General features: G+C 41.3%; 2 protein-coding genes and 1 pseudogene across 4 annotated transcripts; 2 read left to right on the top strand and 1 right to left on the bottom strand.

Moving 5' to 3' along the window:
* Positions 1-14,054: 14,054 nt before the first annotated feature.
* On the top strand, positions 14,055-35,459 carry LOC119043712 (membrane-spanning 4-domains subfamily A member 8-like). Of its 2 annotated transcripts, none has more exons than XM_037137803.2 (7): positions 14,055-14,188; positions 23,622-23,763; positions 25,526-25,648; positions 29,104-29,163; positions 30,222-30,338; positions 34,740-34,841; positions 35,012-35,459. In XM_037137803.2, the coding sequence occupies exons 2-7, from the start codon at positions 23,623-23,625 to the stop codon at positions 35,114-35,116; spliced, it is 648 nt and encodes a 215-aa protein (XP_036993698.2). In that variant the 5' UTR covers positions 14,055-14,188; position 23,622; the 3' UTR covers positions 35,117-35,459. The 2 variants fall into 2 exon arrangements, with proteins under 2 accessions (XP_036993698.2, XP_036993696.2); XM_037137801.2 differs by having other exon boundaries at positions 14,056-14,188; positions 23,619-23,763.
* A 5,393-nt stretch (positions 35,460-40,852) lies between these two features.
* Positions 40,853-43,168, bottom strand: LOC119043671 (cold shock domain-containing protein E1-like; annotated as a pseudogene).
* A 2,843-nt stretch (positions 43,169-46,011) lies between these two features.
* Positions 46,012-62,495, top strand: LOC119043711 (membrane-spanning 4-domains subfamily A member 8-like). 2 transcript variants are annotated; one of them, XM_053659262.1, is made up of 7 exons: positions 46,012-46,109; positions 51,582-51,801; positions 53,675-53,797; positions 57,025-57,084; positions 58,165-58,281; positions 61,737-61,850; positions 62,021-62,495. In XM_053659262.1, the coding sequence occupies exons 2-7, from the start codon at positions 51,583-51,585 to the stop codon at positions 62,123-62,125; spliced, it is 738 nt and encodes a 245-aa protein (XP_053515237.1). In that variant the 5' UTR covers positions 46,012-46,109; position 51,582; the 3' UTR covers positions 62,126-62,495. The 2 variants fall into 2 exon arrangements, with proteins under 2 accessions (XP_053515237.1, XP_053515236.1); XM_053659261.1 differs by having other exon boundaries at positions 51,579-51,801.
* The last annotated feature ends 9,266 nt before the right edge of the window (positions 62,496-71,761 follow it).

Raw genomic sequence — 71,761 nt, 5'->3', positions numbered from 1 at the left:
TGCTACTTATTTTCTGTACCTTCTCCCCCCTTCTCCTCCCACTCCCCTGTTGCTAACCCTCCATGTGATCTTCATTTCTATGTTTCCGCTCCTGATCTAGCTGCCCTTTTAGTTTGCTTTTGTTTTAGGTGTGGTTGTTAATAACTGTGAGTTTGCTGTCCTTTCACTGTTCATCTTTTTTATCTTCTTTTTCTTAGGTAAATCCCTTTAACATTTCATATAATAAGGGCTTGATGATGATGAACTCCTTGAACTTGACCTTATCTGAGAAGCACTTTATCTGTCCTTCCATTCTAAATGAAAGCTTTGCTGGATAGATCAATCTTGTATGTAGGTCCTTGCCTTTCATGACTTGGAATACTTCTTTCCAGCCCCTTCTTGCCTGTAAGGTGTCTTTTGAAAAATCTGCTGACAGTCTGATGGGAACTCCTTTGTAGGTGACTGTCCCCTTATTTCTTGCTGCTTCTAGGATTGTCTCCTTCATTTTAATCTTGGCTAATGTAATTATGATGTGCCTTGGTGTGTTCCTTGTTGGGTCCACCTTCTTTGGGACTCTCTGAGCTTCCTGGATTTCTTGGAAGTCTATTTCCTTTGCCAGATTGGGGAAGTTCTCCTTTATTATTTGTTCAAATAAGTTTTCCACTCATGGCTGTTCCTCTTCCCCTTCTGGTACCCCTATAATTTGGATGTTGGAGCTTTTAAAGATGTCCTGAAGATTCCAAAGCCTCTCCTCATTTTTTTAAATTCTTGTTTCTTTATCCTTTTCTGTTTGGTCATTTTTTTCTATTTCTGGTCCACTCCTTTGATTTGAGTCCCAGTTTCCTTTCCATTACTATTGGTTTCCTGTGCATTTCCATTTATTTCAACTAGTTTTGCCTTCATATATTCCTCTAATTTGTGACTAAAATCAACCAGTTCTGTGAGCATCCTGATCATCAGTATTTTGAACTGTGCATCTGAAAGTTTTGCTATTTGTTCGTTGCTTAGATTTATTGGCTCTGGGGCTCTGAGTTGTTTTTGAGCCATGTTTTGATCTGTTGGAGACTGTTACGTATGAGGAGCGGAGCCTTAGGAGTTCATCAGGGTGGGGCGACCCAGGTGGCTGGGTTGTGACACTGTATGTGGGGGCAGGGCCAGAGTGGGGCAATTGAGGGCCCCCTCTGCTTACTGGGCACTGGGGCCTACTCAGTCAGTCTCACTGCTCACTCCTTCTCGGGTCTATCTGCACGTGAATGTGTGACCAGGGTCAGCCTGCCGCCCTGGGCCCTTGCTGGGTCCACCCATTACAACCCCACACCTGGGATCTGCGCACCTGAGTCCGTCTGACCAAGTTTTCCCGTGCAACCCCGCTCAGCCAGCTGCTGGATTCGCCCCTCTTACCGGTCAGGCTGAAGAATTCGTTGTTATCAGACTTCCAAAAAGTTCAATTTTCTGTCTTTAGGCTGTGTTTTCTATTGCTAAAATTTTGTTGTCTCTAAACTTGGTTGTGTGAGAAGGCACAGCATCTCCACCTATGCCTCCATCTTGGCGGAAGTCCTAACCTGTTATTGTTTTGTGTTTAACTAGCTATGTTCTCCTTTATCTCAACAAAGTGTGCTTTTATGATTTTTATTTTATTTAGTTATTTTTCAAGTACAGTTTTTTGTCTATTTCTCCCATCCCAGCCTCCCCTGCCCCTTGCTCCCCACCTCCCTCTCATTTCCACCCCCCTTAGTTCTCGTCCCTGTGTCCTTCCTATTTGTTCCTCCAAATCCCTCCCCCTTCTTCCCCTTAAATTCCCTTCCCTCTCCCCTCTGGTCACTGTCCCCTTGTTCTCTATTTCAGTGTCTTTGGTTTTTTTTTCTGCTTGCTTGTTTGTTTTGTTGTTTAGCTTCCTGTTAAAGGTGAGATCATATGGTATTCGTCTTTCAACACCTGGCCTATCTCACTCAACATAAACATTTCTCCTGCAACTTGTTTTATAGTCAGGCCTTCAGACACGACCAACATACTTCACAGTCTGGGACTATAAGTTACATGACATCCATAGCAATTGAAACATTTAGTTAAAGCCCATACGTCTATCCTAATTCAGATTTAAATTATTTAATTGTAGCTGCCAATATACTGGGATCATTAAAACCACATCGAGCCCTGGCTGGTGTAGCTCAGTGGATTGAGCGCCATCCTGCAAACCAAAGGGTCACCAGTTTGATTCCCAGTCTAGGGCACATGGCTGGGTTGCAGGTCAAGTCCTCAGTAGTGGGCATATGAGAGTTAACCACACATTGATGTTTCTCTCCATCTCCTTCTCTTTCCCTTCCCCTCACTCTAAAATAAATAAAATCTTTAAAAATAATAAGAAAGCCTACAATGGTCCCTGCTACAGGCACACCCTAGCAATTCTTTGAAAAAGAAGGTACCAACCACAGTGTGATTTCTGGGAAATTTATGAATGTGATATTGTTTGTCACAGGAAGTGGGGGAGGGGGTGATTCACTAAAAGTATTTAGAGAATAGAGCCAAGGATGCTAGACGTTCTGAAAATTCAGGACAATCCTAAATAAAGAGCAATTGGTCATTGTCTGACATCACTTTGGAATGTCCCATCAGACATTCACAGAGAAAATAAACCTGTTTGTCATTATCTGAGCCTAGAAGTTCATGAATAATTCTCATGGTTTTATCATGTATAAAAGTTTCTAGCAGCGTGACTGCCATGTACTTGGCTTTACTAGAGACTTCAAGTCCCAGGATGGATTCACCATGTAAGATAAGAGGAAGGAAAGGCAGTGCCACTTGTGCCCAAGTCCCCACTACAGCACAGCCCTAGTTTGTTGCTGCCTCATGCAAACAGCTCACAGAAGAGAAATATGACCCCTCTGACACAAAATCAATTATGAAATTGGAATAAACATGTGAGGTCCAATGAGCTCTTATCATTTTATTTAACTTTAAAAACCAAAAATGATGTTTTTTAATACTTCATATTATTGCCATCATGTGTGTCAACTTGAGAGGGCCACCAGGTGCCCAGATAGCTGGTTACACATAATTGATGGGTGTGTCCCTGAGGATGTTTCCAGGAGAGATTACCATTTGAATTGGTAAACTGGGTAGAGCAGAGGGCCTTTCCCAACGTGGGTGAAACTAACCCAATCCACGGAGGGCGTGAGCGAAAGAGAAAGGCAGAGGAAGGTTGAAATGCTCTCTGCCTCACTGCCTGAGATGGAATGTTTTACCTCTGCCTTTGGCACTCCTGATTCTCAAGCCTTTGGACTTGGGATGGCTTCAACACCATCAATTCTCTGGTTTTAAGGTCTTCAAATCATACCACCAGCTTTCCTGTGTCCTGAGTCTCCAGCTTGCAGACAGCTGACCATGGGACTCCTTAACCTCTACAGTCAGGTAAGCCAACACCTCATAGTAAATCTCTCTCTCTCTCTCTCTCTCTCTCTCTCTCTCTCTCTCTCTCTCTCTCTCTCATCATTTGTGAATGGTACATATTAAGATTATAAATTGGGTTTTCACTGCTGTTTTCAGCCTTATCTGATTCTATCTCCAGGAAAGCCTTTTTATAACCATTTTTCTCCTAATCTATTCTGATACCCCACTGCTTTTTAAAGGCAATGGTAGCCAAGATTTTAGATCATCACAGGAACATATATGTTCCAACCTATGGTAGGATCTCTCAGGGCACATACATTCTCTGAGATGTTTTCTACTTCCTCATCCCATGACATAACACAGGGGATTGACATTGTATTTGCCTTGGTTAATCATAAAAAACACTCATTTCCCTACTCTAACATTCTGTAATTCGCTTGGTCTGCCTACACAGCTTAATATTTTATTTCCATTCTCCTATCTTAGACTAATTAACCTACTCCTTGATAACTTTATTCTGTTATTTGTTACTTACAGTAGTAACTTTTACTCATTCTTTTACTCCTTTGTTTCCTTTTTGTTGAATTTATTGGGGTGACACTGGTTAACCAAATTATACAGGTTTCAGGTGCACAATTCTATAACCCATCATCTGTGTGCTGTAGTTTATATTCCCCACCCCAAGTCAAGTCTCTGTTCTTCACCATTTATCCCCTCTTTACCCTCCTCCACTTCTCCCCACCTCCTCTTCTCCAGGTGATCACCACACTGTTGTTCATGTCCATGAGGTTTTCTTTTTTTGTTCAATCGCTTTTCTCTGCCCCTACCCCACAGGGGTCAGTCTGTTTCCCATCTATGAGTCTGTCACTACTTTGTTAGTTTCTTTTGTTCACTAGATTTCACATATGAGTAAAATCATATTGTACTTGTCTTTCTCTGATTGGCTTATTTCACTTAGCATAATGTTCTCCAGGCCCATATACCATATATGCTGTCACAAAAAGTAAGATTTTCTCCTTTATTTTTACAGCCAAGTAGTATTCCATTGTGTAAATGTACCACTGCTTTTGTACCCACTCATTTACTGATAGACATATGGGTTGCTTCCCAATATTGGCTATTGTAAATAGTGCTGCAATGCACATGGGGTACATATATTCTTTCAAATTAGTTGTTCAGGTTTCTTCAGATAAATTGCCAGAAGTGGAATCACTAGGTCTTAAAGCAATTCCATTTTTTAACTTCTAGTGGTAACTCCATATTGCTTCCTACCAACAGTGCATGAGGATTCTTTTCTCCACATCTTCACCAGAATTTGTTGTTTGTTAGTTTATTGATGACAGCCATTCTGACAGTATGAGGCTATATTGTGATTTTAATTTGCATCTCTCTGATGATTAATCATGTTGAATATCTTTTTATACGTCTATTGTCCAGCTGTATGTCCTCCTTGGAGATGTGTCTACTCAGGTTCTTAGACCATTTTTTTTAATTGGACAGTTTTTAATTTGTTTTGTTATGGTTTCGATGTTGAGGTATATACATTTTAGATACTAACCTTTTGTCAGATGTAATGGTGAAGATGTTCTTCTAGTCAGTGGGTTGTCTTTTCATATTATTGATAGTTTCCCTTGCTGTACAAAAACTTTTTAGTTTGATGTAGTTCCATTTGTTTATTTTTCTTTCATTTCTCTTGCCGAAGAAACTATATCAGAATAAATATTGCTACAAGAAATGTTCAAGATTTTACTACCATTGTTTCCTTTTAGGAATTTTATGCTTTTGAGTCTAGCATTTAAGTTTTTAACCTATTTTGAGTTAATTCTTGTGTATAGTGTAAAGAGGTGATCTAGTTTTTTATTTTTGCATGTAACTGTCCAATTTTCACAAACACCATTTTTTGAACATACTATCTTTAGCCCATTGTATGTTTTTGCCTCCTTTGCCAAATATTAATTGACTATATAGGCATGGGGCTTTTTCCAGGCTCTCTATCTATGTCTGTTTTTATGCCAATACCATGATGTTTTAATTACTATGACCTTGTAGTATAGTCTGACATAAGGTACATAATCCTCCAACTTTGTTCTTTTTTCTTAAGATCACTGTATCTCTTACAGTCTTTTGTGGTTTTACATAAATTTTTGGCATATTTATTCTAGTTCTATGAATTATACCATAGGTATTTTAATAAAAATTGTGTGGAATCTATAGATTGCTTTGGATAGTAGAAACATTTTAATGATGTTAATTCTTTCTATCCAAAATCATGCTATATGCTGCCACTTTTTTGTATCTTATTTAATTTCTTTCTTCAGTGTCTTACAATATTCCAAGCACAAGTCTTTTACATCCTTGGTTGGTTTATTCCTAGGTGTTCTTTTTGAAGCAATTGTGAATCAAATAGTTTTCTAAGTTTTTGTTTCTCATAGTTCATTATTGGTGTATAAAGTTGCCACTGATTTCTGGATACTTATTTGTATCCTGCTCTTTTGCTGAACTCATTCATCAGTTTCAGTATATTTTTTGGGGGGTGGAATCTTTCGGATCCTCTATATACAGTGTTATGTTATCTGCAAATAATGACAATTTTACTTTTTCCTTTATAATGTGGATGCATTTTATGTCTTTTTCTTGTTTGACTGCTGTGCTAGGGCTTCCAGTGCTATGTTGAAGAAGATGGTAAAAGTAGACATTGTGTCTTGTTCCCAGTCTTAAAGGAAACAGGTTTGGTGTTAGCCCATTGAGTATAATGTTGGATGTGGGTTTGTTGTATATGGCCTCATTACATTGAGGTATGTTCCCTCTAGTCCCACTTTCCTGAGAGTTTTTGTCATATATTAACGCTGGTTTTATCAAATGCTTTTTTTGCATCTATTGATATAATCATGTAGTTTTTATCTTTCATTTTATTCATGTGGTGTATCATGTTCATTGATTTGTAAATATTATACCCACCTTGCATCACCAGAATAAATGTCCCTTGGTCATGGTGTATGATCTTTTTAATATATTGGTGGTTCTGGTTTGATAATATTTATTGAGGATTTTAGTTCTGTGTTCATTGTGAAGATTGGCCTATAATTTCCTTTCTTAGCAGTGTCTTTATCTGGTTTTAGAATTACAGTAACACTGGCTTTGTATATGAACTTGGGTGTATCCCCTTTTCTTGAATATTTTTGGAATAGTTTGAGAAGGTTAGATTTTAGTACTTCTTTGAATGTTTCATACAATTTACCTGTAAAGCCATCCCATCCAAGACTTCTGTTTGTTGGGAGTTTTTTTTATTACTGCTTCAATTTCACTAGTTTTAATCTGTGTGTTTAGGTTTTCTGATTCTTTCTGATTCAGTTTTTGAATATTGTATATTTTTAGAAATTTATCTATTATACATAGGTTGTTGAATTTGTTGGCATATAGTTAGTTGTTCATCATATTTTCTTACAATCTTTTGTGGGGGGTTTTGGTGTCATTTGTAACTTCTCTTTCATTTCTGGTTTTATTTATTTGGGTTCTCTTTCTTTTGTTGTGAAGAGTCTAATAAAAGGTTTGTCAATCTTTCTTGTCTTTTCAAAGAACCAGTTTTTGCTTTCCCTGATCTTTTGTATTGTTCTTTTTTATCCCATTTCATTTACTTCAGATGTTTATTTCCTACCTTATATTCACTTAGAGCTTTGATTTGTGTTCTTTTTTCAAGTTTTTTGAAGTGTGAAGTTAAATTTGCTTATTGAGACTATCCTTGAGTCTTGAGATAGACCTATAATGCTACAAATTTCCCTCTTAGGACTGCTTTCACTGTGTCTCATAGATTCTGGGTTGTTGTGTTCTCATTTCCATTTCTTTCAAGGTATCTTTTGACTTCTTCCTTGATTATCATTGTTAATCCACTTATTGTTTAGTAACATAATATTTAGCCTTCCTGTGTCTGTGTGTTTTTTAGTTATTATTTTGGAATTGATTTGTAGTTTCTTCTCATTATGGTCGGAGAAAAGTCTTGATTTGGTTTTCACTTTCTTAAATTTATTGAGACTTGTTTTATGTTTTAACTTGTGATCTAGCCTAGATAATGTTTCATGTGCACTTGGAAAGAATGTTTATTCTGTTACTTTGGGATGAAATGCTCTGAAGGTATCAGTGAAATCTTTCTGATCTATTTTGTCATTTAAGGCCATCATTTGCTTGTTGATTTTCAGTTTGGATGACCTAACCATTGCTGTCAATGGAGAGTTAAAATCACCTACCATGACTGAATTACTGTCAGTCTCTCACTTTATGTCCATCAAGATTGGCATATTTAGCAGGTCCCATGTTGGGTGCATAAATGTTTATTTACAAGGGTTATATCCTTGTGTTAAATTGCCCCCTTTATCATTGTGTAGTGTCCTTCTTTGTCTCTTACTACAGCCTTTTTTATAGTCTATTCTGTGTGAACTAAGTATTATACCTACCTTTTTTAATCCTTACCATTTGCATAAAATATCTTTATCCATCCCTTTATCTTTAGTCTGTATGTATCTTTCATTCTGAGATCAATCTTCTGGAGACTATATATATATGGGGTTTTTTTTTTCTTATCCATTCAGCTACCCTATGTCTTTTGATTGGAGCATTTAAGCCATATACATTTAAAGTACCTATGATAGGTATGTATTTATTGCCATTTTATTCTTTTAACTATGTTCCTTTATTCCTTCTTCATGTAATTCTGTTTCTTCATCAAGCAGGCTCTTTGACATGTCTTGTAATACTGCTTTGGTGGTAACACTCTTTTAGCTTTTTCTTGTCTGGGAAGCTGTTTTTCCTCTTTCAATCGTAAGTTATAGCCTTGCTGGATAAAGTAATTTTAATGGAAGGTCCTTTCTTTTCATCCCTTTGAATATTTCTTGCCAATCCCTTCTGGCCTGCACAGTTTCTGTTAAGAAATCAACTGAAAAAAAAACCTACAAGGGAGTTTTATGAAGCTCCTTTGTAGGTAACTGTCTTTCTCTTGTGGCTTTTAAGATTCGAACTTTTTCTTTAACATTTGCCATTTTAATTATGTTTCTTTGTGTGGACTTCTTTGGGTCCATCTCGTTTGGGACTCTCTGCACTTTCTCTAGTTATGTGTCTTTTTTCTTCACCAGGTCAAGGAAGTTTTCAGTCATTATTTTTCAATAGGTTCTCAGTACCTTGCTCTGTTCTTTTTCTATTACCCCTTTGATGTATATGTTGTTGTTGTTATTTTTCATATTGTTCCAAAGGTGCCTTAAACTGTACTCATATTTTTTAATTCTTTTTTTTTCTTTTTTGTTGCTCTGATTGGGTGTTTTTTCTACCTTGTCTCCAAATTGCTTATTTGGTCAACTACTTCATCTAACCTACTGTTTACTTCTTTCAGTGTATTCTTCATTTCAGATATTGTATTCTTCATTTCTGACTGTTTCTTTTTTATAGTTTATATATCTTTTTCATGGCACTGAACACTCCTTTAACCATTGTATTGAACTCTATAACTGATCAATTGCTTGCCTCCATTTTGTTTAGCTCTTTTGCTGGAGATTTCTCCTTTTTTTTCATTTGGGATGTGTTTTGTTATCTCCCTAGTTTGGCTGCCTCTTTTTGTTTCTGTGTATTGCATAGATCTGCTATGACTCCCAGGCTTTGTGAAGTTGCCTTATGTAGTAGATGCCCTGTGGTATGCAGTGGTGCAGTCTTCTTGTTCACCTAACCTGGGTGCTCCAGGAATGTTCTTTTTTAAGATTATGTATCTTGTTGTAATTGAGTTTTGATCACTATTGGCATGTTCATGCATGGTATCAAAACTCAGGCTGGCTCACTGTGAGGATCAGCCCTGACCACAGCATGTAAGATGATGTACATGTGCACACCACATGAAGTGGAATTTGCCTCAGTGGTGTTTGGTGCCTACCAAGTTCTCCCATTGGATATACTGTTTATGAAGCTTATTGGATTCTGCTCTGATGTTGTCTGAAGCTGTCCACTGGGGATGTTTGTTCTAGGCCTCTAGGAAGAGGCTCTGCTGTAGGCCAACATCAGAGGCTGCCTTTGACTGGCCCTGGGCAACCTGTTTGGAGCTACAAGTCATCCACAGTTTCTGGCTTCCACTGCTAGACCTGGTAGCATATGGGTGGATCAATCTGTGCACCAAAGCTGGGGTTTACCAGCACCAGGCTCAGGGCTGGTCAGCGGAAATCCCAAGGCACATCAGGATCAACCTCTGCATGCCTCCGCCTCCTGGTTGACAGGCTCTCTCACTGAAATAACCTTTGGCTATACTTGTCAGCAGGGACAGGTCTGCAGTGTGGGTGTAAGGAAGTCCAGAGGGTAAGTCTTGCTATTCTCCAGACTGTAGTCACACACATGGGTGTGCTCCACCCAAGAAAGATGGTCTCTGTGGTCTGACAGAATGAATCAGCACAGGGTTTCTGGCAAGTGTCCCTTCAGCTTTCTCTCCATAGTCACAAACCGCAGATTTTTCTTATGCAACATTGGTCTGCTCAGCCTTCCCCTCCACTTGAGTGTCTGAGAACAAAATTGTGTGTGTTGGCCTATTAAGAGAGTGCCTGTGTCTCTAGTGGTCTCCAGTTTCTCCCTGGTGGACAGAGACCCTGCTGCTTTTCACAGCCACATATCACATGGGCAGCTCTTCTTAGCTCTGATGCTCTGGACTTTAAAGACCAGTTTGGGGGATTAGGCAGCATCTTTTTCAGGGAAATCCCCCACAACTGAGATATCCCTTCAGTTCCACAGCCACCAACCATGAAAGCAGGGCCAGCCTTTTTTACCTCTTCACCCTTCCTGCCAGGCTTGATGTGGCTTCTAATCTAAATCTGTGGTTAAAGAGGTCTCTTCAGCTGATCTTCAGTTGGTTATTCAGGGTGAGTTATTCTATAACTTAGTTGTAACTCCACTTTGATGCTGAGAAAAGGTGAGCGTGGCTTCTACCTACACCACCCCCACCTTGGGTCTCTCATTTCTTATTTTCTTCCCCTTTTTTGGCACAGATGTCACCTGATTTTCTTCTTTTAAATCCAAGCTAATACTATAAAAATGTACAGGCATCTATTATGTCTTCTAATATATATAGGCATGAAATTTTATACAATGAAATAAACATTATATATATTATATGTATACTCATATGTGTATTTTTGCCCTTTGTGTGACAGTGAAGGCATTACTCTGGGCTGGAAGACAATAGGACAGAGCTGGTTCTGCCAGTAACTAGCTGGAGGTGTCAAGAAAATCCCTGCCCTTCTCTGCATGGCAGTTACTTCATGTGCAAAGTGAGAGGCCCAGACCAAATAATTTCTGGGTTTTCTTCCAAATATATCACTGAAAATTTTAATGTAAAATCACACAATGGGTAATAGACTCTACTTTCAAATTACATGCCATTCTTTTGAACTATTTAGGGTTGCTTTTTTAAAGTTGCATGTACAGTTCTTGATCTTCCACACATGCCTTATCTAAGAACTGATGGGCAGACTTTGACTTCAAAGAAGAATTGTTTTTTACATTAGTTATGCAGTCATTCCCCTATCCATAATGTAAACATCGTTTCCCAGATATGGGTGCCTCATTGCAGAAGTGTTAGATTATGAAGAATTCAATAAGGGAGTAAGAAAAACAGATGGCCAGTGATAAGTAGTCCCCAGGATGTAAGAACAACACAGAGGAGGAAGTCAATGATATTATAATAACTATGTATGGTGCCAAGTGGGTACTTGACTTATCATGCTGGTTATTTCATATGGTAAATAAATGCCTAATCATGGTGTTGTACACCCTAAACTAATATAATAATATGTGCCAACTATAACTGCAAAATAAATTTTTCACAAGTATTCAAGAAATAGAGACTGAGCTGTTAGAAGCCTCAGGAGCATCTGGATTCTCTGAATCAGTAGGAGCCGCTTGTGTATAAACACAAAGAAAAAGGGAAGCATTTTAAATTAAGAATATCTTGGAGAACTAACAAGGTGAGAGAAAAATCACTTCTTGTGTTTAAGAGTTTAAGAAATTTAATTAGTAATATAACCCAATATTTGAAACCTAGTTTCATGTAATAAAACTGCATTCAGTAACACATAAATATGTTGCAGTGATTTCTATATGTTTGCCTTTAAAAAAATTCATCTTTTCGACCCCTAATTGGTACCATGTTGTCAATTTGCAAGCTGTCGTTCTTTACACTATAACTAAGCAGAGAACCTGGGGCCATTGCAATGTCAAAATATCCTTTTTCTTATTAAAAAATTGTTAGATGATAAAAAGGTTTATTTTTTAATTATGAGCCCCATTTAAACTTTTATTCCATACATAATTTACACATTATTTAATTTTACATTTTCCAAGTGAAATGTTTACTTTTAAACTGCATGTTTATTTTTTAGATTTACACTAGGAAAGTATTCCCAGTACAAAATTATTACAAGATTCTGACAACCAACTTTTTAACCTATTTACCAAATTTGTACAAATCACAAAGGGTCATTAACAGAGGGTCATTCACTATGTGACTGTCTTTGCAAATAGTGACTGCAGAGCCTATGTTTTAATTTTATCCCAGCATGGAGACTCTTTAAAAGAATTGTTTTTTGTTTTTTTCTCCATAGATGTTCCTGAAGTTCTTTCCTTATATTTGCTTACAGGAGCTAAATAGTGTCTTGAAACCCATCCAACTGGAGCTGCACTGCTCTGAGAGACTTTACAACCTTTATCCTTTCATGCTCTGCAGGGATGGACTATCCATCCAATTCAAAGGACACCTTCTGAAGAAAAGGTTGCCTTCTCCATCCCACATACATCCATCTTAATCTTAGAACTAAAAATTATAAATTTTTAATATTTTTTAATTAGAAACTTTTGCACTTATCTGGAAGACAGGAGAAGCAAGACATCCAAATCTGCAGAATCAAGAACTTGAACAGATTTACCTCTGTACTCCTTCCAGGTCCTGCCGATATATAAGGCTTTGAATCAAAAAGATCACAGTCCCTAATAACATCCTAGTATCCTAATGGGTCCCCACACCCAGCTCTCTTTTCACAAGGACTTTTTTAGAAGGAAAGTACTTGCTCTATTTACAAAAAATAGTTAATTATAAAGTGAAGTGGAGATTATAATGCACTCCTTTTTATCCAAAAAGAAAGTGGAAAAATGTATCTATTCAATAAAAAGAAATAATATGGTCACAGTTGCCCTGAGGTTTCCATGAGCTAGGCCTTCTGCAGGGTAGGACAAGTGGCCATGTATTTATTGGGAGCCCTGAGTTAATTTGAATGAAGCTTTAAAAATAGACACAGATATCCTGTTTGCCTCCATGAGGGACAGGTGGATAGAGACCAAAGAGAGAAACAAGTCTCCCCTTGCCAACCCAGATCCATTTTCTGCTGTACGAGGAGTCAGATAACTGGGGAAGCTAAAATGGAACATTCAAAAGGATAATTTGAGGGACATTGAATACAGGGCCTTCTTCTAAAATGTGGGCTGGATATAGAGAGATCCCAGGTGATAGAATAATGCCCCAAAGTTCTTAAGACTAGGAGCAAACCCATACTCTATAGCCTGTGTGGATGGCATTACCCACACACCTGTGTGCTAATCCTGCTGTTGGTTCAGACAATGAAAAAGGAAGTTAGGAGGAAAGAAAAGTGAGTTCAGGCTCCCTTTGCTGGTCACAGTTGGGCCACCAGCTGAGGTCTCCTAAGATTTTAGCTCCTATCAGGCAGCTTGAATTTTTGTATGAAGCTCATGCTGGCTGCTATAGTAACAGGGTTCATACCTCTTGTCCCTTATACCTGAGGGGAACAGCTTCCCTCTATTAGGGGCTCCTAGGTGTGTCAACAGTGCTTTTGGTCACCATGATCTTCCCACATTTCTCTTAATAGGTTCTTCACTAAGTTTTCTTCAATGAAAGACATTAAGACTGCCCTCCGTTTTCCTCCAGGATCTCAGGAGATACAGAAAGCACACGAGTATTCATAAGTCATCCACATGCCCAGAGCAGTGGGACCTGTGTAAAGAGACTGTGTAAAGAGATCTTATGGAAACACTCAGTCTTTTCTGGGTGAGTAGGGGATAATACTCCATATGCTACCTTTCTCTGACAAGAGAACCCAGAGTAACAACAGTTCCCCATCCTGGAAGTGCTCAGAACTGGCTGGGATGTCATACAAGACCCATGAGCATCATCTGGTGGATGAAGAGGTTAAATTAGATGTATCACCTTCTTATCTATTGCAGTCATTAGTCTCCTATTCTTTTATTGTTTGGCAGGGTTTTTTTTTAAACCAAGGCAGTGGGTGTCTTATTTTGGGTTTCCCCTAAAACAGACAATGACCTATGGATTTGTATACTGTGAGAGAATAGGACACTAATACATGAGAGAAGAAAGACTATAAAGTGTGTGTTCCTGAATGAGCTCCTATTTCTCTACTTGAGGTGTCTGTTATCTGTCTTACACACAGCTATGCACAACACCCCTGAGTGCCAAGCACATTTCTGTGAAATCCCATCAGTACAACTCTTTCTTCTCCACACAGACACCAATTGGGTAAAAACTTACCCAATTGAGCTGCAATAATCAGCTTCTTGCCAATTACAGGAAGGAAATGTTGTTAAGAAATCTCAGCCCTGGGAAGCTTCTAAACACCAGTCATTGCGAGAAAGATTTTCTTTCTTTTTTTTTTTTTTAACTTATCTCCCATCTGTACCTGGTACATTGAACCCAGTGTGCTTATTCTTCAGGGAAAACAAGTTGCCCAAACGAAGCACTGGGGAAAAGTAGCAAGGGAGACTGAGCTGCAGGCTGAACAACGTGAGTAAATTTGATCTAATGATTTCTTTGGGTAACTCTGGGATGCTGGTATGATTTTTCTGAAAAATGAGACTTATATTAATGTCAGGGGTTGAGAACTGGACCCAGACTGGGTGTGCCTCAGGCCAGCCATAGTGTGTATTTTCTTGACCTTGTATACGAAAGATTTCATATCACAGGTCAAGTAGATTTTGAAATTAAATTTATTAACCCTGAGGACAGTGAAACAAATGAAGGATTTAGGGTGGGAGAAGCAGCAACAGAGAACCTAGGTGAGACTCTGCTTTGACTCCCTAGAAATGTTACAGAAAAGAAGTGAGCCACACTGGGCTGTGTGAACTCACTGAGAGGTGAAAGTCACAGTGACAGAAGTGAGCCAAGGCAGGGCTGCTGTTAGCTCATTGGAAAGTCAGACAAAAGGGGGACCTTGGGGACAGGTTCAGGGGATAAGCCAAGGATGAGCTGCTGCTGCCTGGTGCTGCCCTGGTTTCAAGTCTCCTGGGGACCTTTAGAGTTTAGGAGAAAGAAAGTGGAAAGGCCATGCTAGAGAAGGACCGTGGGCATCCTCTAGAGTGAACTTCCACTGGTATTTTTTGTCTTGAGGGTTTTTATCTCTCTTCTGCAGGTGACAATCTTAGGGGAGGTTTTCAGCAGTATATTTTTAACATTCTGATGCATGAAAATGAGCATATAGGGGAGTTTGGGATTATTCTTTGATCTATTTTACTGGTTTACTTATGTTGGATCTCTCTGGCTCTAATCAGGTGGCTTTTTAAAACACATTTTATTGATTATGCTTTACAATTGTCCCATTTTTTCTCCCCTTTGTTCCCCTCTGCCCTGTACCTCCCTCCTACCAGCATTCCCCCATCTTAATTCATGTCCAGGGGCCATATATATAAGTTCTTTGGCTTCTGCATTTCCCATACTATTCTTAACCTCCCCCTGTCTATTTTCTGCCTTCTACTCATGCTTCTTATTTCCTGTACCTTTTCCCCAAATCTCCCCCTTCCTCCTTGCCCACAACCTTCCATGTGATCTCCATTTCTGTGAATCTGTTTCTGTTTTAGTTTTTTGCTTAGTTCACTTTCTTTTTTTTTTTTTTAGGTTTAGTTGTTGACAGTTGTGAGTTTGTTGTCATTATAGTGTTCATAGTTTTTGTCTTCGTTTTTTTAGATAAGTCTCTTTAACATTTGATACAATAAGGGTTTGGTGATGATGAACACCTTTAACTTGACCTTATCTAGGAAGCCTTTTATCTGCCCAGCCATTCTAAATGAAAGCTTTGCTGGACAGAGTAATCTTGAATGTAGGTCCTTGCCTTTCATGACTTCAAGAACTTCTTTCCAGCCCCTTCTTGCCTGCAGGGTTTCTTTGGAGAAATCAGTTTATAGTCTTATGGGCACTCCTTTGTACATAACTGTCTCCCTTTCTCTTGCTGTTTTAAAGAGTCTCTCATTATCTTTAATCTTGGGTAATGTAATTCTGATGTGCCTTGGTGTGTGCCTCCTTGGGTCCAACTTCTTTGGGACTCTGAGCTTCCTGGACTTGCTGGAAGTCTATTTCTTTTGCCAGATTAGGGAAGTTCTCCTTCATTATGTTTTTAAATAAGTTTTTGATTTCTTGCTCTTCCTCTTCTCCTGGCACCCCTATGATTCAGATGTTGGAACTTTTCAAGTTGTCCCAGAGGTTCCTAAGCCTCTCTTCATTTTTCTAAATTCTTTTTTCTTCATTCTGTTCTGGTTGAGTGTTTCCTTCTTCCTTCTGGTCCAAACCATTGATATGAGTTCCCATATCCTTCCTGTCACTCTTGGTTCTCCGTACATTTTCCTTTATTTCACTTTCCATAGTCCTCACTGTCTTCTCTATTTTGCAAGCATACTCAACCACTTCTGTGAGCATAATGATTACTAGTGTTTCAAATTCTGCATCTGATATATTGGCTTTCTCTTTATATCTTCCTTGTGTTTTTATCTGGAGCTTTGATCTGTTCTTTCATTTGGGCCATATTTTTTTGTATCTTGATGCACCTTTTACATAGTAAACAAGTGAAGCCTAATTGCCAGGGTGGGGCAATCCACATCCCTGCTTTGTGGGTCTGTATGTGGGGGAGGCGTTACAAAGGAAACAACACCACTTGCTCCACTGTCACCCTCCAGTCATTTCTACTTTCAGTCACTTCCTCTGCTACCCAGAAGCAAAGTGGGCTATTCTGGTGTTGATTCCAAGGTGAGTGGTTTTGTGTACATTCTAGGACCCTGTGGGTCTCTCCAAGAAACCCTCTTATGGGGCTGGAAGGTTCTCCTGCTGCTGCATCATCTACAGGTCTTTTCAGTCAGAGGTTTTGAGGATTTATTTCTTCATGCTGGACCCTGGGTTGCATAGTCTGTCTCACTCTCCAGTTGTTCCTTCCAGTTTATTTGCATGCAAAGGTGGGACAGCCTGCTCTGCCAGCCGCCATGTCTCTGACCCTGGTTCCTTAGCCACCACCTTGCCATTAGTACTTTCCACCCCCACTGCCCATCTCTGCACCTCAAACCTGTCTGGATGGACATTTCTTCAACTCTAAGGTCATTGGACTTCCATACAGTTCCATTTTCTGGCAGTTCTAGTTATTTTTTGTTTTTTAATTTGTTGTTGTTTTTCTTTTGGTTGTGAGAGGAGGCAAAGTGTATCTACCTATGCCTCCATCCTGGCCAGTAATCAGTTTTTTGTTATTTGTTGTCCTGACTTCATCCATCTCAGGGTTTGGCTGGCACAAATGCCATTATCAGGGTTCCTGTCCTTTATCCCTGACCAGGTTGATTTAAGCTATTTATTCATGGGTCAGAGAGGAGAGGTATACACTATTTGTTCTCCAGTGATCTTGGTTAAAGATGAGGTTTTGTGAGTCACTAGCTGTATATTGGTCAAATTGTTTTGTCTTATTTAATTATCTTCTCTCAGTTTTCCCATCCACAGCATTAGAAATTTTTCTAACTTCTTACTATTCTGCCTTATTTCTTCCTCAGACTCTTTCATTTCTGAAGTCTTGGCAGGGTGTTGAGGGAGAAGGGCATGTCTTCAGTAACGGCTTTCTGCTGACAAGGGCTGTTGTCCCTGCCTATGTAGGGTAGAGATGCCTCTCCCTGCCTGCTGTAAGGGAAATGAGGAAATGGGATCTGAGTCCAGAACACAGAGGCCATTGGCTGATTCTTCTAAAGTAGGGATATGCAGGAATCCCCACAGAGTCATTGCCTTCACATGGAACTGAGGTATTTTAGAAATAACAATTTTGACAAGAAGGTTAAAAAGGCATGACCCAAAGTTGAGGAGGAGATCTATACCTAGGGAATCAAGGGTAGGTGAAAAAAAAAAAAAGGTAATAGCCTCCCAGATTAAGCTTGCAAAAGGGGTCTCCCCTTTCCAAAGTTATGAGCTGATGTGGCTTGGTTATAGATTTTTCAACATAGTTTCTTCTACTTGACATGAAGACTTAGTGTAGCAAGTTTTCTTTATGACTGCACACACCCCTCCTATGCTAGTGAGTAACCAAAGGTTACTCTGTTATCTAGTACAACATTAGCAACAGAATCTAGAGACTGTTGTAGGTTTTGGAAGGCATGGCTAGTACTTTTTTTTTTTTTGGCTAACTATACTGTCTGTTAAATGTTTTTATGTTTTTTTATTGTTGTTCAAGTACAGTTCTCTCCAACTTCCCCCCAACTCATCCTCCAGCCCCACCCATCCCTACCTCCCACCCTCGAACATACCCTCTTTGGCTTTGTGCAAGTATCCTTTATACATGTTCCTTGAATGTCCTTTCTCTATTTTCCTCCATTATACCTCTTTCCCTCCCCTCTGATTACACTCAGTTTGTTCTTTATTTTAATATTTCTGGTTACATTTTGCTTGCTTCTTTGTTTTGTTGATTACATTCCACTTATAAGTGAGATCATATGGTATTTGTCTTTCAACACCTGGCTTATTTCACTTAGCACAATGCTCTCCACATCCATCCATGCTGTCCCAACAGGTAGGAGTTCCTTCTTTCTTTCTGCTGCATGGTATTCCATTGTGTAAATGTACCACAGTATTTTGATCCATTCATTTACTGATGGGAACTTAGGTTGCTTTCAGCACTTAGCTATTATAAATAATGCTGCTATGAACATTGGGGTGCATAGGGTTTTTTGAGTTGGTCTGTTGGGACTCTTAGGGTAGAATCCCAGCAGTGGAATTTCCAGGTCAAAAGGCAGTTCCATTTCTAGTGTTCTGAGGAAATTCCATAGTGCTTTCCACAGTGGCTGCACCAGTCTGCATTCCCACCAAGAGTATACTAGGGTTCCCTTTTCTCCACAACCTCACCAGCATTTGTTGTTCGTTGATTTGTTTATGATGGCCATTCTGACCAGTATGGAATGGTATCTCATTGTGTTTTTAATTTGCATCTCTCTGATGGCTAGTGATGCTGAGCATCCTTTCATATGTCTCTGGGTCCTTTGTGTGTTCTCTTTGGAGGAATGTCTGTTCAGGTTCTTTCACCATTTCTTATATGGCTTGTTTGTCTTCCTGGAGTGGAGTTGTGAGGGTTCTTAATATATTTTGGAGATCAAACCCTTCTCCAAGATATCATTAAAAATATATTTTCCCATAGAATTGGTTCCATTTTCATTTTTCTGATGTTTTCCTTAGCTGTGCAGAAGCTTTTTATTTTGATGAAGTCCCATTTGTTTATTCTTTCCTTTATGTCTGTTGCTCTAGGGGACATATCAGTGAAAATATTGCTGCATGAAATATCTGAGACTTTTCTGCCTATGTTTTCCTCTAGAATTTTTATGGCATCTTGACTTATATTTAAACCTTTTATCCATCTTGAGTTTATTTTTGTGTATAGTGTAAGTAGGTGGTAGAGTTTCTTTTTTTTTTCTGTCCAGATCTCCCAATGCCATTTGTTCAGCAGTCTATTTCTACTCCTTTGTATGCTTCTTCCTCTTGTTTCAAATATTAATTGACCATAGAGGCTTAGGTTTATTTCTGGGCTCTCTATTCTATTCCATTGACCTGTATGTCTGTTCTTATGCCTGCACCAGACTCTTTTGATTATGATGGCCTTGTAACATATTTGATGTCAGGCATTGTGATCACTCCTACTTTGTTCTTCTTTTTCAAAATTGCTGCAGTTATTTGGGGTCATCTATAGTTCCAAATAAATTTTTGTAGTGTTTGATCTATATCTGTGAAATATGTCATTGGTATTTTAATAGAAATTGAGTTGAATCTATAGATTGCTTTGGGTAGTATGGCCATTGTGATGTTAATTCTTCTAATCCAAGAACACAGTATGTACTTCCATTTGTTTGTGTCTTCCTTAATTTCTTTCCTCAGTGTTGTGTGGTTTTCTAACTACAGGTCTTTTATCCCCTTGGTTAGGTTTATCCCTAAGTACTTTATTTTTCTTGTTGTTAAATCAAATGGAAATTTTTTCTGATTTCTGTTTCTGATATTTCATTGTTGGTGTAAAAATGCCTTTGATTTCTGAATATTGGCTTTCTGTCCCCCAGCAGTTGTTTTCTATGCAGTCATGGAAAGTGTTCTGTTGGGAACGGCTCTGCCTGGTTTCAGGAGTTGTAACTGCCCCCCATTGCTAAGGCTGAGTGAACGACCTCTGGAATGGGAGCCACTAAGGAGACAAAGCTTGTCTCTGGTAGCAAATGCTGCTCTGCTTCATTCCCTACCCCCAATGCTTGGTCTGTTATTTTATGATGTGTAAGACCCCTCAGAGGAGGGGCAACCTAAGCCAGACACAATCACTTGGGAAGCCATCATGGAAGGACTCGGGGGGCTGCAACAAAGAGGGACCCTCGCCCCCCTGCTATTCTGACATAGCCCGAGTCCCCATTTTTGTCTGGGAGAAGCACTCTCTGGCTGTAATCCACTTAAGCCTAAAACCTATGATGAGGGAGGTGGTATAGCCCCTTGCCAGCTAGAGCAGGATCTGGGGTGATCGGGCATAAGAAAGAATTCACAAAGTCCTGTGGAGCCTGTTTTGCTAAGAGTGATTTTATTCATATGATAAGGGTCCAAGCAGGAAATGAGTATGTCTCCCAAAGGTTCTGCAATACCCTTACCTGACAGACACTGACTCAGACTAAGCCCTCAGATTTCCTTGAAATGTTATCTACTGTTTGATCCTTGCCACCTGTATTCCTGTGTATTACAACCCAATGAAAGCCATTGAGAAAGGGGCTCCTGGCTTTTCTCCTCTGAGAGATTGGCCACCTGTCCTCCCCAAGCAGATCATGTCTTGGTAGTTTCATTTCATCCATGGTGAACAGGGGGACTTTGCAGGCAAAGTTGCCCCCACAGTGTTTCTTCTTTCAGAATGTTGTCCCTTGGTCCTGTGGGGCTTTATGTGCTCTGGGGACTTGGTAAATGAGTTTCCACTTAATATTAGTTTTCTCTCACCAATAACTGTAGGTGTTCTGGAGGTCATTTTGAAAATTAGTTTTCCAGACATTTAATTTGGCCTTATAGTCTAGTGGACACTAGTATGTCAGACAAAAGGTACAAAAGTCATTGTCAGAAAACAGTGATTCGATATATCAAAGTCAGGAGAGAATTATCTAGTCAAGTTCAGTGACACATTTGTTAGATGTACCACAATGACAGCAGAGTTCTGTAAGGGTGTTGCATAAGAGCCTTAATATCAACTGGTTATTAGTCTGATTAATGACCAGGGTGTAGTTGGTACAAGAACAGTCATAGGGAACTGGAGGGAGGCTTATTTAAAAGGGACTGGCTTTTTAAAAATTGCTGAGGAACCCTAACAACAGAGTTAGATTTAAGTTGAAGGTTGTAGGTTGAGCCTGAGGCAGGAGTGCTCTTTGGATTGGTTGTTAATGGCAGAGCCAGCAATTAAGAAGTTGATTTTCAGCAACAATAATATTGGAAAAGTTTACCAGTATATTAGTCCCCACAGTATACATAGGGGTCTTTAGTACAGTGCAGATATGAGAGCAGGAAGGATAAACATTTTTAGTTAAAATCCGAATAATTCGAGTGCAGTTTACAGAAAATGTTCTATCCTGGGTGCAAAGGCTGGGCATACTAACAGGATAGTAGAAAGAATGTCAAAATATATGAAAGACCATTATATTATGGTCTTTCTATTATGTTATTTACTTGTACCAGGTCTTGTTTCCTGAAGAGGACCTTGAGGTCTCTGATGGGTTCACAAGAATGGGTCTCAGATTGTGGTTCCTGTGTGGACTCACAAGAAACAGGTTTAATTTGAGATAAATGAACCCAACTGGCTGTTTTTATGAGCTTGCTAAAGACAGAGTGCTAGCAGGCCTTGATGTGGACCCTTCCACCTGGGTTGTTGCTGGGACTCAGGATGGTGGTCCCTCCAGGTTTTTCAATGGGCCGTGTCCCCCGGTTTAAGCTGTTTGTGTTGGGACTGTTTATTGAGGGCAGGCGGAATTTTGTTTCCATACTCTTGTAATGCCTTTTGTGCCTGTCCTGCATTGATGATGTAGGATAACAACTGGATGTTATCTATTAGCAGATCAGAACTGAGAAAACACATGCCATTAGGTGGATTCAGAGGGTCTTACTTGCAATTTTTTCTTTAGGTGCGCCTCTCATTTTCATGACACCTAAGGGTACCACTGACATCCAGGGAAAGAGTTTAATCAAGTGCCTGCCCCCTGAGAAGATGGGGGACTTGCCCCAAAGCCTGTCTGTACATCTCTGTGCAGGCAGGGGTTTTATTGGGAAGGAAAACAGAGCAAAGAAAACAGGGGAGGGGGCTGTGAACATGCAGGACATCTTCTTGTAAGCCTCAGTGTGGGTCCTTGTGGTCAGCATCCTTGAATTGGCCATCTGGTTTCTTATTAGCTGAATTCCTGGGGTCCTGAAGTCAGGCCGCTGCTGAGGTTTACACAGGAACTGAAACTGCTGGTTCCTGTAAAGTGTACTTAATAAAAACCTTTAACACATAAGCTCTAGTTTTGAGAGAGAAAAATCAGGTTACAGTAACAAGCCAGGTTGATCAGAGTTGTATCAGGTTTTTAATTCCTGTTACAATATCTATGTAGCCTTCCCACCACCATGAGCTACTGAAGTGCTTTGATTTCTAGAACAGTGTGTACTTGATGGGGTGTTGAACCTCTGATGGTGCCCCAGGGTAAGCTTATTGGCCTCTCTCACTAAAAGAACAGTGGCTGCTAAAGCTTGTAAACGATCTCAGGGGGAGGGAGTGAGGGACTGGATAAAAGAAAGTAAGGAGATTAGCCAAAGAACACATATGCATAGCCCATAGACAGAGGCACCAGGGTGGTGAAGGCCAAGGAAGGGCGTGGCAGGGGCTGTGTGGTGAAGGAAGTAGTGTGGGACTCACAGTTGGGCGGGAGATGGGCAAACAAGGGGGGCAAAATGGGGAACATCTGTAATAGTGTCAAGAATAAAGCAATTAGAAAACAGACAAAGGCACAGCCTATATCCCAAGACTTATGATGGAATTCTTAATTTATCTACTTAGCTTTTGATTAATATTTTTATTTTATTTACTTATTTTTAGAGAGAAGGGAAAGGAAAGAGAGAGAGGGAGAGAACATCAATGTGTGATTGCCTCTCACATGCTGCCCACTGGGGACCTGGCCTGCAACCCAGGCGTGTATCCTGAATGGGAATCAAACCAGACATGTTTTGGTTCACAGGCTGGTACTCAATACACTGAGCCATACCAACCAGGGCATTGATGAATTTTTTTCTTCTACTAAAATGTAGAAGAAAACTATGCAGTAGAAGAAAATTTCTGTAGTTTAACTCTGTCCCCTCATAGTTAAACTGCAGAATCTATTCCACTCATCTTTCTCCCCCTGGGATTTAATAGACAACTTACAGCCCCGCAGCACACTGGAGACAAATTTTCTATGAAACAAAAATGATTCTTATAACATGTATGTTTCTCCAGAGAGGTGGGTCAAAACATAAACATCGAAGATATGTGACCATTTACTGAATACTGTGTTTGATTTCAGAATATTAAAATGTTATTTTATAAATTATGTACTGTTATTTTTTAATTAAGGCAACAAAGCCACCAGCCAGATGCTAGAGGATTTGATTGTTCTGAGAAGTAAGTTACTGGCCTTACAGTCAGTTCTAATTTATGGGTGAGAACTCCAAGTGCCATTTCCTATTTTTCTGCTACTATAGGGTAAATGGTTTTTCTAAATTAGGCATCGCTAAGGAGGGTGTACGCCTTAGTTTGACTTTTAACTCTTTGAAGGCATGTTGACATTCAGGGGTCCTGTCTACAGGCCCTTTGTTGTCTCCCTTTAAAAGACTGCAGTGCTCAACTGAGTTAATGAAGACAAAGTTCTTTGTCAATGTAAACATCATGGCACATGTGAAGGATGGTTCAATTGCATTTCTTTTTTAGCAGCATGAATTCAATGACTTCAGTGACCCTGTATCCACACAACCAGCCCCAAGTCAACCTAAGTCCTGGGAACCAACCTGCCTTGCAGACACCTGAGAGTGCACCACCAGCCCAGAGAATCTTCAAAGAGGGCAAAACCTTAGGGGTAAGTGAGAAGTCACACCACAGGCTGGGGACCACATTGCTGGAGTCAGGGGAGAGAGAACGGTTGGAAATACACAAATGGAAAATCCAGCAAGTGGAGCTGGAGCTGACCCAGCCTTGCCAAACTCAGGTGTATTAGGAAGCTCAGCAGTGGAGCGTCACCAGGGCCTCAGTATAATGCCTCATATTTTCTAGGTTAGGCATTTTAGGGAAGAGAAAGAAAAGCAACAAAGCAGTGGAAAATTAAAAGGGTTTTCCTGTTGCTCTGAATCCATGTTGATCATGTGATCTCTGGAAGATAATGGAGCAGCAAGTGACCAAAAGGGGGAGTCTAAAGCCAGTGTCCTTGAATGGAATCTTTGCCTGATGGCAGCAAAATAAGAGCTCACAATGATTTCTAACCTGAGGGGATATCCTGAGTAGGACAGGGGAAGGCCTGTTTCACTGCACAGCTAAATAATGACACACAAGGATTCTCATCCAGGCTGCCCAGATTCATATTCTAGCTACACTTCCATATACCACTCATGGAATGTCGATAAATACAACCTGGATGGAGGACTAACTGTATTTGCCAAATTTTAAAATACCCAATAATTCCACTTCTGAGACTTTGTCCTGTGGACCATACTTCCATGCAGATGAGAAATATGGCATTCATTAGGTTATTTATTGCAGCCATGGTTTGTGATAGGAAAAGAATGGAAACAACCAAAATATCAGTCACTATAATACTATTTAAATGAATTTTGTAGCTATTTAAAAAACGCTCCTTCATAATAATATGGACCTACCTCCGAGCTATATCATTAATGCGAAAAAATTAGAGGCAGATATTGCATATAATTTACCACCAACTGTGCAAATTTACAGAAATACTATATTTGTATTCACTGTCACATTTGTAGTATATACACATATACATATATACATATGAGTGTATATACACCATTTGGGCATTAAAATATAGTACTTTCCTAGAGATGCCATAACATAGTACTACAAATGGGATGGCTTAGAATAACATACATTTACTGTATCACAGTCTGGAGGCCAGAAGCTTGTAATCACAGTGTCCATGGGGCCATGCTTCCAAAGAGGCTCAAGGGAGGACCTGCCCTGGCCAGTCTCAATGATTCCAGTGATCTTGGGCTAAGGCAGCATAACTCCATCCTTGGCATTCTCCTGTGTGCATGTGTGTCTCTTCACATGGCATTCTTTTGAAAAATAGCAGTCCTAGAAGATAAGGGACAACCCTATTAGAATACATCTCATGTTACCTAATTACACCTAAGCAATCCTATGAATAAATGAGGACCTGTGCTGAGGCCCTGGAGAATGGAACTTCAAAACATCAATTTGATGAAAAAGCAGATACAATTCCATTCAAAAGAATATCCCGAAGAAATAGGATGAGAAGAAAGACTTATCTACAAAGATGTTCATCACAGTGCTGTGTATAGTATGAAAACATAGAAACAATCTGACCTGCCCAGTATCTCTGTGCCACCTGCTCCAGAGCTGTTTTATATTATCAGTGCAGGTGTCTGAAAAGTTAATGGAAGGTTATGCACCAAAATGTAAGTAGTTGTTATCTTTCTGGGGAGAAATTATGGGTAGTTTTCATTTCATTTTTACATTTTTCATATTACTTTTTCGACCAACAAAAAATGCATTAAAATACAAAGGAGGCCAGGGAGGGTGGTTGGCAGGAAAGAATCCACCACAGAAACAAAGGTCTCAGTTTGTGGTTCCCCTGACAGGCCCTCCAGATCCTGATTGGGCTGCTACACTTCGGCCTTGGCAGCATCCTGGGGACCACCATATTTTGGGGCTATGAAGCTGTCTCCTTTGTTATAGGCTGTGCCTTCTGGGGCGGTATTTCGGTAAGTAATGAGGGTCACCCTGCAAGTGAGTTCCCAAAACTGCCAACATACTCAGGGCCACCTTGTCAAGCTGTGTACTTTGTTGCAGGACTTTTCCAGTCAAGAGAGCGTGTGGGCTGTGAACCCAGCTCAGGTCTTGTTCACTAAGAACATTAGTCTGCTTCACAGCCAGAACCAATACCACAGACTGGGAGGCTCCACAGCAGACATTTATTATCTCACAGTTCTGGAGGCTAGAAGTCCTAGATTGAGGTGTCTGCAGGGTGGTTTCTTCTGATGCCTCTCTCCTTGGCTTGTAAAGGGCCATCTTCCTCCCTGTGTCTTCACATGGTCTGTGTGGCTATGCTCAAGTGTGTCTTCTTGTAAAAACAGGAGTCAGATTAGATCCTGGCCATGTGACCTCATTTAATTTTCATCAACTCTTTAAGGGTCTGACCTTCAAATACAGGTGCTCCTCAGTTATGATGGGGTTATGTCCCAATAAATGCATCATAAATTAAAAACATCCTAAGTCAAAAATGCATTAAATACTGCATTGTGCAGTGTGTGAGTTGTTCACCCTTCTGATAAAGTGTCTGACATGGAGCTCTACCTGGCTGCCACTGTCCTTCATCACAAGAGAGTATCTCACTGCATACTGCTTGCCCAGGGAAAGATCAATATTCAAAATCTAAAGAACAGTTTCTACTGAAGGCATACCACTTTCACACCATCGTAAAGTGAACAAAATCTTACGTCCAACTATCATGCATCTAGAACCATCCCTTCAGTTGCATTCTGGGGTTAGGGCTTCAAAAGATGAATTTTGAGAGGATGCAGTTCAGCTCAAAATTCCAAGTGACAGCTCTGTAAGGCTTCGTGGACCCAGACTGGGCACCTTTCCTCACTAGCCCACCTCAGAGGTCAAAAAACCTTCTACTGGATCATCAGCCCAGATGCAGCATCTTTCCTAACTCACACAAACAACCACGGATTGGGAACTCCACTCAAGTGTTGATCAGTGCAGGCCTCCAGCCCAAGCTCCAGGAGAGAAACATTTCCACCACTTGTTGACAGTGGATCCCCAGCCACAGAAGAGGGGACTCGACCTGGAGTCCACAGATAGCCTGAGTCCCACTTTTAGCAAAATATTTTGTACACTACATAGTTATCTGTTACTCGAAAGGTCCATCCTTTTTGTGACATTCTCAGGGTGATTAGTAACTTTTAAAAAGTTAAGAGCTGCAGGGGAGTGGGAGAAGGAGAAGGGGGGAGAAGGTACAGAAAATAAGTAGCATAGATGGTAGGCAGAAAATAGATAGGGGGAGGGCAATAATAGTATGGAAAATATAGAATCTAAAGAACTTGATACATGTGGTCATAAACTAAAGGGGGGATGGTGGGGGTGGGGGTGTGCAGGGTGGAGGGGAATGAAGGGGGGAAATAGAACAACTGTAATGGCATAATCAATAAAATATATATTTTTAAAAAGCTAAGAGCCTCACATCTTTTCCCTTCTTCGGGGTCTCACATTTATGATTCTCTTGCAATCTCCTCAGTGTCCTCCCTCCTGCACACACACAGCCGCTCACAGTCCCTCCTTCTCCTCCCTCCCACCACTCATCTCCTTTACCTCCCTGCTGTAACACAGTCTGTCTCCTCAATCACACACTTATCTGTGGCTCATGCAACTTTTCTCACAAATAGCACAACTCCAGATTAACCTGGGCATCAGCCAAGTCACCCTCTTCCTTAAAAGAGCCTGGAGTCATTTGTCACCCTCCTGCACATCCATCATCTGTAAAACAGCAGGACTTATGTTCTTGGGAGAACTTTTGTATGGTGCTGGCTCTCTCTTGTTCCCATTCATTTCTCACCTCTGAGGCTGAGGTTCCCTCTCAGTTCTACACAGACCCAGACTGGGAACTCAGCCCAGATGCCTCCGCTCAGCCACAGGCACCTGTGTCTGCATAACAGACTGCAGTGAACTTGAAGCCATGGAGAAGATAGCACCCCAGACACAGCTGTTGCTATTGAGCATTACAGTCTCTCATATCTCATATTCTTAAGGGCCCTGTGGCTGCCCTGGTATCTCAAACACCTTGGTGGCCATTTCTACTTCCACCAGGGTGCTGCTCAGGACCCATCAGCCCTCATGACACCCCCTTTCCCTTTTTCTGCTAGGAGTTTTCTTTGTTGCCTTCTTGGCTCCAGGTCTATCTTTCTATTTCCTCAAGATCATTAATGTCTTCCTACAAACCGAGACCTATCTCCTTGGCTTCCTCAAAGGGACCAGCAGGAACATCACAAGTCCAGCCTTCTGTTTCCTTCATTCCCCATCAAGTCTCCATAAACTCAGGAATGTAAGATTGAGCTTTACTATTCACTTACAGGAAAATTGGCATTCCTGTTAGAAGGCCAGGCAGCCATAGCAAGTTTTCATTGTGAACACCCATTCCCCTTACATGGCTCATGCATCTACTCTGAAGGGGAGGGAGTGTAGGATGAGGGCTAAGATCATGGGATCTGGAGTCAACTACCTGGATTTGATTCCCATATCTGCTACTTGCTGGATGGTGTCAGGTGGGTTACTTGAAATCTCCAAGCCTTAGCCCACCCTTCTATAAAATGGAAATAGTAATAGTGCTTGATGGGCCATTGTGCAGCTAAATAAGGCAAGGTTGGAAGCACTTCATGTAGGACTCAGCAAACCTTTCATTAAACACTGACCAAGGCCCTCTCAGACCATTAGTGACAGCAGAGCAACCCATCAGCCACTGTGCCTGCAGAGCATGAGTGCTGAAGTACCTGCACACAACGTACCCCACCAGTCTCATTTTTGATGTTCAGTAACATAGAGATGCAATATACTTCTCAGTAACTAAAAGTGACTCATCAAATTATAGACAGGCAATGACAGATGTTGGGGAAACCCTTCCCTCTCCCAGCAAGAGCCCCCAGACCTGACTGAATTTTGAGGAAGTCCAAGAGTTGTGCATGAGGAGAAATAAAAGATAAGGAAAGAAGAAACTTTCTGAGTGTCTACTGTGTAAAAGACCTACCAAGGGCAAGATATAACAGGTATCAAACTCAAGAGACTAATTATCTATGACAATGACACTTAGGAGGAAGACGTGCAGTTTCTCTCATTTTGTACATGAGAAAATATACACTTAGAGAAATTAGTAACTTGCCCAAGATCACATGAGTTTCACACTAGAATTTAAAACTGGGTCCTGGAATTTAAAACTGGTTCTATCCTAGAATCTATATTTATCCCAATTCAATTCCCTGTTGTCTGGTGTAAAACAGTTTGCTCACTCACTTATTCATTCATTTTTCCCCATGTTGAGCTGGAGGACCCAGCACAGAAACCTAGCATGTGTGAGAGAATTATGTGTGTGAACATAATCCCTTGAGCCTGAAGGGGGAGACCAGACCATTGACCTCTCTCTAAACTCTCTCTTCTTTGCCAGTTCATCATTTCAGGATCCCTGTCAGTGGCATCAGAAAAGCAGCCAAATTCTCCTTGCGTGGTAAGTCACATCCTGATATGGGCTCTTCCAGCTGTGGACCTATATCAGGGACACACTACAAAGGAAAGAAGCTAACACACAATCCCTCCTCCATCCCTGTACCTACTTATAAGCAGACACAGGAACTGACATGCATGTTCACTCATACTCACATGCAGGACCACACCAACCTGGCCAACTCACAAGTGGGAAAGAGTCCAGAATATTCAGGGGAAGGAAGAGAAATACAGCCACCTTTGTTAGGGCAACAGGGTGTGGAAAGAGAAAATCAGAGGATCTTACAGGAAGAGACAAAGAGCTTCCTGGGGCACAGGACTCCCCTCCAGCAGAGCAGGGCACTGAGACTGTCTGCAGTGCACAGAGCCAACCTCCAGACACTTCTACAGGGAAGCCAGGGGATGCTCAGGCAGCAGCTTCCCTAGGAATCTAACCAATCAGGATCTATGAATCAAATGAACAAGGCTCTGTGGTCCCCTAACGAAGGTTCAAGAAAGTCCCTTTCTTTCTTCCACAGCAGGTTATCTAGGGCAAGGGACCCCTGAGAGGACAGGTGCCATACCACATAAGATATATGTGAAAATCTCCAAAGGGAAGCTCAATTTTGGCCTTGCATTTCTACCCTTGGCCCACTTTGGGGAGCATCAGAGCCTGTCACATCCCAAGACACTGGGGCTGAATCTCCTGCCTATCTCCCAGGGGATAAGTGGGTTAAGTATGTCCCAAAAATTATCCTGGGGTACTTGTCCCACCAGAACCTTTATGAAGATGATTAGGCAAATTCAGTGGGAAAAGTCACTATTTAATAGTCCCCTCTCTGGAAGCTTAAATCATTTTCCTTAAAGGATCTGAGACAGGTCTTTGCATATCAGACCTGTTTAACTCTGATTCAGGTTTTTTCAGTGTTCATTTACCCACAAACTTTTTTGCAGAGAACACTTCCTTACTTGCTGCAGGTCTAGGGTTCCCAAAATTCACATTAAGAAACATTTATTGAGACTCTGCTCATCTCTGCTATAATAGTTTTCCTCTCTCACCCTGACCCTCTGTGCCTTCTTCAGCTGAAGGGCGGCGTGGGCATGAACATCCTCAGTGCGATCTTTTCTGTGTTGGGAATCTGTGCCTACATCGTAGATATGTGTGTCAACTCCAGATTTATTGACTCCGACAGGAGAATGGTGAGTATCCCTCTTGACCAGCACTGTCCTGGGTCCAGCTCAACTGTGTTTAGAAAATCTCTGGAAAGGCACTGACCACCAAGCTTCTTCACCAGGCACTACAGCAAACAGAGGTGCTGCCAGAATCACAAAAGAGTTTAAAGTCTCTGACCTGGAGATTTATTCCTGTGTTACTCTAAGCATGTGACTTTTCTTAGTCTTAGTTTCTACATTTTTAATCAGTACCTACTTTTTAACACTGTAGAAAGAATTAAATGCAGTTCTACATATAACACACAGGTACTCTCCAACCTGAACCTCTATTCACAGGGTCCTTCTCTCTCATTACTACAGACAAAGGTGTCAACAAAGGTCTTTTGTACAGGGTCAGAGGGTGAATATTTAAGGCATTGCTGGCCATCTGGTCTCTGTAGTAACTACTCGAGCCTGTGTGAAAGCAGATGTACAAAATGCATAAATGAGTGAGTCGTCTCAGGTTCTAGGCCAGTACCATCCAACAGAAATATTACATAAGCCATGATTGTGATGTTAAGTGATCAAGCTCTCAACTATAAAATGAAAATAGGAGCAAGTGTTAGTTTTAATAACATTTATTTAACCCAGTGGATCCAAACATCTCACTTCTATATGTGATCCATGTAAAAAATATTAATTCAATATATTGCATTTTGGGGACCACGTCTTTGAAACCTAGTGTGTGTTTTGCATTTACATCACATCTCAAGTCCTCAGGGGACTCGTGGCTACTGGATTAGAAAGTGTGGCTACCGATGAGTCCTATGAAATTCAGTGACTCTCCCTGCACTACAGCCCTGTCCTCCCTGCCCACTCAAGACTATCACTGCTAGTGCTTCTCCCCTCTCCCTTGTCTCCCCCCTTCTACATCCATTTCCCACATTTGCTAGAGCTTTTCTTCAGCATCTACACACCCTTCTCTTTCCTTCATCTTCAAAAACAAACGCATGACCTTTCAGTTCCCGCAGCTACCACCCTGGGTCTGTGGCCAAGTCAGCAGAAAAGAAAGAATTGTCTGCCTTACTCTCTCCTCTCAAAACCTCTCTTAAACAGACTCTAACCACACTTTCGGCCTCACTTCTTCAAAAGCCTCCTCTGCTCAAGGCCCCCAATTTCATTTGGAGACCTCCCAGTGGTTTCTGGGCCCTGCAGCTGGTGTTCCTGCAGTCATAATGATTGTTCTCTTCTCTCTCTCCCTTAGTGTTACTTTTCTTTTCATTATTTTCTCTGGCTTTGTCCTCGTTCTTCTGTTTCTCTCTCTAATCACTGTTTTGGCAACCTCCTCCTGTCCAGTGATTTGAAACACTTTCTCTATGACAATGACTCCCCACACCTGTCTCCCAGACTTCAGTCTCTTGAATCCAGTTGTCCCCTCACCATCTTGAAATTAACATACCCAATTCTGATCTCCAGATTTTTCATCCTAAAATTCTCTCAAGTTTTCTTTTTTCCATCGATGGCAACTGCATCCTTCCAATCACTCAGGACAAAAACTCAGTGAAATCATCACCCCTCTATATTTCTTCTGCACCTGCCAGCCAATGCCTCAGGCAATCCTGTGGCTTTCACCATTACAATGCATCCAGAGTCCAGCTGGAGCTGCCACCATCTGGCTTCTAATCTTAGTTCTGCTAATGATGTTGGAAACACAACTACCTTATCCCAGCCACCCTCCACCTCTGGCCTCAGTCCAACATCTGAACAAGGACAACTAGACTTCATCACAGCTTTGCAAATGATGATCCAAGAGATGGGGAGCTCCCAGGGCTCAACAAGCATGAATGAATACTCACCAGATAACTATCTTCTGAGCTGCTTGAGGAGCCCCCTCTGCCTTGTGAAACATTTCTTTTTTATTTTTTAATTATGGTTGATATACAAAATTATATTAGTTTCAAATGTATAACATACTAATTAGACATTTATATACCTTATGAGGTAATCACCCCAATTATTCCAATACCTATATGATATCACACATAGTTATTACAATATGATTGACTATATTCCCTATGCTGTACTTTAATTTACTTGCCTCTATCTTTAAAACTCTCAATTTGTACTTTTTAATTCCTTCATTATTTTCACGCATCCCCCCAACCCTTCTCTCATTAGAAAGTTTTATTTATAAAAAAATTTTACTATACAAAGAACTTACATGACTCCACTCTAAGAAGACACCCAACCCAATTAAAAAATGGGAAAAGGACTTGAATAGACACTTCTCCAAGGAGGACATACAGAACATCCAGAGACACATGAAGAGATGCTCAATATCGTTAGCTATCAGAGAGATGCAAATTAAAACCACAATGAGATACCACTTTACACCAGTCAGGATGGCTATCATAAACAAAGCAACAAACAACAAATGTTGGAGAGGTTGTGGGGAAAAGGGGTCCTTAGTTCACTGTTGGTGGGATTGCAGACTGGTACAACCATTATGGAAAACAGTATGGAATTTTCTCAGAAAAATAAAAATCGACCTGCCTTTTGACCCAGCAATTCCACTGCTGGGATTATATCCTAAGAATCCTAAAATATCAATATCAAAGAACCCATGCACCACAATGTTCATAGCAGCACAATTTACAATAGCCAAGAGTTGGAAGCAACCTAGGTGCCCATCAGTAAATGAATGGATCCAAAAATTGTGATACATATACACAATGGAATTCTATGCTGCAGAGAGAAAGAAGGAGCTACTACCTTTTGCAACAACATGGATGGAACTGGAAAGCATTATGCTGAGTGAAATAGGCCAGGCACTGAAAGACAAATACCATATGATCTCACCTTTAACAGGAAGCTAAACAACAAAACAAACAAGCAAGCAGAAATAAAAAAACAAAGACACTGAAATAGAGACCAAGGGGACAGTGACCAGAGGGGAGAAGGAAGGGAAGTTAAGGGGGAAAAAGGGGAAGGATTTGGAGGAACAAATAGGAAGGACACAGGGACGAGAACTAAGGGGGGTGGAAATGGGAGGGAGGTGGGGAGCAAGGGGCGGGGGAGGCTGGGATGGGAAAAATAGACAAAAAACTGTACTTGAAAAATAACTAAAGAAAATTAATTTAAAAAAATTTTACTGTTAAAAACACACTTGAAAATGTCCAGCATCATTTGTAAAGGATCCTCCTCCCTAAGCTTCTGTGATTCCTTGCCTAAGACATCATCACCTTGTGTTTCCCTTTGCCTGGGCACCCCGTCCTACATCCCTGTCTCTAAATCCTGTCCTCAGCAGGGATCTCTGTCTCCTCAGTGCCCCAGGCAATCTGTTGACTCTTTTGTAGCTCTTATCATGTCTGGGGTGAATTATAATTATTTACAACTGCATCTGACTCCCTTATCAGATGGTGTCTCTTAAAATGCCTTCTTAGACACTCTAAGAAACATGTTTAATAAATACTTGCTAAATTTAGGGGTAAGAGAAGGACATTGCTCAGGAAGTTCTCTCCAAAAGAGAGGATTCTCTCAGCAGCTAGCTGTCATGCACACCATCTTAAAAATCATAATCAACAAACACTTGTTTGGTACTTACCATGTGTCAGACATGTTCAATTTCAAATTTATTCTCTCCTATAATTGGAATCTTAATGATTTGGGGGATTATTCATCCTTGTCCTTTAAGGAATAAAGTGGATTCAACCCTAACTCTCTCCCCACATACAGAAACAGACCCCATTCTCCTGGGTATTTTTGGAGAAGAGTAGGGAAGGGCTTAGATGTTGCCTGGTCCTCAAGTGAAATCTACTACTGCTGAACTAGCTCAGCTTGGGGGTCTTTGAACTGACTTTTTTTCCCTAACTTCAAGACAGCCTGAATTATTTCACTCCACAAAATGCCACTTTCAGAAGCCAGGAAGGTTGTTTCACTGGCTTATTCTCTCTAAAGGTTCAGAGGAATGGTGGAGGTTTACATCAGAGCCCAGACAACTACCGAAGACTGAAGATCAAACGTCCCTCACATACCACATCCCTTTGCCTGCAGGCTCCACCTCCCATACTGTTGCTTGGCCCTGTCTTTCTCCTCTAACCCTCTAACTTCCCTTTCTGCTGCTTGTTAATAGTCCCAAATTTCTATTCACTTCCTACAAAAAACATTTTATCTTTCTCACTCCTCCAGACAACACCTTAGGTCTCATCCCCTATGCCTGAAATAAGATATCAAGGTGTTGCCCTAAAACAAATGACTACTTTTTTGTGACAAACACCAGTAGTGTTCGACCCTCACCCAAACCTGGTGAGATATTTTATCAATGACATGAGACAAGATTATAGGACTTTTTCAAAGCCATAGCCATCATCCATTGCAGAGACATTCTTTGAGGCAGACCTCGGACTCCCAGGGCAACACTAATAACCTCCTGGTTTGTTCTGGTTCCAGATCCCTGGCAAAACTACTTCTGGCATGCTGCTCGTCTTCAGCCTCCTGGAGCTCTTCATTGCCTCCACGTGTGCCCACTTTGGCTGCCAACTGGTCTCCTATGTGAGTCCCAAGATCCTCAGTGGGTGGGAAGTTGCCCCAAAGAGGGTGGAGACCAGAGGGATCTTCAGGCTTCCCCTTCCTGCCCAGGAACATTGGAGTGCGGTGGTGTGTAAGCGCATCCTTGCATGCCTAGTTCTCACCAGAGCACCTCCCGTGCCTGTGTTTTCCAGGACACCGTGGTCTACCAAACTGTCTACGTGTCAAACCAAGTGCCCAACCCAGAACCAGTGAACTCGCCACCATCATATTCCAGTGAGATGCAGCACTCCAAATAAGCCAAAGGCTCTGGAAGCATCTTCCCTTTTTTGCGCTATTAACACTTAGCTTTTTCTTTCTCTTACAAACTAAGCAACATGTCTGTCCAACTGCATGCACCCTAGACTCCATTCACTTCAGCCTGGTAAATTGTCTGCACCTCTATTAAACAGGAGACAGGAATTGCAAGTGGATTTTAGCAAAAGGGTCCTCCCTAGGGCAGCCATGTGTGTGGACATCACGTGCATGTATTTCATGTGCTTACCTGTGTGGGCTTAGGAGTTAGAGGAATAAATGTCTAAACAGCCCAAGCTTTGTTCTTTCAATCATTCACTCATTGAATAAATATGCACCAAGACTTGATATGTTTAAGTCTCTTTCATGGCAGGGGAATGATGAACAAGGGTGAACACACCTAGTCCTTGATTTCGAGCAACTTTTGCCTCACAAGGGAGAACAGCATGCAAGCAACTTTCTCTAACATGAGGCAGAAGGTAGGGTTGTGTACAGAGGAAGAGGCAAATGATTTATTCTGGCAGTGATGGGGAAAGCAGAAGACATGTTTGGAAGAGGAATCAACATTTGTTGGAGCATTTAAGGACAGAGTAGGGGATTTATTTTGTTTGTTGTTGTTGTTGGGTTTCCTGCAATAAGAAACTGCAGTGTTGGAAAGATCTTGGAGATAGTGGGTCATCCACTATCATGATCACTCTTTATACATGATTACCATGACGCAATAGTGCTCAAGGATATTGTCCTAATATATCTTCCAAAATTGTGATACTACTATATCATTATACATGGAAGGATAAGCACAAATTCAAAGAGAAATGACTGTCTATAATTTCCAGATTTGCAGACATCAACTTAAATATTGTTATCCATGATGACCAATTGGCATCCAAATGATTACATGACAACAGATTATGGCAGTAACCTCTAAAGTCCAGGTGCCATCAAATTTTCTCTTATGGCAGAAGCCTGACAATAACTTCTTTGCTGGTGGTTGGTGCTACATACAGAACATGATTTTACCCTTTATCTATTTTTAGTTGTTGACTTTACCTAAGAAGTTTCCTCTAAATGGCATGTGACTGAATTCCATGTACTTCTGCACAAGCACTTTCTCTGACCAGGAACCTGTGGCTTCCCATCAGCTGCTCCAAAATGGCTGAGGTTCCAACGCCTCCAATGAGTTTCCTAGAACTGATGGGCAAAAGACTTGAACAGACATTTCTCCAAGGAGGACATACAGAAGATCCAGAGACACATGAAAATGTGCAAATTAAAACCACAATGAGATACCACTTTACACTGGTCAGAATGGCCATCATAAACAAAGCGACAAACAAGTGTTGGAGAGGTTGTGGAGAAAAGGGGATCCAGTGAGTTTTCTAGAACTGAGTGGGGCTTAGGAAGTCATGGGCAACAAAGATGGAGGATGGAGCATGTAATATTCTGCTTTCAGACAAGCCCTCCACCTATGTGTTTTGTGAGCTGAAATGATTGTTTACTGGACTCCCCAAAGAGGCTGGATTGTTTGGACCATTCTCAGAGAGTGAGGTGCTCAGAGTGTGCCTGACCCTCTCTCCACTTTCTTCTTCAGTATTGCCTCTCACTGCCCCACCTGACTCCATACCTCCTCAGTCTGTAGATCTCCATCCTCCAACTTGATCCACCACTCAGTTCTCAGAGCTTCCTTCCTGACTTGTCTGACCTGTGAGTTAACACACAGGCCCCAGATTCCTCCCACCTCCTACAGTGTGGATGGCCTCAGAGGAAGCAACTTGAAACACACTTTATACTTCTCCAGAGAGGTGACACCTACCACCTGCACTGCTGAAATCACCAGGTGGCTTGTTGTAACAGACTCTCTTTCCTATCCTACTACCCACATTATTTACTCTGTGTGTCAAGTCCATCATCCCAGAGGGCTTCTTCACCAACTGGGGTGACAGATCACTGCCACCTATGAGCAATAAATTGTATGCTTGGACTACCGAATTCTGTGGAGAAAAGGGGCGGGAAGCTTCACTCTCAAGAGAAGCCAAAAGCCTCAGCCCTTGCTTTGATGAGCTTTTATTGTCCTTCTGGGCACATAAAATGAAGGTCCTCATTAACTGTGCACAATTCCACTTTAGGTGGTTACCTTTTACAGAAAACAAAGGAGAGGATGATGCTAATCACATAACAGAAGAGGGATATTTGCAAATTAAAAGGCATAAGTGGTTGAACCAGTTACACTGTCCTCTGAAGGTTTAGCATGGATTTTAGGAAGTTAGTTTGCAGTAAATATTTTCTGCCTCAATTCAGGGTGAGGAAGTTTTAGAAAAAGCAAATCTCATAGCAGTCTAGGTACAGTGCAGACCTGGTTCCCCACCGGAGAACCTATCCACGGGCATGAGTCCTGTACATCTCCAAGATGGTGCTGGGCCCGTGGCACACAGAATGATCTCCTATACAGAAGGCCAGTCCCAGGCTTCTTGCAGACAGAGACACCTGTAGAAAAAGCAGGTGATTTAATTCAGAAGGCAGTGTTTCTACCACATGAACAACCACCACTGTCACCCCAGCTTTCTTCCAAATCTTGACACCCTATTCCATGGTAATACTGCTGTCACCAATGTTACCAATGTCCCCATTTTTGCAGGCTCAAGTGGTTCTGTTTTCACACTTATCTTTTTTGACCTTGCAGAATTTTGACCCAACACTGTTGAAAACACTGTCTGCTGGTTTTACCACAGCCTCTCTCCAACCTCATATTTTCTGACTATGAAATTATTGCCATTTTGGCAGAAGGAATACCAGCTGTCTCAATGATTTGGTTTTGATATCTGATACCAATGGGTCAAATACCTATTCATGTATTCTTTGGCTATTTAGTTTTCTCTTTTTAAGCCAGTTAATTTCTTTTGCCTGTTCTTCTACTGGGTTGCTTGCCTTTTTCTATTTGATTCTTCAGGTCATTATCTATTCTCCATGTTTTCTCTCTTTTTAGTTGTGTGTTTCAAGTATCTTCCTCCAGTATTTTGGCTTCTCCTTTTACTTTCTTTAACGAACAAAGATGTTCATCTTTGATGAACAAAAGACCTTAATTTTAATGTGATCTAACATGTTTGAAATTTTATGATTCATGCTTTTTTATCATGCTTGAGAAATATTTTCCTTAATTTCCCCAAGAATTATTGCAGTATGAAGAGCCATGCATAGCAAAGCAGTTCAGCAAAGTGATGGCAGTCCAGCATCAGTAGGAAGATGAGCCTGGATTACAAAAGAGGCTACCAGTGCCCAAGAGAACTGCTCAGAATCAAGTGGCTCTTACAGGGGCTGATAGAAACTTCCATGTACCCATATAGATTGAAGATTTAATCTATAGAAAGTGGACCACACCCTGACACTGGGTTATATACAGAGGGCATAACACACCTAGTGAGCAAAAAGAACTGTCACCTCTTCACTGACAGCCACACTTCAGCTATTGCCTTCAAACCCAAAGCACAACTAGAGGAGAAAGAAGGGAGGAGGCCCATCCCCCATCAACCATCCCACTAAACCACTGGAGCCAAAACACTAAGTTAGGGCAGAAGGTAAACTTTGACTCACATATGATATTGAAGGCTTAAAATGATCACTTCTGAGCCTTAAGAGCCTACATGAGAAATTTTAATAACAAAACTGAAACATTATAATGGAAGAAGTGTTTTTATTGGGAGACCTTTGTTAATTTGCATGAAGCTTTTAAGTTTTTCCTTTAAATTAAAAATAGTCACAGATGTCCTCTTTGCCTCCATGTGGGGCAAGGGACGGGGACCAAAGAGAGAAACCGAACTCCACTCACCAAAAGAACTAAAACACCACAGTTCCACTGCATGAACCTGAGTGCCCTTCCCCAGTTCCCTGGTTCTGCCTTCCCACAGTGCTTACCGTTCTCAGCTCTCTTGTGTGCCTAGCACAACCGGTACACCTAATATACTGGAATGCATTGGCAACATTTCTAATGCTCTGCGTCAGCTCACGCAAAAAGGTGGGCCTGAAATATTGGAATGCATTGGCAAGCTTAACTAACACCCTGTGATAGCTAACACTACATTTTCTAGCAGATGAATTCCCATGGGGGGAGGGCACCAAAAGAGTCCCCAGCAGTCCCACCAGGCCTGCTCTTCATTTCATGTGCGAGGAGATTCAGAGTTTTCTTTGCTGAGCACCAGGTCACATTCTGCTCACGTTCTATATCATTCCTTTTTTTGTAGGGGGGGTCTCAAAAATCAGTAAAACTTTATTTGTTCCATTCTTTTACCAATAACAGAAAAATGGAGAAATCAAAAATGTTTTGTGTTTACAAAGATAAATGGCCTCTTTACCCAGAGAAGATCAAAACCTCAGACGACAACGGGGAAGATAAAAGTGCCCTCCCCCACATCCCCTGAGCTGACCCTTGTCATCTTAGACAAAGCCTTCAGTCCACTGGCCAGGGATGCTGTATGTGGCCAATTAAAGATGACGGCCAAGAAATCAGACCAATCCGTTTCCGTGATATAAAGTGGAATAGAAGAGGGTCAAGTGCCTGTATTTTACAGGACACAGGAACCAGGTGGTTACTTTAAAAAAAAAAAAAAACAAGATTCATTTCAGGCACAACTTTTTTATTTTGTTTTGTTTTGTTTTATTTTAAATCAGTAAAAGGAACTGGGTCCTAGAAGCTGCAGTGATCTAAGCAGCAGCAAATTTGTGCATTCATCTTTATTTAAATACGTTTAAATTATCACACTCCTGGCACACCTCATTTGCATGAAATTCTGCACCATACATACTAATTGTAGTAATTTTACCCTCCCCACCCCATCCCAGGAAAGAAAAACTACTCTGGAAGATAATTTTTATTGAAATCTAACAAAACTTTCATTAAGTGGGCTGTGACAAGATTATAAATGATATGAAAAATAACACTTTAACATTCGGCCATCAACTTAAGGAAATGGTTTGTCTATACAAATTTTCTATTAATATAGTCTACCCTCATATGGTCCTCAGAATTAAAGCATAATGAACTAGAAAGAAAAGATAAAGAATGGAACTGACTGCTAAGGCAGGACACCTTGCCAGAGTAATGAAGGTAGAGTATATACTAAATACCAAGTGCAGAATTTCATAGGACCAACAAGGTAACAGTCTATTATTTTTCACTTAACACGGGCAAAGTGGATTTTGCAGTTACCAGTTGCATTATATGCACCAAATAAAGCTTCTAAAATTGATACTACAAGGCACCACCTTAAGTTCTCCAGGCTGCAACTGTACATAATTTTAAAATGGTTTTCTTAAATTTATTTACTTTTTCAAACAGAACACGAGGAAGGTGTTAAAATTGGTGTAATAGCTCAATAGAATAAGTATTCCAGATTTGGGGGAGGGATGAAGAGAGAGCTATTCAGACCCTTCACCATAATCCCCCCAGCTTGATCATAGCATATTAATGATGTGCTTTGTGGATGTGGTTAGTCAATGACACCAGCCTGACGGATCTTTCTTTATGCACCAAATCCCATTGAGTTATCTGGTCTCCTTGGCTGATGAAGAACATTAGGTGAGGATCACTGGCATCATCCAGGGTGATGTTCTTCAAGCAATTGACCAGCCTGTCAGGCTATGGAGCTGCAACGGCCTTGGGGCCCTCACGGACTCGCCAAACATTATACACACTGCACTTGCCAGTGCGCTGATTAAGAATCACTGAGAATTTCACCTCCTTTCCAGCCTGCAGCTCAAAGCCATCCTGAACTTCTTTTACATGGAAAAAGAGTTTCTTGCTACCTCCTACTTCATAGTTAATGAAACCAAACTGATCTTTCACACACGCCACAGTGGCCCTACGCAGAGGTGTGATGTTGTAGGCCATAGTCTATTCATTTTGGCCCAGGACACACAATTGGAATTTGACACTCTCCCCTTTCTGCAGGCAATCCCCTTTGTTGGCCATTCCAACTATCCCCAATGGATAGATCTCGCCTTTCATATCCCCTTCGTCCACAATCTCAATCATTCCTTGGTACTCAGTCTGTGTTGGATCGACACTCCTCAAGGGGTGAATAACTTTACCCAAGTAGATGGTAGGATCAGCTTCTTCAGTAATGCCATTCACTGAGTGTGTTTTGTTGACTTTTTCTGCACTGACCTTGTTGCCTTTGCCTTTGGACAAACTGTACTCCACTATGTCCCCCAGTACCAGGCTATCAATATCACCAGAGAATTCACTGTAAGGGAAAAAGATTTCCTTATCATGATTGACTGTTTCAATAAATCCAAAATTATCCTTCAGAGTTGCCACATAACCCAAGAACCTCTCGGAGTTAGAATTACAACCTAAAAGTCGCGCACAGGTTGCAATCTGCTGTCTAGGCCTCTGTTTGTCACTAATACTGAACTCAACCTTATCCCCTATTTGAGGAGAAGTAGATCCATCCACATCCTTAGCTTGAAAAGAAATAGTCAATTTTACCCTACAATCATCATAAGCAATAATACCATCCTCAACCTCCTTTTCTTTGCCTGTATTTGGGCTAGTGGTTTTGGAATTGGGAAAAGTGGCTTCTCTTTTTTTTAATTCTTATTTTATTGATTATGCCATTACAGTTGTTCTATTCCCCCTTTCATTCCCCTCCACCCTGCACCCCCACCCCTACGATCCCCCTTTTAGTTTATGACCATGTGTCTCAAGTTCTTTGGATTCCATATTTCCCATACTATTCTTGCCCTCCCCCTATCTATTTTCTACCTACCATCTAGGCTACTTATTTTCTGTATCTTCTCTACAATGCCCAGAAAACCATGATCTCAGTGGGGATGGAATGAAACTGTGCCCTTGGGAAGTTTTTTTAATCCTAGTAGCATGATTTCTTTGGGCAGAGAGCATATCAGGAACCACAGTAAACTCCACTTCATCTGCAATATGGAGCTGGTTCCCAACCAGAATTTCACTATAGTGGAAGAACATTCGAGCATCACGATCCACGCACTTGATGAAACTAAAACCATCTCTCATGACAGCAATTACACCCATTTCTCTAGCCTCATTAGTGAACTGAAATGTACTTAGTAGAACTTCTATGTTGGTTGCTCATTCTAATTTGTCACGTCAGTCTGTTGAAATATTAAACCTAACACGATCGCCTTCCAACAGGGTCACCTTGGATTTTGTATCTTTGTCTCCAGAGGGAAGTTCTTTAGGAATCATAAAGTCAACTTTAATGCGTCCTGGCAATGGATCATTCTGGTTTTTACTGGGTACTTTGGGGATAACTTTGGTTACAGTGCCTTCTAAATGTTCAATGCTGATATCTTCAAAAATGACTGTTCCTTGAGGCAATAGTCTGACATCTGTTGCAACCTCTTTACCATTTCTGTTCTTGATTGTGAATTCCATGTCATCTCCAGGCAGTGAGGTGTCTAAGTCACCTTTAATCTACTATCATGAAAGATGATCTCTTTTACAACATCACCTCTTTTAATAAAGCTGAAGGCCTCCTTCATGGCACAAACAACACCCTGAAAGCGGGCTTGTTTCTTTTTCACCAGCATAATGTTTTGAGCATTTACAGCACCAGTATGTTTATTGTTATCAATTACAAAGTTTATTTTATCTCCAGTTTCCAGCTGAATGTTCCCTTCCACATCTTCAGGGTGTAGGTCAAATAAAACACTTCTTGTCCATTCATTCATTCTTCAGGGACAATTTCTTGTTTTATCTTGACCAATTTAATAGCAATGGGCTTCCTGGTCCTCCGGTCAGATGATACTTCGAATTCAACATCATCTTCTACTTTTAAGTCCTGCAGGTTGCCATTATACTGTGAACAGTGGAAGAAAAGTCTAGCTTCACGTTCTGAATAAATCCGTAAGAGTTTAGCACTTTTTTGATAACCCCAGTTTCACGCAGTGCTGCTGAAGTACCATTGGGGTACCCATTGTGTCCATTGTTGTGGAGAAGGTTTGGATCAAAGCTCATCTCACAGTGATAATCAAATATTGCACTTTTGGTAGTATTTGCTGAGTATTCTTTTTCAGCACACATTTCAAAGGATAAAAGTTGCTAGTATTAAGAAAAAGAGTGAGAGAAAATGATCTATCAAGCTACTGAAGAATATGACTGCTGTTGCACCGGATAATCTCATAGCACAGCACTGAAGAAAGCAAAGACTACTAGCAGCGTTGGGAAGTGCTCTTGCAAAGTTGTTGAGTAGGCACAAACTCCTCGTTTCAGATCAAGTGTTGTGTCTTCAAATTGAGTGTAGTGGTCTTTGGTCTTGTTGGTTGTTTCAAGGCTTGTTCTTTGCCTGATCTGAACTTGAAGCAGCTGTTTCACGTGGTAAAGTCCATTCTGTTACACTTCATACCCAACGGCTCAGCACCCCCTCTCCAGCACCATCATAAGCAGCACAGCCCGGTACGTAGGTATATCATTCCTTTTTTAATGCCATTTACACTTTACTACACTCACTGATTCCAGATGCTCTGCACATTTAAAAACATCAGTGAGTCTGTGGAGCTTTACAAACTTCCTTTACCATTTTCCCATAAGATATGCACCTTGATTACTATGAACAGAAAATGATAGCCCAAACCTAGGATGATGGTCTTCTTAGAAGTCCTCCTGCTGCCTGTGATGCTGTTCCATCTCGCACATGGGTATGTTTCCACTCATCCTGAACAGATAAGTTGCAGAATGACATCCCAAAAGTCAGGTTTGTATACCTGATGTGCTAGTAAGAAAAAGTACTGAAACATTGGTGCTTGGAGATAGAAAAAGCTTTATTCAGTTTGGTTAAGATGAAACAACAAGAGAGGAAAGTGTCTCAAATCCATCTCTCTCAAAAAACAAATGTAGGCTGCATTCCCACCAACAGTGCGCTATTCACAGTAGCCAAGTGCTGGAAGCAACCTAAGTGCCCATGTGTAAATGAATGGATTCAAAAAGTACGGTAAATTTACACAATGAAATACTACACAGCAGAAAGAAAGAAAGAGCTCCTACTCTTCATGACAGCATGGATGGACCTGGAGAGAATTATACTAAGTGAAATAAGACAGGTGGTGAAAGACAAATACCATATGATCTTACCTAAATGCAGAACCTAATCAACAAAACAAACAAGCAGGCAAAATATAACCAGAGACATTAAAGTAAAGAACAAACTCACAGTAACCAGAGGGGAGGGGAGAGATGGATAATGGAGGAAAATAGGGGAAGGATTGTCAAGGAACATATATAAAGGACACAAGGACAGAGAGGAAGTGATAAAATTGAGGACAGGAGGTGAGGATGGGTGGGGTTGAGGGAATGGTGGGGAAATATGGAGACAATTGTACTTGAACAACAATTTTAAAAAGGAAGAAAACATCATATTAATATAATTGCCTTGAGATTTCTATAAGCCAGGCCTTCTCCAGGGAAGGACAAGTTTTCATGTATTTATTGGGAACCCTATGATAATTTGCATGAAGCTTTTAAGTTTTTCCTTTAAATTAAAAATAGTTACAGATGTCCTCTTTATCTCCATGTGGGGCAATGGGAGGGGACCAAAGACAGAAACAATTGCCCATCCATTCATTTTCGGCCATTAGAAGACTCAGATAACTGGGAAAGCTGAGATGAAGCATTCAAATGGGATAATTTCAGGAACATTGAATACAGGGCCTTCTTCCAAAATGTGGGTGGTATATAGAGAAATTCCAGGTGATAGAATAATGTCTTGAAGTTCTTAAGAGCAGAAGCAAACCTGACTCTGTAGCCTATGTGGATGGCATCACCCACACACCTGTGTGCTAATCCTGCTGGTGGTTTAGCCAGTGAAAGGGGAAGTCAGGAGGAGAGAGAAGTGAGAGTTCTTGCTTCCTTTGCTGGTCACAGTTTGGGCAGCAGCTGAGGTCTGCTATCTGAGACCACAGTTCCAATCAGGCAGCTCACATTCTTGGCTGCAGCTCATGCTGCTGCTATAGCAACATGGTTCATGCCTCCTGTCCCTTACATCTAAGAGGAAAAGCTTCTCTGTATTATTGGTTCCCAGTTGTGTCAACAGTGCTTTTGGTCTCCATGATCTTCCCACATTTTTCTAAATTGGTCCTTCACTAATCTTTCTTCAATGAAAGACATTAAGATTGCCCTCTGTTTTCCTCCAAGATTTCAGAAGAGACTGAATGCACACGAGTATGCATAAGTCATCTGCATGCCCAGAGCAGTGGGATCTGTGTAATGGGCCTGAATCTTAAGGAAATACTCAGTCCTCTCTTGGTGAGTAGGAGATAACACTCCACATGCTACCTTTCTCTAACAAGAGAACCCAGAGTTGCAACAGTTCCCCATCCTGGAAGTGCTCAGAACTGGCTGGGATGTCATACAAGACCCATGAGCATGATTTCGTGAATAAGGAGGTTAAATTAGATATATGGCCTCCATATCTACTTCAGTCTTTAGTCTCATATTCTCATGTTGCCAGATTTTTCTAAAACCAAAGAAATGGGTGTCTTTTTGTTTCTTGTCCCAAATAGACACTGTCCTCTGGATTTGGATACTGTGAGAGAATAGAAAAGTGATGCATGGAGAGAGGAAAGCCAATAAAGTGTGTGTTCATGAATGGGCTCCTATTCTCTGCTGAGGCTTTTGTTAGACCCTCTTACACACAGCTATACACATCACCCCTGAGTGCCCAGGTCATTACTGTGAAATCCCACCAAATACAACTCATTCTTCTCCACACAGATACCAGTAAACACTTGCCCAATTGAACTGCATTTATTTGGTTTCTTGCCCATTACAAAAGGAAATGTATGTCAGAAACCTCAGATTTACGCAGCTGGTTAGCTCCACTGTCATTGGAAGCAGTTTTTTTTTTTCAGATCTTCCTAACATATCCCCCATGAGTACACAGTAGAGTAAGCCCAGTGTTCTTATTCTCCAGAAAAAAACAACAAAGCACTGGGGAAGACAAGACAGAGAGTCTGAGCTGTAGGCTGAACAACGTGAGTAAACTTGATCTAATGATTGCTTTGGGTAACTCTGGAATGCTGGTATAATTTTTCTGACAAATGAGACTTAGAACAATGTCACAGGATGAGGACTGGACCCAGATTGGGTGTGCCTCAGGCCAGCCATAGTGTGTGTTTTCTTGACCCTGTATAGGAAACATTTCATATCACACAGGTCAAGTAGATTTTGAGAGTATATTTATTAACCCAGAGGACAGTGAAACAAATGAAGGATTTAGGGTGGGAGAAGCAGCAAGAGAGAACCTAGATGAGGCTCTGCTTTGACTCGCTAGAAATGTTTCAGAAAACAGGTGAGCCACACTGGGCTGTGTGAACTCACTGAGAGGTAAAAGTCACAGTGACAGAAGTTAACCAAGGTGGGGCTGCTGTTAGCTCATTGGAAAGTCAGACAAAAAGGGGGCCTTGAAGACAAGTTCATGAGGTAAGCCCAGAACAAGCTGCTGCTGCCTGCTGCTGTCCTGGTTGCAAGTCTGGTGGATCCTTAGAGTTTAAGAGGAAGGAAGTAGAAAGGTCATGGGCATGCTCTAGAGTGAGCTTGCAATGGTATTTTTTGTCTTCAGGAATTTTACCTCTCTTCTGCAGATGACAGTCTTAGGGAAGGTTTTCAACAGAATATTCATCAGCCTCCTAGGTGTAATTTTAACATGATAATGTATCAAAATGAGCATATGGGAGAGTTTGGAATTATTCTTTGGTCTGCTTTAGTGGTTACTTATCTTGAGTCTCTCTGGCTCTAATCAGGTGTTTGTTACTTATTCATCCATCTCAGGGTTTGGCTGGCACAGATGCCATTACTAGGGTCCCTGTTTTCTATCTCTCACCAGGTTAATTTAAGCTATTTACTTGTGAGTCAGGGAGGAGAGGTATACACCATTTGTTCTCCTATGATCTTGGTTAAAGATGAGGTTTTGTGAGTCACTAGCTGGTTGTACTTTGGTCAAGTAGTTTGGCCTTGTTTAATGATCTCATCTCAGTTTTCCCATCCACACCATTAGAAATTTCTCTAACTTCTAACAATTCTGCCTTGTTTCTTCCTCAGACTCTTCCATTTCTGAAGTCTTTTAGGGGTGATGAGGGAGAAGGACATGTCTTCAGTAACAGCTTCCTGCTGACAAGGGCTGTTGTCCCTGCCTATGTCGGATGAAGATGCCTCTCCCTGCCTGCTCTAAGGGAGACGAGGGAATGGGATCTGAGGCCAGAACAGAGAGGCCATTGGCTGATTCTTCTAAAGTAGAGATATGCAGGAATCCTCACAGAGTCATTGCCTTCACATGGAAGTGAGGTATTTTAGAGGTAACAATTTTGACAAGAAAGTTAAAAAGGCATGGCCCAAAGTTGAGGAGGAGATCCATGCATAGGGAATCAAGGATGGGTAAAAACTAGGTAATAGTCTCCCAGATGAAGCTGGCAGAAGGATTCCACTTTCCAAAGTTATCAGTCCATGTGGCTTGGTCATAGATTTTTAAATATAGTTTCTTCCACTTGACATGAAGAGTTAATGCAGCAGGTTTTGTTTATGACTGCACACCCCCCTCCTCTGCTACTAAGTAATCAAGAGTTAATCTGTTACCTGGTACAGCATTAGCAAAAGAATCTAGAGACTGTTGTTGATTTTGGAGGGCATGGCTAGTACTATTTTTAGGCTATGTATGCTATCTGTTAAATTAATTAAGGTGGCATCTGACAAGCAAACTCTCCCCATGGAATATAATGCTGATGGCTGCCCTTATGCCAGTTACAATAGTTTTATTCTTTTTATCCTTCTTGTCAAATTGTTACCTCTAAAATACCTCACTTCCATGTGAAGGCAATGACTCTGTGGGGATTCCTGCATATCCCTAATTTACCACGATCAGCCAATGGCCTCTCTGTTCTGGCCTCAGATCCCATTCCCTTGTATCCCTTACAGCAGGCAGGGAGAGGCATCTCCACCCTACATAGGCAGGGACAACAGCCCTTGTCAGCAGAAAGCCTTTACTGAAGACATGCCCTTCTCCCTGTGGCTTTCATTCTTTGAGAGTGAGCAGTATTATGAACAATGACAGAAATTGCTCGTGGCTAAGAAAACCTGAGGTGCACTGGCCATGAAATTATTTGTTAACACATGGATAGGCCACAGCAGGTAATGGTTAGTGGAAGTTGGTAAAAGGTCAGCCATCATATGATAGGGTATTTTGGAGGTGTCCACAAAAAAAGAGGTATCCAGGGGGGCGCAAGCTCAACCCACATATGTTGTTGAAAATCAGGCCTGTAAGGTCCAACTCCAAAAGCTGTTTTCTATGCAGCCATGGAATGGGTTCCTCCTTTCAGGGGGCAGTCCCTTGTTCCCATGGGCTTTCTGTGCTCTGAGGACTTGGTAAATGAGTTTCCACTTAATATTAGTTTTTCTTCACCAATAATTGCAGGTGTTCTGGAAATCATTTTGAGAATTAGTTTTCCAGACATCTAATTGTACACTAGTGTATCAGATTGAAGGCACAGAAAATATTGTCAAAAAAGTCTTTGGATATATCAAAGTTAGGACAGAATGATCTAGTTCAAGTTTAGTGACACATTCGTTAGATGTACCACAATGCCAGCAGGGTTCTGTAAAGGTTTTGCGTAGGAACCTTAATATTGACCACTTTTATTCTGACTAATGACCAGAGTGAAGCTGGTGCAAGGAAAACCATTGGGAACTGGAGGGAGGTTTACTAAAAAAGAACTGGCTTTTTCAAAATTTTTCAAGAGACCCTAAAAACATACTTAGTATGTGAAGATTTTAGGTTGATCCTGATGTATGAGTGCTCTTTGGATTGGTTGTTAATGGCAGAGCCAGCGATTGAGAAGTTGATCTTCAACAGCAACAATATTGGAAGAGCTTGCCAGGATATTACTCTCCCACTCTCCTCATAAGGTCTTTACTATAGTAGAGATATGAAAATAGTAAGGATAAACATTTTGTTTAAAATTTAAATAATTTGAGTAGAGTCTACAGAAATATTTTTTCCTGGAGGAAGAGGCTTGGTGTACTAACAGACTAGTAGAAAGAGTATTAAAAATATGAGAAAAAATTACATTAAAGCCTGGCCATTATGTTATTTATCTGTAAAGGGCTCTTCTTTCTTGAACAGGAATTTGAGGTCCTTGATGGGGTTCACAAGAGTAGGAGTAGGTTTATTATTCCTGTAGAGACTCACAAGAAATAGGTTTACTTCGAGATAAATGAACCAAACTGATTATTTCTATAAGCTTTACTGAAGTCAGAGTGCTTAGTAGGACTTGATGTGGGTCCTCCTATGTAGCCTGTAGTTGGGACTCAGGACCATTGTCCCTCCAGGTTTTTCAATAGACCATGTCCCCTACTTTAACCCGTTTGTGTCAAGAGTCTTTACCAAGAGCAGGCGGAATTTTGTTTCCATACTATTGTAGTGTCTTTTGTACCTGTCCTGCATTAATGATGTAAGATGACAACTGGATAATTTCTTCATGTAGTAGCAGGTCCTTTAGCTTTTTCTTGTCTGGGAAGCTCTTTATTTCTCCTTCAATTTTAAATGATAGCCTTGCTGGCAGAGTAGCCTTGGCTGTAGGACCATATTTTAAACACCCAAAATGTTTGATGCCACTCTCTTCTGGCCTGAAATGTTTCTATTGAGAAATTAGATGACAGTCTTATGAGAGTTCCCAGGTAGGTAACTAACTGCTTTTCTCTTTGGACCTTTAAGATTCTCTCCTTGTCTTTAAGCTTTGCCATTTTAATTATGACATGTCTTGGTGTGGGCCACTTTGGGTCTATCTTGTTTGGGACCCTCTGCACTTTCTGAACTTGTGTGTAGCTTTCCAGCACTAGGAAGTTTTCAGTCATTATTTCTTCAAATAAGTTCTCAGTCACTTGCTCCCTCTCTTCTCCTTTTGGTATTTCCAGGATGCAAGTAGTGTCGCGCTTCATGTTGTCCCAACAATTTCTTAAACTCTGCTCCTCTTTTAAAATGTTTCTTTTTCTTGACTCTTCTGCTTGAGTATATTTTTCTACCTTGTCTTCCAAATAACTGATTCAAATCTCTGCTTCATCTACCCAACTGTTCATTCCTTCAGGTGTATTATCTATTTCAGATAGTGCATTCTTCATTTTTGACTGTTCATTTTTTTTAAGTTTCTAAGTCTTTTTTTCATACTGTTTAGGGTTCTTATAATCATTACTTCTAAACTCTCTCTCTCTGATTAATTACTTGCCTCCAATCATCTAGTTCTTCTTCTGGATAATTCTCTTTTACTTTCTCTGGTTTGGGGCTTGTTTCTTTGTCTCCCATTTTGGCTGCCTCCTTGTGTTTGTTTCTATGCACTAGGTAAATCTGCAAAGACTGGTGCAAACCTATGTAAGACACTGTGACTGGCCCTGGGCAACCTGTTTGGAATCATCAATGATCCACACCTTGTGACTACTTCTGCTCAGCCTTGGTGTGTGCAGAAAAAAACAACTGTGCACCTAGGCTGGTTTCCTCCAGGTCCGGGCCTGAGGGAGTACCAGTATATGCTTAAGTATCAGAGCTCCCAAGTACTGCCTTCACCTACAGCCTTTCAGTTAGGCTTAATAGTCTCCATCTCTACTCCTCAACAGCCCTACTTGAGTTCCACAGGTTGGAACAAGAGGGATTCCTGAGGGTGGGGCTACTGCTTCCCCCCAGGCTGATGCCACATGGAGGGGAGTGCTGCCAGGGAAAGACAGCTTCTACAGTATGGGAAAATGACTCAGCACAAGGACCCTGATGGCTGACCCTTCAATTCTCTCCCCAGAGCTACCAATCCCAGACTTTGTTCACCTGGCTCTAGGCTGCTCTGCCCTCCCTCTGCCATACTCAGGATGACAAGGCTGCAAAGAAAATGTTGTGCTTTGTCCCTTTAAGAGCTTCACTGAATGTCTGCCATCTCTCCCAGCAAGACAGAAACCCAGCTTCTTTTCAAAGCTGGATGTTACTTGGGTTCCACTCCCAGTTCTCATTCTCTGGGCTTGGGAGTCCATCTTGGGGTTTTACCCTGCACTTCTCAGGGGGGTCCCCCCTCCCACATTGCAGCTGAAATATTACTATGGAACATCAGTTCTGTCTGTGGAAACCCTTCAAGTCTTCTAGCACCTTCATACTTCCTACCAGTCTTATTGTGGTGGAGTGGTTTCCTCCATAAGTGCTTGGTTATACACCTTCTCTCCAGCTAGTGTTAAGTTGGTTATTCAAGATGATTTCTCCTATAATTTAGTTGTAATTTCCACCTTGGTCCTGGGAAGAAGGTAGTGCTGCCTTCATCTACTCAGCTGCTAGCATGGATCTCTACCTAATAGCTCTAAAACAAAATGAATAAACTCATAATGGGTGGCAATACTCAACTGAGTTAATGAAGACAAAGTTCTTTTTGAATGTAAACATCATGGCACATGTGAAGGATGGTTCAATTGCATTTATTTTTTAGCAGCATGAATTCAATGACTTCAGCAGGACCCATGGCCAATACTGTGTTTATGGCAGCACCCCACAATGCACATTCTGCAATCCCGGGAAGCACGACTCAGGTGACCCTGTATCCACACAACCAGCCCCAAGTCAACCTAAGTCCTGGGAACCAACCTGCCTTGCAGACACCTGAGAGTGCACCACCAGCCCAGAGAATCTTCAAAGAGGGCAAAACCTTAGGGGTAAGTGAGAAGTCACACCACAGGCTGGGGACCACATTGCTGGAGTCAGGGGAGAGAGAACGGTTGGAAATACACAAACGGAAAATCCAGCAAGTGGAGCTGGAGCTGACCCAGCCTTGCCAAACTCAGGTGTATTAGGAAGCTCAGCAGTGGAGCATCACCAGGGCCTCAGTGTGATGCCTCATGTTTTCTAAGTTAGGCATTAGGAAAGAGAAAGAAAAGCAACAAAGAAGCAGGAAATTAAAAGGTTTTACCTGTTGCTCTGAATCCATATTGATCATGTGGCCTCTAGAAGAAAGGGGGTAGAGCAAACCACAAGGGGGAGACTAAAGCCCATGTGCTCGAATGGAATCATTGCCTAATGGCAACAATATAAGAGCTCCTTTTGAGTCTTCTCCTAGAAGGCTGTTCTAAAAGAGGAGGAGCCCGTTTCACTATTTACTTAAATAATGATGTGCATGGTTTCTGATCCAGCCTTCCCTGTTTCAGTGTCTAGCTTCACCCTAATATACTGCTCTTGGAAATGTCAATCAATACAACCCTTGCAGAGGGCCATCTATACCTGCCAAATTTTAAAATACCCAATAATTTTATTTCTGAGACTTTTTCCTATAGATATGCCTGTGAACATAAGAAATATGGTATGCATGAGGTTAGTTATTGCAGACATAGTTCTTGATAGGAAAAAAATGGAAACAACCTAAATATCTTTCACTATAATACTGGTTAAATCAATGTATTGTACATCAAAAAATTCAAATGTTTTAGAGATATTAAAAAAAGCTCCTTGCATAAAAATATGGACACATACCCAAGCTATATTATTAATGAGAATAAATTAGAGGCAAATATTGCATATAATTTACCATAATTTGTGCAAATTTGTGGAAATAATATATTTGCCTTCACCACCATTTTAATAGTATATAAACATATACATATATGTGTATATATGTATATACATGTGTGTATATACATAAACATGTATGTGTGTGAATGTATGTATGTGTGTATATATACCATTTCAGCAGGACTATATAATACTTTTCTACAGATGCCAGAACAAAGCACTACAAATGGGATAGCTTAGAAAACAGAAGCTTACTGTCCACAGTCTGGGGTACAGAAGCTTGTAATCACGTTCTCCATGGGGCCGTGATCCCCCTGCAGGCTTGAGGGGAAGACCTGCTCTGGCCAGTCTCAATGATTCCAGTGTTCTTGGCCTAAGGCAGCATAACTCCCACCTTGGCATTCTCCTGTGTGCTTGTGTGTCTCTTCACATGGCATTCCTTTAAAAGGGTAGCAGTCCTAGAGGATCAGGAGCAACCCTGTTCCAGCACACCTCATATTACCTAATTATATCTGAAGCAATGCTATGTCTAAGTGAGGTCTCATTCTGAGGCACTGGAGACTAGAACTTCACAATATTAATTTGATCAGGGAAAGGCGGGCAAAATTCCAACAACACAATGTTCCAGATACTGTTTTGCAATATTCAAAACAATATCCCAAAGAAATGGGATGAGCAGAGACACTTATCTACAAAGGTGTTCATCACAGTGCTGTGTATAGTATGAAAATATAGAAACAATCTGTCCTGCCCAGTATCTCTGTGCCACCTGCTCCAGAGCCATTTTGAATTATCAGTGCAGGTGTCTGAAAAGTTAATGAAAGGATATGCACCAAAATATAAGCAATTGTTATCTTTCTGGGGAGAAATTATGGGTAGTTTTCATTTCATTTTTACATCTTTCATATTACTTTTTTGACTAACAAAACAACTGGGTTAAAATACAAAGGAGGCCAGGGAGGGTGGTTGACATGAAAGGATTCACCACAGAACATATGTCTCAGCTTCTGATTCCCCTGACAGGCCCTCCAGATCCTGATTGGGCTGCTACACTTCGGCCTTGGCAGCATCCTGGGGACCATCATGCTTGGGAAGTATAAAGCCCCCTCATTCTATGGAGGCTATCCTTACTGGGGAGGTATCTCTGTAAGTAATGAGGGTCACCCTGCAAGTGAGTTCCCAAAACTGCCAACATACTCAGGGCCACCTTGTCAAGCTGTGTACTTTGCTGCAGGATTTTTCCAGTAAAGAGAGCATGTGGGCTGTGAACTCAGCTCAGGCCTTGTTCGCTAAGAACATTAGTCTGCTTCACAGCCAGAACCAATACCACAGACTGGGAGGCTCAACAGCAAACATTTATTATCTCACAGTTCTTGAGGCTAGAAGTCCTAGATTGAGGTGTCTGCAGGGTGGTTTCCTCTGATGCCTCTCTCCTTGGCTTGTAGAAAGTCATCTTCCTCCCTGTGTCTTCACATGGTCTGTGTGGGTTTATGCTTGAGTGTGTTGCCTTATAAGAACATCAGTCATATTGGATTAGGGCCCATCCATGTGACCTCATTTAATGTTCATCACCTCTTTAAAGGTCTTACCTTCAAATACAGGTGCTCCTCAGCTTACGATGGGGTCATGTCTCAATAAATTCGTCATCTATTAAGGACATCCTAAGTCAAAAATGCATCAAATACTGCACTACAGAGTATGGGCTGTTCATCCTTGTGATCATTCTCCTCACAGAGAGCTGTGCTGCCTGCAGCTGTCCAACATCATGAAAGAGTATCTCACCACATTCTGCTCACTCAGGAAAAGATGGGTACTCAGAATGTAAAGAACAGTTTCTACTGAAGGCATATCACTTTCACACAATTATAAAGTCAACAAAATCATAAGTCCAACCATCATGCATCTGGAAGCATCCCTACAGTCACATTCTGGGGTGTGGGGGTTAGGACTTCAAAAGATGAATTTTGAGGGGATGCAATTCAGCTCAAAATTCCAATGACAATTCTGTAAGGCTCCATAGACCCAGATGGGCAGATTTCCTGACTAGCCCACCTCAGAGGTCAGAAAACCTTCTTCTGGATTATCAGCCCAGAGGCAGCATCTTTCCTAAGTCACACAAACAAAGACGTATTGGGAACTCAGCTCAAGTGTTGATTAGTGCAGGCCCCCAGCCCAAGCTCCAGGAGAGAAACATTTCCACCACTTGTTGACAGTGGATCCCAAGCCACAGAAGAGTCATTAAGGAGAGGGGATTCAACCTGGAGTCCACAGGTGGCCTCAGGGTCCTCCTTTTACTTAATATTTAGGATATTAGAAGATTCCTTTTTCTGGAAAAGTTTGTAGTTTTTATCACATTCTCAGGGTGATCAGTAATCCTTAACAGGTGAAGAACCTCAGGTCCTTTCCCTTCTCCAGGGTCTTGACTTTATGATTCTCTTACAATCTCCTCAGTGTCCTCCCTCCTGCACACACGCAGCCACTCACAGCCCCTCCATCTCCTCCCTCCCACCACCCATCTCCTTTACCTTCCTGCTATAACACAGTCTGTCTCCTCAATCACACTTATCTGTGCGAGTCACTTATCTGTGACTCAGTGCAACTTTTCTCACAAATAGCACAACTCCAGACTAACCTGGGCATCAGCCAAGTCACCCTCTCCCATAAAAGAGCCTGGATTAATTTGTCACTTTTCTGCACATATAGCATTAGTAAAACAGCAGGACTTATGTTCTCGGGAGCACTTTTGTCTGGTGCTGGCTCACTCTTTTCCCCATTCATGTCTCACCTCTGAGGCTGAAGTCCCCTCTCAGTTCTACACAGACCCAGACTGGGAACTCAGCCCAGATGCCTCCGCTCAGCCACAGGCACCTGTGTCTGCATAACAGACTGCAATGAACTTGAAGCCATGGAGAATATAGCACCACAGCCACAGAGCAGTTGCTATTGAGCATTACAGTCTCTCATATCTCATATTCTTAAGGGCCCTGTGGCTGCCCTGGTATCTCAAACACCTTGGTGGCCATTTCTACTTCCACCAGGGTGCTGCTCAGGGCCCATCAGCCCTCATGACACCCCCTTTCCCTTTTTCTGCTAGGAGTTTTCTTTGTTGCCTTCTTGGATCCAAGCCTATCTTTCTATTTCCTCAAGATCATTAATGTCTTCCTCAAACCGAGACCTATCTCCTTGGCTTCCTCAAAGGGACCAGCAGGAACATCACAAGTCCAGCCTTCTGTTTCCTTCATTCCCCATCAAGCCTCCACAAGCACAGAAATGTAAGATTGAGCTTTACTATTCACTTACAGGAAAATTGGCATTCCTGTTAGAAGGCCAGGCAGCCATAGCAAGTTTTCATTGTGAACACCCATTCCCCTTACGTGGCTCATGCATCTACTCTGAAGGGGAGGGAGTGTAGGATGAGGGCTAAGATCATGGGATCTGGAGTCAACTACCTGGATTTGATTCCCATATCTGCTACTTGCTGGATGGTGTCAGATGTGTTACTTGAAATCTCCAAGCCTCAGCCCACTCTACTAAAAAATGAAAATAGTAATAGTGTTTGATGGGCCATTGTGCAACTAAATAAGGCAAGGTTGGAAGCACTTCATGTAGGACTCAGCAAACTTTTCATTAAACACTAGCCAATGTCCTCTCAGACCATTAGTGACAGCAGAGCAACCCATCAGCCACTGTGCCTGCAGAGCATGAGTGCTGAAGTACCTGCACACAATGTACCCCACCGGTCTCATTTTTGATGTTCAGCAACATAGAGATGCAATATACTTCTCAGTAACTAAAAGTAACTCATCAAATTATAGCCAGGCAATGACAGATGTTGGGGAAACCCTTCCCTCTCCCAGCAAGAGCCCCCAGACCTGACTGAATTTTGAGGAAGTCCAAGAGTTGTGCATGAGGAGAAATAAAAGATAAGGAAAGAAGAAACTTTCTGAGTGTCTACTATGTACACTCAGATATACAGGGCAAGGGCAAGATATAACAAATGCCAGACTCAAGAGACAAATTATCTCATGACAATGACACTTAGGAGGTAGACATACAGTTTTTCTTATTTTTTACATGAGAAAATTACCACTTAGAGAAACTAGTAACTTGCCTAACATCACGTGAATTCATGCTGGAATTTCAAACTAGCTCTGCTATATCCTAGAATGTATAGGTATCCCACTTCACTGCCCTGTCATCTGGTGCAAAAGAGTTCATTCATTCACTCCTTCATTTTTCCCCGTGTTGAGCTAGAGGACCCAGCACAGGAACCTAGCATGTGTGAGAGAATGATGTGTGTGACCACAATCCCTGGAGCCTGAAGAGGGGGACCAGACCACTGACTCCTCTCTGAACTCCCTCTTCTGTGCCAGTTCATCATTTCAGGATCCCTCTCAGTGGCATCAGAGGAGCAGCCAAATTATCCTTGCCTGGTAAGTCACATGCTGAGACAGGCTCTCCCAGCTGTGGACCTTTATCAGGAACACATAACAAAGGAAAGAAGCTAACACACACTCCCTCCTCCATCCATGCACCTACTTATAACCAGACACAGGGCACCAACATGCATGCTCACTCATATTCACATGCAGGACCACACCAACCTGGCCAACTCACCAGTGGGAAAGAGTCTAGAAGATTTGGAGGAAGGAAGGGAAATACAGACATCTTTGTTGAGGTGTCAGGGTGTGGAGACACAGAGTAACTCTTCAAAGAGACTCTTACAGGAGGAGGCAAAAAGCTTCCTGGGGCACCTGGGCTCCCCTCCAGCAGAGCAGGGCACTGACACTGCCTGAAGCACACAGAGCCAACCTCCAGACACTTCTACAGGAAAGCCATGACAAGCTCAGGCAGCGGCTTCCCAAGGAATCCAACCAACCAAGCTCTGTCAATCAACATGGACAAGTCCTTGTGGTCCCCTAGCAATGGACCAAGACAGTACATTTGTTTCTCTCACAGCAGGTATCTAGGGCAAGGGGTCTCAGGGTGTTCAGGTCCCATACCACATTAGATCTATTTGAAAATCTCCAAAGGGAAGATTGGAGGTCAACAAGCTCAGTTTTGGCCTTTCTACCCTTGGCCCACATTTGTGGAGTATCGTAGCCTGTAACATCCCAAGACATTGGGGCTGATCTCCTGCTTGTCTCCCAGGGGATAAATGGGTCAAATGTTTCCCAAAGATTATCCTTGGGGTACTTGTCCCACAATAAACTTTATGGAGATTGGTAGGTAAACTTGGGGCCAAAAATCTCTATTTAGTAGTCGTATCTCTGGAAAATAAATAATTTTTTGTTAAAGATTGTGAAGTATTGCATTTCAAACCTGTTTAACTTTGTTTGGTTCAGGTTTTTTCAGTCTTCATTTTCCCACAAACGTTTTTGTACAGAACACCTCTTTACCTGCTGTAGAAGTAGGGTTCCCAGAATTGACATTAAGAAACTCTTTTTCAGACTCTGTTCATCCCAGCTTCAATTGTTTTCCTCTCCCACTCTCAGCCTCTGTGTCTTTTTCAGATGAGGGGCGGCTTAGGCATGAACATCCTCAGTGCGATCTTTTCTGTGGTGGGAATCTGTCTCTTTATGGCAGATATATTTATCGACCAACCAGATGTTTACCAGGGTTTGGAAGTGGTGAGTATGCCCCTTGACCAGTGCTCCCCTGGAGCCAGCTCAGCTGTGTTTAGAAAATCATTGGGAAGAGCCACCAAAGAGATTAAACTAGAAATTATAAATCAACTGTTAAAGGTTGACTGTTAATGAACTATCCAGAGAACATGAAACCCTGAGGACTACGAACATAGGAAATTTGCACACTGTGATGTTGTGATTTATAATAAGAAACATATATATTTTCTCTTCCTTCCCATTAAAAAAACAAAAGAAAGAAAATCAGTGAAAAGACACTGACCACCAAGCTTCTTCACCAGGCACTATAGCAAACAGAGGTGCTGCCAGAATCAGAAGAGTTTAAAGTGCCTGACCTGTAGCTTTATTGCTGTGTTATTCTAAGCGTGTGACTTTTTTTAGTCTTAATTTCTATGTTTATAAAGCACTACATACCTTTAGACACTGTAGGAAGAATTAAATACAGTTCTACATATAATACACAGGTACCCACCAACCTGCATCTCTACTCACAGGGTCACCTTCTTGCCCATTACTATAGACAAAGGTGTCCACAAAGATCTTCTATACAGGCCAGAGAGTGAATATTTAAGGCATTACTGACCATTTATTTAATGCAATAGACAAAAATCTCATTTCTATATGTAATCCATGTAAAAATGATTAATTCAATATTTTGCACTTGGGAACGTCTTTGAAATCCAGTGTGTGTTTTCCACTTACATCACAAGTCCTCAGGGGATTCGTGGCTACCAGATTAATAGGTGCGACTGAAGTTGAGTCCCATGAAAACTGAGTGCCTTCTCCTGCACTACAGAACTGTCTTCCCTGCCCACTCAAGACTAACACTGCTGGTGCTTCTGCCCTCTTACTTGTCCACACCTCTCTTCTACATCTATTGCCCACCTTTGCTAGAGCTTTTCCTCAGCATCTACACATCCTTCTCTTTCCTTCATCTTCAAAAACAACAAAAAAAAAACATTATCTTTCAGTTACTGCAGCTACCACCCTGGGTCTGCGGCCAAGTCAATGGAAAAGAAAGAATTGTCTGCCTCACTCTCTCCTCTCAAAACCTCTCTTGAACACACTCTAACCACACTTTCAGCCTCACTTCTCTGCTCAAAAGCCAAAAGCCTCCTCTGCTCAAGGCCCCCAATTTCATTTGGAGACCTCCCAGTGTCTTACAGGCTCTATAGCTGGTGTTCTCCTACTCATAATGGTCATTTTCTTCTCTGTCTCCCCTGCTGTTACTTTTCTTTTCATCATTTTCTCTGGCTTTGTTCTCATTCCTCTGTTTCTCTACTCACTGTTTTGGCAACCTCCTCCTGTCCAGTGACTTGAAACACTTTCTCTATGACAATGACCCCCCACACCTGTCTCCCAGACTTCAGTCTCTTGAATCCAGTTGTTCTCTCACCATCTTGAAATTACCCTATTCTGATCTCCAGATTTTTCATCCCAAAATTCTCTCGAGTTTTCTTTTCCCCATTGATGGCAACCGCATCTTTTCAGTCACTCAGGGTAAAATCTTGGTGAAATCTTCCACCCTCACTTTTTCTCCTGCACCTACCAGCCAGTGCCTCAGGCAGTCCTGCGGCTTTCACCATTACAATGCATCCGGAATCCAGCTGGAGCTGCCACCATCTGCCTTCTAATATCAGGTCTGCTTATAATTGTTCTTGGAAACAGAACTACCCCATCCCAGCCACTCACCCCACCTCTGGCTTCAGTCCACCCATCTGAACAAGGAGGGATGTACTTTGTCACAGCTTTGCAAATGATGAGCCAAGTGTTGGGGAGCTTCAAGGGCTCAACAAGCATGAATGAAGACTCACCAGATAATATCTATCAATAAGCTACTTGAGGAACTTCTTCTTCTTTATGGAACAATTCTTTTTTTTTATCTTTTAATTACAGTTGACATTCAAAATTATATTATTTCAGATGCACAGAATTGTGATTAGACATTTGTATAACTTTTGAGGTGATCACCCAATCAGTCCTGTACCTATATATCATACATAGTTATTACAATATTACTGACTATATTCCCTATGCTGTACTTTAATTTACTTGTCTCTATCTTTAAACCTCTCTATTTGTACTTTTTAATCCCTTCATTGTTTTTCCCCATCCTCCAACCCTTCTCCTATTAGAAAGTTTTATTTATAAAAAAAAAATTTGTTGTTAAAAACACATTTGAAATGCACCAGCATCATTTGTAAAGGCTCCTCCTCCCTCAGCTTCTGTGATTCCTGGACTAAGACATCATCACCCTGCGTATGCCTTCGCCTGGACACCCTGTCCTGCATCCTTGTCTCTAAATCCTGGACTCAGTAGGGATCTCTGTCTCCTCAGTGCCCCAGGCATTCTTTTGACTGTTTTGTAGCTTTTATCATGTCTGATGTGAATTATAATCTGTATCTGAATTGTTTCTTGCCTTATCAGATTGTGTCTCTTAAAATGCCTTCTTAGACACTCATACCAAGCAGATGTTTAACAAATACTTGCTAAATTTAGGGGGAAGAAAAGGACATTTCTCAGGAAGTTCTCTCCATAAGGGAGGATTCTCTGACAAGCTAGCTGTCATGCACGCCATGTTTAAAATCATCAACAAAAAACATTTGTTCGGTACCTACCCTGTATTAGGCACTTTCACTTTCATATTTATTTTCTCCTATAATTGGGATCTAAATTATCTGGGGATTATTCATCCCTTGTCCTTTAAGGAATAAAGTGGATTCAACCCTAACTCTCTCCCCACATACAGAAACAAACCCCATTTTCCTGGGTATTTTTGGAGAAGACCAGAGAAGGGCTTAGATGTCTCCTGGTTTTCAGGTGAACACTCGGGTTCAGCTTGGGGGTCTTTGAACTGACTTTTTTCCCAAGTTCAAGACAGCCTGAATTATTTCTCTCCACAAAATGCCACTGTCAGAAGCCAGAAGCGTTGTTTCACTGGCTCACTTTCTCTAAAGGTTCAGAGGGATGGTGGAGGTTTACATCAGAGCTCAGGCAACTATTGAAGACTGGAGATTACACATCCCTCACATATCACATGCCTTTGTCTGCAGGCTCCACCTCCCGTCCTGTTGCTTGGTCCTGTCTTTCTCCTCTAACCCTCTCACTTTCCTCCCCTCTGCTTGTCCATGCTCCCAAATTTCTATGTGCTTCCTACACAGAACAGTTTCACTCTCTCACTGTCTGACCTCAGACCCCATCTTAGGTCTCATCCCCTGTGCCTGAAACAAGGTACCAAGGTGTTGCCCTAAACATGACCATTCTTTCCTGAGGAACACCCATAGTGTTCGCCCCTCACCAAAACCTGGTGTGACATTTTCTGCATGACGCAAAGACAAAGTTAGGGGACTTCCTCAAAGCCATAGCCACTGTCCATTGTAGAGAAATCCTTTGAGGCAGACCTCAGACTCCCAGGGCAGAACTAATAACCTCCCATTTAGGTATCATTCCAGATCCCTGGGAAAACTACTTCTGGTGTGCTGCTTGTCTTCAGCCTCCTGGAGCTCTGCATTGCCTCCACATGTGCCCACTTTGGCTGCCAACTGGTCTCCTACGTGAGTCCAAAGATCCTCAGTGGGTGGGAAGTTGCCCCAAAGAGGGTGGAGACCAGAGGGATCTTCAGGCTTCCCCTTTCTACCCAGGAACATTGGAGTGTGGTAGTGTGTAAAGGCATGCTGGCATGCCCAGTTCTCACCAGAACACTTCCTGTTCTTGTCTTTTTCAGCACTTCGTGGTCTACCAAACCGTCTATATGTCCAACCAAGTGCCCAACCCAGAACCAGTGAACTCACCACCATCTTATTTCAGTGAGATGCAGCACTCCAAATAGGCCAAAGGCTCTAGAAGCATCTTTCAATGGGATTTTAAGAAAACCCTTCCATTTCCATGCTATTGAAACTTAGCTTTTTCCTTCCCTAACAAACTAAGCAACATTTCTGTCTAATTGTGTGCACCCTGGACTCCATTTCTTTCAGCCTAGTAAATTGTGCTGTGCCTCTATTTAAAAAGAAAGACAGAAATTTCAAGTGGATTTTAGCAAAGGGGTCCTCCCTAGGGCAGCCACATGTGGAGACATCATGTGCATGTATTTCATGTGCTTTCCTGTGTGGGCTTAGGAGTTAGAGGAATAAATGTCTAAAGAGCTAAAACTTCATTCTTTCAATCATTCACTCACCGAATAAATATGCACCAAGATTTCATACGTTTAAGTCTCTTATATGGCAGGGCAATGGTGAACATAGGTGAACACACCAACTCCTTGATTTCAAGGAACTTCTTCCCCAGAAAACAGACCAAAATGCAAGCAATTTTCTCTAACATCAGGCAGAAGGTAGGGTTCTGCACAGAGGAAAAGAGGCAAATGATTTATCCTGGCAGTGATGGGGAAAGCAGAGAACAAGTCTGGAACAGGAATCAACATTTGTTGGGGTGTTAAAGGAGAGAGTAGGGGTTTATTTTGTTTATTGTTGTTGGGTTTTCTGCAATAAGAAACTGCAGGGCTGGGAAGATCTTTGGAGACATTGTGTCATCCACTATCATGATCATTTTTTACACATGGTTACCATGACGCAATAGTTCTCAAGAATATTGTCCTAATATGTCTTCCAAAATTATGATGCTAGTACACTATTATACACGGAAGAATAAGGACAAATTTAAATAGAAATGACTATGTCTATAATTTCCAGATTTGCAAACATTAACTTAAATATTATTATCTATGATGACCGTTGACTTCCAAGCGGTTATGTGAAAACAGATTATGGCAGTGACCTCTAAAGTCTCGGTGCCATCACATTTCCTTTTATGGTGGAAGCCTGGCAATAACTTCTTTGTTGTTCATACCACATACAGAACATGATTTTTACCCTTTATCTATTTTTAGTTGCTGACTTTACCTAAGAAGTTTCCTCTAAATGGCATGTGAATGAATTTTGTGTGCTTCCGCACCAGCACTTTCTCTGATCAGGACCCTTTGAATTCCCATCAGCTGCTCAGAAATGGCTGAGGTTCCAAGGCCTCCAGTGGGTTTTCTTTTTATTATTATTATTTTTAATAGTTGTTCGAGTACAGTTTTTTCTGTCCTTTACTCCCATACCAGCCCACCCCCCAGTGCTCTCCATCTCCCTCCCATTTCCACCCCCCTTACTTGTTGTCCATGTGTCCTTTATACCAGTTCCTCTAAATCCTTCCCCTTTTTCCCCTGAAATTCCCTCCCCTCTCCCCTCCAGTCACTGTCTGCCCGTTCTCTATTTCAGTGTCTTTGCTTATATTTTGCTTGCTTGTTTGTTTTGTTGTTTAGCTTCCTGTTAAAGGTGAGATCATATGGTATTTGTCTTTCAATGCTTGGCTTATTTCACTCAGCATAATGTTTTCCATTTCCATCCATGCTGTTGCAAAGGGTAAACGGTCCTTCTTTCTTTCTGCTGCATAGAATTCGATTGTGTAAATGTACCATAGTTTTCTGATCCATTCATTTCCTGATGGGCACCTAGGTTGCCTTCAACTCTTGGCTATTGTAAATTGTGCTGCTATGAACATTGGGGTGCATAGGTTCTTTTGGATTGGTGTTTTAGGGATCTTAGGATATAATCCTAGCAGTGGAATTGCTGGGTCAAAAGGCAGGTTCATTTTCAGTTTTCTGAGAAAATTCCATACTGTTTTCCATAGTGGTTGTACCAGCCTGCAATCCCACCCACAGCTACTTGCAAAAAAATGAAACTTGAGCACCAACTTACACCATATGCCAAAATAAATTCAAGGTGGATAAAATACTTAAATATAAGCCATGACACCATTAAAGTCCTAGAGGAGAACATTGGCAAGAAATTCCCAGATATTTCACACAGCAGCATTCTTACTGATATGTCCCCTAGAACAAGGGACATAAAGAAAAGAATAAACAAATGGGATCTCACCAAAATTAAAAGCTTTTGCATGGCTAAAGAAAACAGTATTAAAATAAAAAGAGAACCAACCATATGGAAAAACATATTTGCCAATGATACCTCAGACAAGGGTTTAATCTCCAAAATATACAGAGAACTTACACTACTCCACTCTAAGAAGACAAGCAACCCAATTAAAAAGTGGACAAAGGACTTGAACAGACATTTCTCCAAGGAGGACATACAGAAGATCCAGAGACACATGAAAAGATGCTCAATATTGCTAGCTATCAGAGAGATGCAAATTAAAACCACAATGAGATATCACTTTACACTGGTCAGAATTGCCATCATAAACAAAGCAACAAACAACAAGTGTTGGAGAGGTTGTGGGGAAAAGGGGATCCAGTGGGTTTTCTAGAACTGAGTGGGGTTTAGGAAGTCACAGGCAACAAAAATGGAGGATGGAGCATGTAATATTCTGCTTTCAGACCAGCCCTCCACCTATGTGTTTTGTGAGTTGAGATGATTGTTTATTGGACTCCCCAAAGAGGCTGGATTGTTTGGACAATTCTCAGAGGGTGAGGTGCTCAGAGTGTGCCTGACCCTCTCTCCACTTTCTTCTTCAGTATTGCCTCTCACTGCCCCACCTGACTCCATACCTCCTCAGTCTGTAGATCTCCATCCTCCACCTTGACCCACCACTCAGTTCTCAGAGCTTCCTTCCTGACTTGTCTGACCTGTGAGTTAATACACAGGCCCCAGATCTGTCCCACCTTCTACAGTGTGGATGACCTCAGAGAAAGCAACTTGAAACACACTTTATGCTTCTCCCTTTTACTTCGTTTAGGGTATCTTTGGTGAACAAATATCTTAATTTTAATGTGATCTAACATGTTTGAAATTTTACGATTCATGCTTTTTTTATCATGCTTAAGAAATATTTTTCTGAGTTTCCCCAAGAATTGTTGCAGCATGGAGAGCCATGCATAGCAAAGCAGTTCAGCAAAGTGCTGGCAGTCCAGGGTCAGTAGGAAGATGAGCCTGGGTTAGAAAAGAGGCTACCAATGCCCAACAGAACTGCTCAGAATCAAGTGGCTCTTACAGGGGCTGGTAGAAGCCTCCATGTACATAGATTGAAGATTTAATCTACAGCAAGAGGACCACATCCTGACGCTGAGTTGTGTACAGAGGGTGTAACACTCCTAGTGAGCAAAAAGGACAGTCACCTCTTCACTGACAGCCACACTTCAGCTATTACCTTCAAATCCAAGGCACAACTAGAGGAGAGAGATGGGAGGGAACCCATCCTCCATCAACCATCCCACTAAGCCACTGGAGCCAAAACACTAAGTTAGGGCAGAAGGTAAACTTTGACTCACATATTATATTGAAGGCTTAAAATGATGACTTCTGAGCTTACATGAGAACATTTTAATAACAAAACTGAAACATTGTGATGAAAGAACCATCCACCCACCTCCACTCACCACAAGAACTAAAACACCACAGTTCCACTGCATGAACCTGAGTGCCCTTCCCCAGTCCCCTGGTTCTGCCTTCCCACAGTGCTTACCATTCTCAGCTCTCTTGTGTGCCTAGCACAACCGGTACACCTAATATACTGGAATGCATTGGCAAAATTTCTAATGCTCTGTGTGAACTCACACAAATAGGTGCACCTAAAATATTGGAATGCATTGGCAAGTTTAACTAATATCTTGTAATAGCTAACAGTGCATTTTCTAGCACATGAATTCCTGCAGGGGGAGCCACCAAAGGAGTCCCCAGTCATCCCATCAGGCCTGCTCTTCATTTCATGTGTGAGGAGTTCCAGAGTTCTCTTTGCTCTACACCAGTTCACATTCTGCTTATGTTATGACTCGTTCATTCCTTTTTTAATGTCATTTACACTTTACTGCTCCTATTGATCCCAGATGTTCTGCACAGTTGAAAATGTCAATGAGTCTGTGGAGATTTACAAACTTCCTTTACCATTTTCCCATAAGACATGCACCTTGATTCCTATGAACAAAAAATGGTAGCCCAAACCTAGCATGATGATCTTCTTAGATGTCCTCCTGCTGCCTCTGATACTGTTTGATCTTACACATGGGTATGTTTCTACTCATCCTGAAAAACCATGTTGCAGAATGACCTCCCAAAAGTCAGGTTTGTGTACACAATGCGCTAGTAAGAAAAAGTATTGAAACATTGGTGCTTGGAGATAGAGAAAGCTTTATTCAGCTTGGCTGAGACAAAAGGACAGGAGAGGAAAATGTCTCAAATCCATCTCTCTCAAAAAACAAATGTAGGCTGCACCAGTCTGCATTCCCACCAACAGTGCACAATTTCCAATAGCCAAGTGCTGGAAGCAACCTAAGAGCCCATCAGTAAATGAATGGATCAAAAAATTATGGTACATTTTGCCCTAACTGGTGTAGCTCAGTGGATTGGGCGTGGACCTTCAAACCAGAGGATGGCAGTTTGATTCCCAGTCAGGGCACATGCCTGGGTTGCAGGCCAGTTCCCAGCAGGGGACCCACGAAAGGCAACCATACATTGATATTCTCTTACTCTCTCCTTCCCTTCTCCGCTAAAGATAAATAAATAAAATCTTTTAATTTTTTTTAAAACTATGGTACATTTACAGAATGGAATAATGCACAGCAGAAAGAAAGAAGGAGCTCCTACCCTTCATGACAGCATGGATGGACCTGGAGAGCATTATCCTAAGTGAAATAAGCCAGGAGGTGAAAGACAAATACTATATGATCTTACCTAAAAGTAGAACCTAATAACAAAACCAACAAGCATGCAAAATATAAACAGAGACATTGAAATAAAGAATAAACTGACAGAAACCAGAGGAGAGCGGGGAGATGGATAATGGAGGAAAATAGGGGAAGGATCATCAAGGAACACATATAAAGAACATAAGGACAGAGACATAGTAGGTAAAATGAAGGGTTGGAGGTGGGGATGGATGGGGTGGGGGGAGTGGTAGGGGAAGAATGAAGACAACTGTACTTGAACAACAATGAAAAAAAGGAGGAAAACATCATATTGATGTAATTGTCCTGAGACTTCTATGAGCCAGGCCTTCTCCAGGGGAGGACAAGTCCTCATGTATTTATCAGGAGCCCTTTGTTAATTTGCACGAAGCTCTTAAGCTTTTCCTTTAAATTAAAAATAGTCACAGATATTCTGTTTGCTTCCCTGTGGGGCTAGGGGAAGGGACCAAAAAGGGAAACAAGAACCCGCTTGCCCATCCATCTATTTTCTGCTGTATGAGTCAGATAACTGGGAAAGCTGAGGTGGAACATTCAAAGGGATAATTTGAGAGACATTGAATACAGGGCCTTCTTCCAAAATGTGGCAGGATTTAGAGAAATTCCAGGTGATAGAATAATGCCCCAAAGTTCTTAAGACTAGGAGCAAACCTGTATTCTATAGCCTGTGTGGATGGCATCACCCACACACCTGTGTGCTGATCCTGCTGTTGGTTCAGACAATGAAAAAGGAAGTTAGGAGGAAAGAGAAGTGAGTTCAGGCTCCCTTTTCTGGTCACAGTTTGGCCACCAGCTGAGGTCTTCTAAGACCTCAGCTCCTATCAGGCAGCTTGAATTTTTGTATGAAGCTCGTACTGGCTGCTATAGTAACAGGGTTCATACCTCTTGTCCCTTATACCTGAGCGGAACAGCTTCCCTCTATTAGGGGCTCCTAGGTGTGTCAACAGTGCTTTTGGTCACCATGATCTTCCCACATTTCTCTTAATAGGTCCTTCACTAATCTTTCTACAGTGAAAGATATTAAGACTGCCCTCCATTTTCCTCCAGGATCTCAGGGGATACTGAATGCATACAAGTATGCGTAAGCCATCTGAATGCCCAGAGTGGTGGGATCTATGTAAAGAACAGAATCTTATGGAAACACTCAGTCCTCTCTGGGTGAGTAGGAGATAATACTCCATTATGCTATCTTTCTCTGACAAGAGAACCCAGAGTAACAACAGTTCCCCATCCTGGAAGTGTTTTAGAACTGGCAGGGATGTCGTACAACATCCATGAGCAAGATTTGGTGGATGAGGAGGTTAAATTAGATATACAGCCTCAATATCTACTTCAGTCTTTAGTCTCATATTCTCTTACTGTTGGCAGGGTTTTTTAATTCAAATTATTTTACTGCTTCAATTACAGTTGTCTGTATTTTCTCCCCACCCCTCCTCTCCACCCCCTCCAAATCCACCTTTCTCTTTTACTTCCGCCCTCCCCCTCAGTTTTGTCCATGTGTCCTTTATAGTAGTTCCTGAAAACCCTTCTCCCCACTGTTCCTTTCCCCCTCCCCTCTGGCTATTGTTATATTTTCTTAATTTCAATGACTCTGCTTATATTTTGTTTGCCTTTTTTTGTTCATTATGTTCCATTTAAAGGTGAGATCATATGGTATTTGTCCCTCACTGCCTGGCTTATTTCACTTAGCATAATGCTCTCCAACTTCACTTATGCTGTCACGATAGGTATAAGCTCCTTCTTTCTCTCTGCTGCATAGAATTCCATTGTGTAATTGTACCATAGTTTTTTGATCCACTCATTTGCTGCTGGACACTTAGGTTGCTTCCAGTACTTGGATATTATACATTATGCTGCTATGAACTTTGAGGTGCATAGGTTCTTTTGGATTGGTGTTTCAGGGCTCTTAGGGTATAATACCAGCAGTGGAATTGCTGAGTCAAAAGGCAGTTCCATTTTTAGTTTTCTGAGGAAATTCTATACTGTTTTTTACAATGGCTTCAGCAGTCTGCATCCCCACCAACACTGCACTAGGGTTTCCTTTTTTCTGAATCCTCTTCAATGCTTGTTTGTTTGTTTATGTTGGCCATTCTGACTGGTGTGAGGTGGTATCCCATTGTGGTTTTCATTTGCATTTCTCTGATGGCTAATTATGCTGAGCATCTTCACATGTGTCTCTGGGCCCTCTGTATGTCCTAGTTGGAAAAGGGTCTGTTCAAGTCTTTTGCCCATTTTTTTAATTGGGTTTTTTGTCTTTGTGGAGTGTAGTCATGTGAGTTCTTTATATATTTTGGAGATCAAGCCCTTGTCCAAGGTGTAATTGGCAAATGTGTCTTCCCATATGATTGGTTCTCTCTTCACTTTAGTGCTGTTTTCTTTAGCCATGCAAAAGTTACTTTTTTAAAGTTTTAAAATTTATTTATCTTTAGAGAGGAAGGGAAGGACAGAGGAAAGAAACATCAATGTGTGGTTGCCTCTCGTGAGTCCCCCACCGGGAACTGGCCTGCAACTCAGGCATGTGCCCTGACTGGGAATCGAACTGCGATCATGTGGTTAGCAGGCCCACACTCAATCCACTGAGCTACACCAGCCAGGGTTCAAAAGTTATTCCAGGTAATAGAATATCACCTTAATTACTTAATACTTAATTTGATGAGATCCCATTTGTTTATTCTTTCCTTTATGTCTCTTGCTCTAGGGGACATATCTGTGAAGATGTTGTTGCATGAATGTCTGAAATTTTTCTGCCAGTGTTTTCCTCTAGGACTTTTATGGTGTTATGACTTATATTTAAGTCTTTTATCCATTTTGAATTTATTTTTGTGTATAGTGTAAGTTGGTGGTTGAGTTTCATTTTTTCTCATGTAGCTGTCCAGATCTCCCAACACTATTTGTTGAAGCAGCTATTTTTACTCCATTTTATGCTTCTTCCTCCTTTATCAAGTATTAATTGACCATAGAAAGTTGGTTTTATTTCTGGGCTTTCTGTTCTGTTTCTTTGCCCTATATGTCTGTTTTTATGCCAGTTCCAGGCTGTTTTGATCACAGCGGCCTTGTAATATAGTTTGATATCAGGTATTGTTACCCTCCCCCCTGCTTTGTTCTTCTTTCTCAGAATTGCTGCAGCTATTCAGGGTTGTTTATGGTTCCATATATATTTCTGAACTGTTTGCTCTATATCTATGAAATATGTCATGGGTACTTTAATAGGGATTGTATTGAATCTATACATTGCTTTGGGCAGTATGGACATTTTGATTATGTTCATTCTTCCAATCATGAACACGGTACATGCTTCCATTTGTTTGTGTCTTCCTTGATTTCTTTCTTCAGTGTTCTATAGTTTTCTGAGTACAAGTCTTTTACCTCCGTGGTTAGGTTTATTGCTAGGTACTTTATTTATCTTGTTGCTATATCAAATGGGATTTTTTCCCTGATTTCTGTTTCTGACGTTTCATTGGTGGTGTACAAAAATGCCTTTGATTTCTGAGTATTGACTTTGTATCTGGCTGTTTTGCCAAATTTATTTATTAGGTCAAGTAGCTTTCTGGTGAAGTCTATAAGATTTTCTGTGTACACTATCATGTCATCTGCAAACAGTGCCAGTTTTGCTTCCTCCTTTCCAATTTGGATGTCTTTTATTTCTTTTTCTTGTCTGATTGCTGTGGCTAGGACTTCCAGTACTATGTTGAATAGGAGGGATGAAAGTGGCCATCCTTGTCTTGTTCCTGATCTTAGTGGAAAAGCTCTATGTTTTTGTCCACTGAGTACGATGTTGTCTGTAGGTCTCTCATATATGGCCTTTATTATATTGAGGAATGCTCCCCCCTATTCCCATTTTGCTGAGTGTTTTTATCATAAATGCATGCTGAACCTGATCAAATGCTTTTTCTGCATCTATTGATATGATCGTGTGATTTTTGTCTCTCATTTTGTTTATGTGATGTATTATGTTTATTGATTTGCAAATATTGTACCATCCTTGCATCCCTGGGATGAACCCCACTTCGTCTTGGTGTATGATCTTTTTAACATATTGCTGAATGTGGTTTGCCAATATTTTGTTGAGGATTTTAGCATCTATGTTTATCAGTGATATTGGCCTGAAGTTTTCTTTTTTTGTTGTCTTTATCTGGTTTTGGGATTAGAATGATATTGGCTTCATAAAAAGAGTTTAGGAGTCTTCCATCTTCTTGAATTTTTTGAAATAATCTGTGGAGGATGGAGGTTAGCTCTCCCATAAATCTTTTGTAAAATTCTCCTGTGAAACCATCTGGTCCAGGGCTTTTGGGGTTGGAGGCTTTTTAATTACTGTTTCAATTTCATCAGGTGTTATTGGTCTATTCAAGCTTTCTGCTTCTTCTTTATTGAGTGTTGGAAGATTATATTTTTCTAGAAATGTGTCCATTTCATTTAGGTTTTCAAATTTCTTGGCATGTAGTTCTTCATAATAATTTTTTACAATCCTTTGTATTTATGTGGTGTTAGTTGTAATTTCTTTTCTTTTCTTTCTGACTGTGTTTATTTGGGTCCTCTCTCTTTTTTTCTTGATAAGTCTGCTTAAAGGCTTGTTGATTTTGTTTATCTTTCCAAAGAACCAGCTCCTGGATTCATTGATCCTTAGAATTGTGGTTTTAGTCTCTGTGTCATTCAATTCTGCTCTGATCTTAGTTATTTCCTTCCTTCTACTTGCTCTGGTTTGTCTTTGTTGTTGTTCCTCAAATTCTTGTAGGTATAGAGTTAAGTTGTTTATTTGAAATGTTTCTATCTTTTTTAGGTAGGCGT

The sequence above is a fragment of the Artibeus jamaicensis genome, unplaced genomic scaffold (genome assembly GCF_021234435.1).
Source record: "Artibeus jamaicensis isolate MK-2021 breed Jamaican fruit bat unplaced genomic scaffold, CSHL_Jam_final scaffold_614, whole genome shotgun sequence".
Classification (NCBI taxonomy): Eukaryota; Metazoa; Chordata; class Mammalia; order Chiroptera; family Phyllostomidae; genus Artibeus; species Artibeus jamaicensis.
This window is presented reverse-complemented; position numbering and strand designations above follow the sequence as displayed.

What these genes read in the sequence shown, in the direction of transcription:
- LOC119043712 (XM_037137803.2), top strand. Translation starts at nt 23,623, where the DNA reads ATGAATTCAATGACTTCAGTGACCCTGTATCCACACAACCAGCCCCAA. An exon ending in CCTTCTGGGGCGGTATTTCG is followed by an intron (nt 25,649 to 29,103) that starts GTAAGTAATGAG and finishes CTTCTTTGCCAG; the next exon opens with TTCATCATTTCAGGATCCCT. An exon ending in TTGACTCCGACAGGAGAATG is followed by an intron (nt 30,339 to 34,739) that starts GTGAGTATCCCT and finishes TTCTGGTTCCAG; the next exon opens with ATCCCTGGCAAAACTACTTC.
- LOC119043711 (XM_053659262.1), top strand. Translation starts at nt 51,583, where the DNA reads ATGAATTCAATGACTTCAGCAGGACCCATGGCCAATACTGTGTTTATG. An exon ending in AGCCAAATTATCCTTGCCTG is followed by an intron (nt 57,085 to 58,164) that starts GTAAGTCACATG and finishes TGTCTTTTTCAG; the next exon opens with ATGAGGGGCGGCTTAGGCAT. An exon ending in GCTGCCAACTGGTCTCCTAC is followed by an intron (nt 61,851 to 62,020) that starts GTGAGTCCAAAG and finishes TGTCTTTTTCAG; the next exon opens with CACTTCGTGGTCTACCAAAC.